The sequence below is a fragment of the Melopsittacus undulatus genome, chromosome 8 (assembly GCF_012275295.1).
Source record: "Melopsittacus undulatus isolate bMelUnd1 chromosome 8, bMelUnd1.mat.Z, whole genome shotgun sequence".
Classification (NCBI taxonomy): Eukaryota; Metazoa; Chordata; class Aves; order Psittaciformes; family Psittaculidae; genus Melopsittacus; species Melopsittacus undulatus.
This window is the reverse complement of record NC_047534.1, coordinates 50,891,282-50,963,370: the sequence shown is the minus strand read 5'-3', so window position 1 is coordinate 50,963,370 and position 72,089 is coordinate 50,891,282. Positions and strand designations below refer to the sequence as shown.

At 39.7% G+C, this 72,089-nt stretch overlaps 2 protein-coding genes across 2 annotated transcripts; both read right to left on the bottom strand.

Annotated features, from left to right (window-relative positions):
* Positions 1-37,519: 37,519 nt before the first annotated feature.
* BMS1 (BMS1 ribosome biogenesis factor) lies at positions 37,520-58,850 on the bottom strand. The gene is made up of 23 exons (XM_034065553.1): positions 58,791-58,850; positions 58,111-58,353; positions 57,540-57,730; positions 56,423-56,502; positions 54,903-55,091; positions 54,271-54,413; positions 52,939-53,060; positions 52,328-52,524; positions 51,501-51,637; positions 50,147-50,943; positions 49,456-49,557; positions 48,142-48,299; positions 47,534-47,615; positions 46,537-46,613; positions 45,356-45,538; positions 43,674-43,862; positions 42,901-43,081; positions 42,311-42,369; positions 41,538-41,660; positions 40,530-40,677; positions 39,394-39,569; positions 38,745-38,906; positions 37,520-38,053 (listed from the first exon to the last, which is right to left on the bottom strand). The coding sequence occupies exons 2-23, from the start codon at positions 58,284-58,286 to the stop codon at positions 37,817-37,819; spliced, it is 3,909 nt and encodes a 1,302-aa protein (XP_033921444.1). The 5' UTR covers positions 58,287-58,353; positions 58,791-58,850; the 3' UTR covers positions 37,520-37,816.
* A 2,246-nt stretch (positions 58,851-61,096) lies between these two features.
* LOC115947087 (retinal homeobox protein Rx-like) lies at positions 61,097-63,932 on the bottom strand. The gene is made up of 3 exons (XM_031052254.2): positions 63,359-63,932; positions 63,072-63,256; positions 61,097-63,002 (listed from the first exon to the last, which is right to left on the bottom strand). Exons 1-3 carry the CDS (start codon positions 63,429-63,431, stop codon positions 62,049-62,051), a joined length of 1,212 nt encoding a protein of 403 aa, XP_030908114.2. The 5' UTR covers positions 63,432-63,932; the 3' UTR covers positions 61,097-62,048.
* Between the last annotated feature and the right edge of the window lie 8,157 nt (positions 63,933-72,089).

Here is a 72,089-nt window from a genome sequence, read left to right as displayed (position 1 = left end):
AAGCAAGATAGATAAGCATCGTAGTAGTCCAGGAGTATCAAAGTGGAATAGATAATTAAAGGGAAGGAAAATTATCATTTCAATCACTAGTCCAGTAAGTCTAAAAGTAGAGCAATTAGTTAATTAACATTACTTTTTTAACAAAGCATTATTAATAATGCAGAAAGATGGTTAAAGTCTATTTCATAAATTTTACTGGTATATTTATCTTTATGTGTACAAATGTCAAGTATTTGTATAAAATATCCCAAAACCTTAGAAATCATTGCTTTTGGTAATTGTATCAAATACCTCATGAAACACAACATGCTCAAAAAAGAGGGCAGGGAGGACATGACAGGAGGAAAACAAGCAAATCATGCCAGGCATCTTCAAGAACGTGGATACCTGCTTGCAACTCTTCAGCAATCAATTTTGCTTATATAGCAGCCATGCTGTGGGGATTCTGGCATGCTGATGGGGCACATCCCCTGCCCTTCAGCCCTTCCTTTCACTTGTCAGTAAAATTATTTTGATTAAAATACCATTATTTCACACACAGACCAAGTCTAACTTAGGCAACGATCTAATGGAGCACCACCTTTAGAACCAGAAAAATTACAGCACAAAGACAGCAATAACAGTACAAATATAAACACTAGGTATCATTTGCACATCTCTTTTCTGTCCTTTGAAGTCAAGATAACCAGGCAGATCTGACATAACCCTTCTGGGTGGGGGTTTCCCCTCAAATAGCCTCCACAGTGCATTTTCTACAGCAGTGGATGACCTCAATCTCAGAACAGTTACCACATTTTCTGTAACAGCTGTAGCAGCTAACAGCCAGCAGGCAGCTGCTGGGAGAAAGTAAGCCTGTCTGAAGCTGCTTCTAGCTCTCTAGTGGTAGATGTGAAACACTGTGATGCCTATTTGTATATTTCTGGTTATTATTCTTTATTGGACTAGTTATAGTTATGTCCCCAGAAAAACAGGGCTCATCCTCACCCAGGTAAAAGCAATAACCATTTAAAGGAATCCCTGGGCATTAATCTTGACATTAATCAGTGTTTCATACTGCACCAGTACTCTTCCTTTAAGATAAGCAGAGCAACATTTGTGAACATGAATGCACTCACACAGGAATTGTGACTTTCCAAAGGAGATAATTCATATTGAAAGATGAAGTGGAGTGGCAATAAAGAAAATAAGTATTAAAAAATAGTGGTTCCTTTGAAACATATTTGTTTTAAATACTTATATGTGTGGGGGGAGGAGTGAGATGGGGGCATGACTTTATCATGATTCTCCCTGGCCTGGTTCCAGATCTGCTGTTATTAGGTGCAGCCAGTCACAACACCTCTTCGAAACAACACGAAAACAAAAGATTCTACAATTTCCTCAGCTTGGCTTTGTTACAAAGCACATCTATTCCAGGTCAGGCATAGGCCACTGTGTTCCCAAGTACTGTGTGTCCTCTGCTTTAAAATGTGGTACTTTCTTAGGCTTCTAATCAAAAAAGGGTCTTTGGCAGCCAGGAATCCCTGAAGATTGTTAAAAAAGGTACTTCTCTACACTAGGGAAGAAGGTTCCACAATTTATCCATCTTTAGCACCATATGGTCAATTTCTCCAATGCATTCTAATTAAGACTACATCCTAATTAGATCTGTATCTTTAGCAGTGACTATTGTGCAGTGGGTCTGTTCACCAAGACAGCTCTTCATAGTTTATTTCCAGAGGAAGCTCAAAGTGCTAATGTCAAGTGATATGTATTCCATCATCAGAAGATTTTCACCATTTTTTCTATTCAATATCCTGAAGAGAAGCCAGATGCAAATCAGGGTAAGATGATACTTGGCTTTCTGAGGGCTTAACACATTGCAGGGTGTGATTAGAAGTAATGCAGTAGAAAACAAATTGTGTCTAGATGTTTCTTCTAAAGGCATTGTCCTGTTTACATGAAGATTTGAGTTTTCACAGAAAAGTCTAAAATGAAGTCCAGACCTGCCCTAAGGAAGCATACCCTTCCTGCTGGCTCATTGCTCCAAGGTTTGAACACATCCAGTAGGCTGCTGGTTGGAAAGAGATGGAAATCAGGTGCAAAGAGACAAAGCAAGGAAGAACAGATACACAGGAGAATTAAACCACGACAAGTGTACTTTTTACTTCTGTCTAGCTGTGTCTATAATGCTAGTGTGACTGGAGTTAACAAATCCAAGCAGAAAGACTATCTGCATAGCTGCTGAAGAAATCAAATTCAGACAATATGTGCTGGGAAACATCTTTGGCTATTCATACCAGGTTTTCTAGGATGAATGCAATGCTCCTGCAACAACCCAGCAGTCATAACCTAGTTCTGGAGTGCCACCAATACACAACAGAGCACATCAGCAAAGCTGCAGTGCAGACTTGCTCCTCAGTTTTCCATGAGCGGCTTCCAGTACTGTAGTAAGCCCACAGTTGTCTCACTATACACTGTTTTATCAACAGCAGCACAAGGAAATCATCGGTAAGGGAAATCAAATTACTAGGTGTGGTCAGAGATAAGAGAACTAGGTTAGTGTTACTTTTACAAGCATCCTGAACTGCAACCCAGAAGACTTTGTGAGTGACATTAGTTTGCCAAGGAAAACACTTCCTGTGACTGTGCCTGGTTTTCTTTCAAGAGAGATATAGAAAATAAGTAAAAACACACGTGTATTTTTTGGCAGAACACTGTATAGAAGTACAGCATTTGTAGCCCTACTAAACCTATTAGCATTATTAATTACTAGTATTATTACTGTTACATTTCCTTGGCAAACATACTTATTTAAAACTATGTTATAAATTATAACATGTAGTACAATACCCCACAGAACTCACAAGTTTATTTCCTGGGGTTTTTCATTTTGCGTGAGTCTTACAAACAACTTTGAAATGTTCATATTTTTGGGGTGGGAGGGAGGAAGAAGAGTATGAGTTTTGGTTGGGTTTCAGTTGGGTCTTTTTGGTTGGAGTTTCGGGGGTTTTATGGTTTGGGTTTGTGGGGTTTTGTGCGTGTGTGTGTGTGTCCCAGTTTGCAATGTTTCTTTTGTTTCCCACCCCCTGGATCTTTGCCTAGAGCTCTGAAGTGTTATAAAGAATATTTACATGCCTTTAAATGAACTACACATTACACACTGCAATATTTAATATCTCATGATATTGAGAAGATACACTGTTCTTTGAAGGCAGCAGTACATCTTACATGTTATTACTAGAAAAGGTCATGAAAAGATCAATATATGCCTTGTGCTTACATATCGTACTATAGGAAATTGTCCTTTAGAAGCAATATAGGAACACTCCCTTTGAAGGAAGCAAAATCATAAGGAATAAAAATGGTAATTAATAGATGGCAGATAGAATGCCTTGAACTTTCAAGGTCTGATCCTGTGTAGCTTAAGAGGAGATAACATCCATAATAGACTCTTAACACCAAGCACAGATATAAGCAGAGCTAACTAGAACAAGGGGTTGGAGGAAAAGGAGGCACTGCATGTTTACTTTTTGAGAAGTGGATGAGAATATAATCAGTACATTAATCAAAAATGCTTCCTCATGATGCCCCACCCATACACTTTTTGTAATAATGGTGTAATTCCCTGCTCTTTTTAAGCACTGACTGCATCTCAGCCAGAAAATATTTAATTCAATAACTAATTCAGAGGAACCAGGTTAGAAATATAAGTTAAAGTTGTGGTGCAAGTCATTAATCGGCCCGAACTCCTTTTTTATATGTGGTTACTACTGCTGTTCTATCACTTCATTTTTTGGTTTGGGGTAGGTGGACATATCAGACAGTCAATCTTTCCCTACTGTATCAAAGGTCTTGCAAAGACTTGCTATTACAGATTACAGTTTAAATCTGCTCCATCCCATCCTTTAAGCATGAACATTTTGGCTGAAGAGCTTTATCACAACTTCCTCCTTGCATGGCTGTGGCTACCAGCAAATCTGCATATTAAATCATTCATGTCCAAGGTCAAGGGCGATATTTGAATTGAAAGTTGGAGTTACTGGAATGTAGGAACCTAAACCAAAATTATGATCTTCAAAAACCATGTCCACTTACTGCCTAAATTCCTTTGGTATGTTAGTTTTCAACATTTCAAATTCCCCATCTGCCTAAAGCTTGGATTTTGCACATCCAAATCAGGCAGGTGAGGAAGGGCGAGAAATTCAGAACTTGGCATCTGTATCTTGTTACACACATAAAGCAAAGTACTTCAGCATTTTAGCTGAGAGGGTGGTCTAGCAGGCATTCCCACAGTACACTGAGCAATTTTAACTCCATAATGAAAGTGAGGTTTAACTATCAACTTCAGACCCAGTGACATGCCTCATTCATTCTTTTCTTATATTCTAGTGACGAAAGCACTCCTCCAGGAAACTAAAAACCACCCTCTTGTTCTGAATACTTTATATTTAGAACTGATTTTGCAAGAATCATACCACAAGAACAAATTTCCTCCTACTGCACATTACATTCCCCCATTCCTTTTCCATTTACTCTATTTGAATCCCAAGAGTCCCATTTGAATCCCTAGGAAACAGACATAACTTCAGCTGGAGAGATGGGTAATAACTTCCCACAAACCAGCCTCCAGTCAGACAACACACAGCTCCAGTGAGGATGGGGGCTAAGCTGTCACTGAACAGAAGGAACTAGGATAACAGTGGTAACCCACATACTGTGGACCATCTTGAGTCACTCCTGTTTCTCAAAAGAAAACTATTAAATAATTTAGTGCTTTGTTAAAAAAAATAATTAATAATAATAATCAGAGCAATGTCAGCAAAAGAATTCCCAGTTATAAAATCCAAACAGATTGGTCAGCTTCTGGGATGGAAATCAGGGGTTGTGTACACTTGTGCAGCTTATCTGGCTTACTAACTCCCTTCATAGAGTAGCTCAGTAGGCATCCATCTCCATCTGTTGGATACTGTGCGTCTTGCTGAGAAACCAAGTTCTCTAAGTTTACACAGAAAGAAATACAGATAAGTTTTCAAAGTAGGGAAAGCACAGCCAAAATGATGTGCAATTGAATTCCCATCTCTTATTTGGTCTTGGTAATTTGTGTATCTCCACTCACAAAGGCACTGGGGCTGTGACCTGTACATCCACACCCAAGACAGAGACAACGTTTCAAAACTGATATTTGAACTCATATACTGGCTTTTAGGCATTTCCTCAGAGTACTATTGTTCTGCTCCTTCTTCAGCAGACTCTTGTACATTTTGTCCCAGTTAAATGTATCCAGCTGGATTGTCCAGGCAAGAGTCACATAACAGTTTGGGAACAAGTTAGTCATACCCAGCTGTGACAGTCCTACTTCAGCTCGGGATTCAGACACTTGTCCAAACAGACAGCATTAGAACAACTGCTTGCACCTGGAAGGATTTTCAGCATCTGGTTGCAGATCTGCAGTACTGCAGAAGAGCAGTAGAAAAGCCCAAAGTCAGGCTCATAAAGGTGGTAAATGCCCCTGATCGCTGCTCTGTACCTTACAGGAATAAAGAGGACTTCTATCCTCTAATTGTTTCCAAACGAAGGTCACTCCCCATGCACTGTCTATAATAGATTGTTCTGCTTTTATTTTTCACGGCTCACAACACTTAACTAGCTGACTAATAGGGCATTTTCCACAGGGTATCGTTCATATCCTATTACTACCAAGTGACCAATTGCCAGAATGTGGCCACTTTTAAGTTGTAACCCAGAAACTACTTTGTTTTTCCATTTGGAGCTCAGCTATATTGCAACATAGACAAACGATGAGATAAAACATGTCTGCAAATAAGCAGCAGTCTGCCTTTAGTATTTGCACCTATTATTTCACGTCCCATAACAAGTGATTTGTATTACTGAAATAATTTTGGCCCAATACATTCTGTACCATGACTAAAAAAAATAATAAATAAATCTTCTATTTATTTTTTTTCAGAACTCTTGGAAAGCATTATATAACTTTTGTCCGTTCTCTTGGAACCCATGATCCTGAACCATTTTGTTATAGGCTTGAAGTTTTATTAAGTTTAAACCTAGAGACACTTGAACCAAGACTGTTTTTAAGATCACTTACATCTGCCTGTAGTGAGAATGGCAACAGAGTCAATTGTCATTTTCTGTTGTTCTTTTACTCTGGAAAGAGCTCAAATGTCTCAAAATATGGGTTAAATATTAACCTTTTTCTAATAATTAATTACACACATCAAATCATATATTAATGTCTATGGCATTAATAAAAAGACCTATTGTAACTCCTGCCTTCACCCAATGGCTACCTAAACCAAGCACCCAGCAAAAAGACTGATGGAAAAATCTAAAGCGAGCAACCACTCCTCGTGAAGGATCAGTCCATTCACTTCAGTGATACAGAGGAAGCTGGGGAATTTAAATTGAGCAAAATATTGATTTTTAACTTCCATTATTCCTTAATCTTGGTAACAACACAATGCACCTTAAATGCAGATTTTTCTTAGGCACTGGACATGCACAAACAACAGCCTTTTTTGTGTTTCTCACAGCAGCACATCAGGCACTGAAAACAATAGAGAAATCAATAACAACTGCTGTACACAGGCAATCCCCACACGTGTGCCTGGGCTGAAAGTTCCATCTGATCCAAGTGTCAGGCTGAGACTTTCAGCTACATAGAGATATGCAACTCCTCACCACTTTGAAAAGTAATCTTCCTACTAGAGAGTAACAATAGAGAAGCCAAACAACTATGCCCAAGTCTTGGTTTACTTAAACTAACCTAGGTAGCCTCTGCTTTATTATGTATAGATCTGGGTAGATAAAACTAGGCTATTTACTACTAAGCCTCATTAAACACATTTTATTAAGGTTCCCTTGTCTTTCCTGGATCACAGACAGTAATCCAGAAAACACACAGTCTGGACTTCATATGCAATTTCAGGCTGCTAGTAGAGAAGATTCAGCAGCTTCCACAGAGGTGAACGTTCCCTGAATCTGCATTAGGCCTCTCCAGTCACTCAGCAATTTTTCCATTTGCTTCCTTTACGTAACCACTCCTGAAATAACATATGGATTTACTATAGGAATTCAGTTGCTCACACTGTGCCTGAAAGCGAGCACAACCATTGACCTTGAATTATCTCAACAATTCTATCCAGTTCTCCAAGAGATGAAAATAAATATTCCATCAAGAACTCACTCAGGCACACATCTTTGCCAAGAGTTACGTTGCACGCCAACTTTACTTATGGTTTACATTGAAGATTTGTGCCTAAAATTAGTTCATATTTATTATCACACTTTATACAGGTGCCTTAATCTATGTGAAAGTGACTTCTAGTGTGTAAATGAATTTGTCTTGTTCTCAGAGTAAGTTTAGACTGTTAAACAAGCACATCTGGTCAAGATTTAACATAGAGCAGAGGACAAAGCAGAGCAGACTGATTATTTCCCCAGTAGTTGTGGGCAAATTACATACAAGAGAGCACAGCATGAGGACAGTGAGAAATAAAAACACGAATATCATCTCTTTAAATATATATAATTATATTTCTTGCTCATCTAAGTTAACAAAAAAAAAATCAATAAATGCTAAGAAAAATGAGCAAATTGTGACATATCTCCATTCCTTGATAAACATGTCTCCAGACATGCTGACTTGTATTACATCCAATTTGAAGTATGTGGAGATCAAAATATCCCCTGTGAAAATATCATCTGAATAACTTCAGTTAAGGTACACAGAAGATATAGAATATTATGGAGCTAGTTTGGTGCTTGGAGAAGGTGAGGTGGCTTTTTGATTTTGTTTTTTCCAAAGTAATTTCCAATTCTGTATGTACCTGGGGAGGGGGAAAAAATGAAATTGGAGGAAAAAAGATAAATTCATGTTGAATGTTCCCAGTATTCCATATGGATTAGTGAGCAAGGCTGAGAATTAGCTCAAGTGCAGCGTGAATGAGGCACTTGGAGGTAAAGTGTAACAAACATTAGCCAATGTTTTAGCAATAATTTTACTAATGTCCAGGAAAACACGGCTTTTGAAATGTTCCATTGATATTCCTTGTAAACATGGATCTAACCAAAGGCTTACCCATGAACATTCTTTTCTCACACACACATGCTATTTACCCCTCTTGTTGTCTGCTCATTCATTTTTCCCTCCAGAATATTCCCCTTCATTTCTATTCATGTACATGCTTTCCCAGACATTCTCACTTTCTCCATTTGTTCTGAGACATGAAAAGTAGCCTTCATATTGCCCAGGGATTATTATCTTCCAGCTAATAAGTTCTGACTGGTATAAAAGATTTCAATGGAAACCATTCTGTAGAGTAGGAGAGAGTATGAAGATTAGTTCAAGGTTAAAAGTACCTAAAGTTGGCCCACCAAAGAGATACAGGATAACAAAAATCCAGATTTTTCAACTTCTAAGGATTCTTCATCCTCCCGTTGTCTTCCATTACACATTTTACAACCAAAACTTGTCAAGTTTAACATGCTCACCCCATCCCCAGCACGAGACAACTTTACTCAAGAATCCAATTTGTCTGCCATTCATCAATGCCCTCCACATGAACCTCATGGCATCACAGAGAAATTTCTATCCCCTGCATTCACAGTGCTGGAGTCTCTTGAGCCAACAAACTGTCAAATTAGTGCCAACTCATGACAGCTTTATGATATGTAATCTTGTTCACCAGCAAATGGTCTGAGACCCCCTGCTTGCTACTGCTGTCAAACGAAAAACGCTTTTTTGTGTGTCTCTGATAAATTTGTATTTTGAAAGCAGATCCCAGCTGGAAAGGAGTAGGTCTGCCTCACAGAAATCTTGCATAAGCACACTTAACTGCTTTCTCCATGTGTTAAAGAAGCTTTTAGGTTTTTGCTTGAAAATAATAAGTTAAGGAATAGTAAATTGGCTTAGATTGATTCAAAATGGACACTGTCCTGCTGATTCAAAACACTTATTCACCTAACAAGTAGCAGATCCTTACTCCTTCAACATTCAATCACAACTGACTCAGTACTAAAAATATCTTGCCTGCTCTATATGGGCTGTAAAGCATATGTGTCAAAAGACGAGGGGCAGATAAACCCAGTTTATTCAGACATGTTCAGAAAGAGGCAAGTTGAATGCACAAAGAAACACTTCTGAAGATTTCAAGACTGTAAACACTGGACAACAGAACAATGTGGAGAAGTCAAGAAAGTAACACACACACACACCCTTACATAAAGAGCTCTTTGAGGCAGGAAATTAGTCTTTCCTTTACATATCTTTATAATAACTTTGTTCTAGACATTGCAATATAAAACAACAAGAGCATACTAGCTGAATTGTTATATGTATCCTGAAATAATCCGCTTTTACATGCCCCTTTGTATAAGTGATCTGATAGTAGCTGTCTGCATTTATTTTTTAATTGGTGGCAGATTAACCACAAGTAGCCAAAGGGAAAAATTAGTGTGTGAGAAATGCTTAAAAGCAAGAATGCTATTTTCAATTTCCTTCATTTATAATTCAACAGATACAAAGGGTGCAACTCTGCAAAGTTCCCACACAGATACGCTAGTGAAGTCAGTGGGAACACAAAGATTTACAGGAACAATCCCTGTAAACAGGGTAAAAAAATCCCCCAAACAACCAAAAGGGAGGATGGGGAAGGGAGGGAGTGGCTGGGAAAACTGGGACATTAGGAAACAGCAGTGGTGACTTTCACTGTAAAAGATTAGTTATACAGTCTCCCCTTCAAAATGGGCAAGTGTAACACAATTGTCTAGAAAACAGCCTCTAATTCTTTTCTACTGCTTGTTCCTCTGCTCTACAGAACACCAGAAAACATCCAGGCTTTTGCATAAGATCTATTCATGAGTGCAATACACCTATCTAGACTTGAGCCAATAGGATTTAACTAATAGAGCACTCACACATACCTCCATATAAAGCAGATCAAGTAATATCCCCAAACAACTCACCTAAGCAGCAACCTGGACAATTAACAGACAAACCTTCCTCACCATCCCATTAACATAGCAATGACAGAACTCAGAGACTAAAAAGCCATGTGAGACAACGTATTAAACGTGCTGGGTCCCTGGCTGCATGGCCACCTCATGCTGAATTTGTGGTTGGGTAGATCAGATATACTGCTCCAGGACTGTGAGGTGATCCAGATCTTAGGACCAAAGAGCTGCTGGAAGGGAGAGCATCCTCAAACAGCATCAACAGCATTGCTACAGATGAGCAAATGCTGTTTCTGGGCATAGATGGCTTATCATGAAGACAAAAGTCTATTCCCAATCAAAACCCCTAAAACTCACGCACAGTTCTGGGGGGAGGTTTAGCACACATGTACACCAAATAAGGGAAGAGGGAGCTGTTTACTTGGAATCAATTCTCAAAACCCCGTTTATGAACTGGGTGAGGCACAGGAAAAGCCTAACTCTGGACCTCCAGCACCAGGTAACCTGAGCAGCACACCCTGCTACAAGACAGCCAGTGACTATGAAAATCCGTAAGAAATCCATTCCTGCCACTCAGTCCTTCACCCTCCATAGCCTAGAGAGGAAAGCCCAGTCCCTCGGGAGCTGCCCTCCTCCGAAATGCACTTCGGAAACCCGAGGAGTCAAGCGCTTTTCCCACCACAGCCACCCTCCCAAGCGGTTCTGCTTGCAGAGGAGGATGGTGGCCCCTGCTGGCGCATGGCGCACCAGAAAGCCCAGCAGCAGCAGCTCGGCTGGTACTGCATGAGATTACCCCAAAGCTATTCCATTTCCTGTCAGAAATCACTACAGACTCTCATGGATGAGGATTCTGTGCCTTCCAGAGGGAAAAAAAAAGAGAAAAATCATTGTACATATTCCAGTATTATTTTATAATTTTTATAATTGAAGCTCAGAAGCCTTCAGGGGGAAGAGGGGAAAACACTTTCTAAATGGTGGTATTAAAGCCAAAAAATTAATGGAAGAGAAGAATCTGCAGCTCGTGCCATTTCAGCATCAGGTTATTTGGAAATGCTGTGTATCCCCATACTCTGGCCACCTAGTGCTATGCTACATAGACTGAAATAGGTTATCAGCAGAAAATTTGACAGCACAGGTAAGCATGTTTCCATGCAGCATCTAGCCTCACAAACTAACAGATTCAAATGTACAAAGCTCAAAGTTCTTCCATCATTTATCTGTCTGGAAATGAAAATATAAATGGTGAAAGAGTTTTGCAAAATAATAGGTCCACTGGAGTTCCAAATAATAGAATAATTGTCAGATACTAGTTGGAATTACGCACTGGATAGATAGAACCTCAGAAGCTGATAACAATCCTTTAAATTTAGTTTTTTTAGGCTAGCATTTTCTGTATTCAGATAAGAATTTTCAGACTGTGAATGCAGTTATTATTTATGGCTTAAACTTATTTGCATGACTTCGCAGTAAAATCTCAAATTCAATTAGGTTCATATAGCCAGGGACTTCAATGTAACTAAGAATTTACCATGTTACAAGTATCAGAAGCAATACACCTAACCCAGGCAATCTAGCCAGTAGCTCTGTATATACAACTGCCTGCCTACATGCAGCTATGATGTGCTGCTTGGTCTCCCCTGTTACACATCAGCAGTCCATCTTTCCCACTTACCTGCCATCTAATCAGAAACAGAGAGGTTACTTTTCCACTTGCAACATAACAAGTTAAAAGTGCTGCTCACTTCATAGATGGACAGCCGGAAACTTGAGTAAGATGCATGCTCTACAAATGCATTTCAGTAATGCAAGGCATAAGTCAAGCAGGAAGGTGCTTTTTCATTAGTTGTCTTTTTAGCAAAGACATCTTGTGCTGTAAGCCAGATAAATCCCTGCTTCTTCTTCCTCTGTATTAGTGCACAGAAAGGTAGCTTTCCTCCTTAGTGCCAGTTTACAGTCTAAACAGAGCTGAGGAAGAAAGGAAGGGAGGCACAAAAGCTTCTTAACACAATAAGAAATGGAAGCCAGTCTATAGTGTTCCTGCTGAGATGTAGCCTTTCTTCCTTACTGCATGTCCAAAACAGATACAAAAGCTAGAGGTGCTGCAATATATTCAGTACATAGAGTTTATATTTATAAATAATACACATACTCAAGTATACTTATAAAAAAATGCTTAATCATTGTGGTCTATGGTCCTTCCATGAAATCTGCTATAAAGTTGCATAAAGCACCATCTGCATACAGGCTGTAACAACTAACATCTCTGCAGTGAATAGCTGAGCTTGAACCTTTCTGTGCATGATCTGTGCTGATAAACTTGTGTTTGTAGCAGAGGGAAAACTACACAGACCTCAGTATAAAATGTACTCAACCTTTAGTGTTATAAACAGCAACATTCACAGCTGTCACTGTCAACTGTCAAGTAAGTCCTAACAAAAAAGAGGAATGGATTGTTATTGCAGATTTTGAAGAAAAGTATTCCAAATCTTTCAAATCCCAGTCAGCTACAGAAAAGCAGTAGTAACCAAAAAAATACATTTTAGGGGGAGAGGAAAGTGGTAAGAGAGAGAAAGAGAGGCAGCACACACAGGAGATTATGGTGCATTTATTCTTTGGTGCCACCTGAGAAAGACTCCTGAGAACAATCTGTAGTTATCACAATTGCCAGACTCAATTAAACTTCAGAGTATATGCCTTTGGTCCTGAGAGTAGGTAGATTGCTTTCATGGAAAATCAGTTCTGCAGGGAAATCAGATCAATAAAGCCCTCAGATGTACCACAGTTTCTGATAATTTTCCATTGCTTACTACTCAGTAGATGAGCATTAGCCAGCCTGCCTTGCCTTGATCAAGCTTGTAGTTCAACTCCCCCTAAGAGAGGTGATCAGCTATGCCGCACCAGGCATGCTTTCCTCTAGGGGATCAGAAAGAGCCAGCATTCCAGGCATCGTTTCTCCACTTTTAACTGAATTTGCGCTCAGACTTCAGATAAAACAAGAAATTATAACGTTACTTCTAAATAAAGAAAACCATGACTCTTAACAGTCTTTTTCACGAAAAAGCATTAACATTAATTCTCACCACCATGCTAATGCTTCACATTTGTTTTCAAAAAGCACTGTTCAGTATTAATAACAGATGCTCCATCCAACTAATTCTTCACATATCCTGTCATTTGTCCTGGCTCTAAAGCTTGCTGTTCTTAATGGATTCTTCTTCCAAACAATGCACATCAGGCATATCCTTCTACTGCAATGATACAGCATCTAGCATATCTTCTCTCCTCACCCACATTTTCTGATGCAGCACTCCCAACCTATATACCATACAATATTATAAACCATGCACACACAAAATCTTACTTGAGCAACAATAAATTGTACCTGTAGGTGAGCAATGAGTTAAAATAAGCACAGATTTGTTGTTAAGACATTATAACAGGACACACAAGACCTGCACTTAGTTCCAGACTCAGCCAAGATTCATAATCCTTCAGCTACAGCTTTCTTATCTATAAAATGAGAATAATTACATTGTCTGTATAGTCATTTTTTGAGCAATTTCAAAGTTTAGAGTATTCTGTATTTCCTGATATTCAGTATTTTACAACTCCAAATTCAGATTGATAGGGGTCTCTAAATACTTCATGGAAGAATAAGAAGAAAACCAAAAAAGAACCCCTATAAGCACCCTGTTTCTTTTTTTAATTCATATGTATTTATAGAAAAGCTAATAGCTTGCATTTTTTCATTGACAGAAATTAAATAGGATACCAACTCTGACACAACAAGACAGGAGGAATCAAAGAGTGACTGACAGTTCCTTTCACAAGACGAGCCATGGTTGGAGGCAGGATCATCTCACTTGTTCCTTTTCACTAACAATACTGTGCTACACTGCTATAGAAATTTGTCTCTCTGCAACTAATTATATAGGTATTGTTTGATATATATCTGTATCTAAGTAGATATAGAGGTATACAAAAAAATATCACACATAAGCAAAACACAGCAGCAGTACATAACTTGGCAGCCTACATGAAGATAACCTTTTAAAAGAATATTCTTTTGTAAAATAAAAATGCCATTCTGCTTTATGAGACAAATGTTAAGGGAAAAATAATGAAGCAGTTACTATGGAAGTAATAGAGTTAATGTAGAAAACATATATATAAAATGTTCTGATACATATACCCATATTCTCACACACAGAGTATATATATATATATATATATATACACATACATATAGAAAAACAGATGTTCGGAAGTCCAGAGCAGGACTTTCCAGGACTCCCCATTCACTAGGTGCTACCATTACTAAATCTGATCACTGACATCTTAAAATAAATTAGTAAAAGGGATATACAAGAAAAGGAAATCTGTCCATCATCAGAAATTATAGTCAGTGCAACACTATTAACAAGTGTCCTACATGCATATCCCTCCCCTTATTGATTCCTTTGACTAACATTGTTCCAGGAAGGCAGCATACAATCTTCATTGTTACATTGCAATCATCAGTAAACTGACAGTTTTATATATATTTATACATGCGTGTGCTCATCAGAAATTAGCACCACTCTTGTATGATTCCAGTTCAGCATATGCACAAAGCACATACTTTATTTAAATCCTACACTTGAAGTTAACCAGGGGTTTGTGTCCTTCATCTAGGCAGTTTAAGTGACTATTGGGGGGAGAGTTTTGCTTGATCCTGATTTGGCCTGGACTTCTGCAGGTTCTGTGCAGAGCCCATCACACTCTGTGAACTCTGCTACCCCCTTAAAAATTGGGTACGAGACATGAAGTTATAATTAAAAAAAACCCAAACAAAAACAAACCATACACACAGACTTGCCACTAGCAAGGGCACACAGCAGGAAAGGGGGAAGAGACAAAAGACATGTGTATCACTGGCAATTTGTATACCATTTTCTATGCATTTCAGTGTCCAAATTAAAAACACCTAGATAAGACAGGCTTTAAGCTTTTGATCTTTGCCTTTAGCTGGTCCTTTACATCACTAACCGCTGATATTTTACATCATATAATAGGGAACACCTTAAGAAAGAGAAGCAGCAGCAAGTGCACAAGTACACATTGCTCTAACAATCCAATTTCTAGGTTACCCAGAGTCCCTTAGTTCTGAGAAAGTTCCCCATTCTGCTGCTCTCTGAGGTAGATGAGACAAAGTTTAAGGGACACAGCACACTAATGAAGAGAGACATCTGTGACTGCCAAGTTCCCTGTTCCTGTGAGCATTGGCATTGCTCCTGGAACAGAGGGGAAGAACAGTCTGTTAAAGTACTATTGTCTCCATAGCTCAAACATCTGCAGGAATGGGGGGGGGGGGGGGGGATTTACTCTTCTTTCCCCTTTCCTTTCTCCCACTTCTTGTCCACTTTCAGCTACAAGCACTTGTGACATTTTGTATATGTCCTACTGCAATATTGACTTAAACCTGACAGCAGAAAGCCCCAGTTATTACTTTAGTTTTAGCTCATAACACTAAGTTTCTGCAGCAGCTTTTCAAAGCATTGTACTGATAACGCATAGAAAATAAAACATTTAAATATCTTAAAAACCAAAACCCTCCACAAGCAAAAAAAAAAAAACCAAAAAGCAAAAACAAACAAAAAAAAATCCAAAACAAAACACCACAAACACCACAACAAAACTATTTGACCCCAAGGAACAAAGAAAGCATCTACATAAGGCTGGCCTTTTTTCACTGCTGAAATTAAAGCTTTGGAAAAGGCTACAGAATACAAAGCCTAAGCCATGTTTCCAAAGTGATTTAAAATGAACCAGAGTCAGGCTGAATATGTGAATATATTCAACACCAATTTCCATTTTAGGTTTTGTTCTGTGTAATTAAAAACACTAACAGAGTCTTTTCTGGAGTTGCATAGCTAGGATGTTACATCAGGAAGAGGTCTGAAACCACTATTCATTGGTTTCATTGAGAAACATACAGGATTCATCTTCTGCGACTAACAATGCACACTGAAACAACTCCTTAGTAGCCCCAACCCTCCCCCAAGATGACTTTTGAACCATTGCAAGCATAGAAGTAAATTAATATCATGAAACTCAAATAGTTCTGAAGTGAGATGCACGCATAAACTAGCTTGTTACCAAATGGCATGTTAGCTCACATTCTGAGCATCCTAGTTGTAGTGAAGTATGTCTGCTCTCTTCTGAATGTACATCTCCATTTCTTAGTCATTAGCATTAAAACTAGGCATGTGAAAAGGTTAGTCTTCATATGGGTCTAATTTACATAGACTAAAAATGGATATGTACCCAAAAAGTACACTCAACCACACACTATAGGCTCAATTAAGAAATCACAGTATGAAATTCTGTATCACCGACTGTTGCAACAGATCAGACTACAATGGTCTCTGCTGACTTCAAAATCTATTAAATGGAAAAAAATACAACACCAACACCACCAGCACCCCAACCCCCCCAACCACACCCGACTCATTTACCCATTCTGTAGTTCCATTTAAGAGTTCAGTTGGTTTAGGAGAGGAGCAAGCATCTCCCTTGTTATGACAAATCACGTTCTCTTCTCCGAGAACTTTTAAAACACATTATCTGCAGCATTCAGACATGAAAAATGTCTAGCACACTGTATTAGGCATGCCTTCCAAGCTTAGATATAAGAGTTCAGTTCCCCTCTCATTTCTCAGGTCAGAAAGAGCTAACAGTACTTCAAAAGGTAGCACAGTCTCAGCTGGGTAAGTTCTTTTACTGGGGGAGAATTACAGTCCCAAAGGAAGCTCCTTTCTTCTATTAAAAGGAGAATTCTTGGCTGCTGAGAGAGGCAGAGCTGTAGGAAAAGATTTTTAATGAACTCAAGTAGAAATTGAGTGAATTAACAGCTGTGTCACTGGACCAGGAATCAGGACAGATGTGCTCCATTTCTGGTTTCATAACCTCAGGCAGATCAGTTTTACTTAATAATTATTGCATTAGAAATAATTGATGGCCAAATGATCTCGTAATTCAGTACTCACATAGTGGTGTTACCCATTTTATGTTGCTTTCATAAAATGGGTAAACAGACAAACAAGACAGAAGATGTCTCAGCCCTTCTGAAAGAGAGTAGAAAGAAGACAACACCCAGGACCTGGTTCACTGAGTGCAACATGTGTGCATAGCAAGGAGCACAAAGCAAACAAGCAGGCAGCAAGTGAAAAAGAAATCCAAGAAGCAGGATTGCCCTGTCACAATGACGAAGCAAGGAACAGCATCCAGATCATCTTATTTCCAGGCATTTCCCCTTTCACTGGGCTCCAAAGACTTCTTCACCATGAGGCATTCTCAGTGGCCTCATGGCTGATGCCCGAGGTTGCTTGCTTTGTTAAATTCTTTGCAAAGAGCAAAGACAAGTAGCAAATACCATCATATTCTACTCAGTCTTTTCAAAAGACCTGAGATGCTTCTTTGCAATCCCGTTAAGATTAAAGCAACACAAAACATCCAATGGTCAGAACTGCAGAAGAAACTTAAAGTGTCTTTAAAAAAAACAAAAATTTTGAATTTTAAAAGAACCTAGAAGTCATCAAGCATTTTAACACAAGTCCAATAAGTAAAGTCACAGAATTGTCTAGGACTTTGCTAGACACAGCATCAAGCATAAAGAAACTACTGAAGTACAGCAAATGGTACATGCAACAGGTCATATCTTGCCTTCCAAAAGCAACATGGATTGCTTCAAGTTTGGAAGGGGAGAGGTTAATTAATCCTCTAAAATACTCTCCTACTGTCAGATTATCAATCACTTTGTTATACATTATAAAAGAGATTAAATCCCTAAAGCCTAATAAAATGCAGAAAAATATTCTGCATCCTCTTCCCATCTGGTTTTGCAGTCTTTCCCCAGCCAGGTATTAACCCAGACAACTTGTCTCTTTGCATTAGCCTCAAGCTGCCTGTAAGCTCTCAGTGCACCTTAGGTGAGAGATTTCTGTTCTCATCCTGTACATTAACCAGTAAAGTTTATAGTTCTAATGTCAATATTTTCTCTAGGTCAGGTCAATATTTGATACCTTAGCTTTCATCATAAATTAATACTGCAGCAAGAAAAAAACGTCCGAGTTTTATCAGTTTTGAAACATAAACTCAAAAAAGAAAATCTCTGGAGTCTTTTGAAAATGGGAGGAAAACATCCCACCTGTGAACTTTAGATGATGACTAAAAGTTTCAGTATCTACCTATAATTACAATTCAAAAAATCATCATATCCAATATTTTTCAGAAAGCTGTCCCCAAGCATTAGGTTTTATAAGCTTCATTTGCTACAAATGGAGGGGTGCAAGGGTTGGGAGTGGAAATCAGGAGAAACCAATGACCAGGTTCTTCCTGTGCTGCATCATGGAACCAGAATCAGAGTAAGAACTGTAGGATGTTTGCAATAATCTGTCATGGAGAATTCAACTGACTAGAAGTCTTTCTTTCCAAGGAGTTTTCAAGTTGGCAGGCTAGATACCTCTGCTATCTTCTTCCTCCTTTGACATATATTTCTGGGGTTAAGAACTCAATAATCAGAAAGTCTGTTACAGCATAAATTCTTCATCAGAATTACCTGATGCCAGCATCCCATGTTGTGCCTGACATCTAGCTGAATTAACATGTGCTTACCACATCTGTGGTGTCCAGTTCACTATAGTGAGAATAAAAAGACAAAACAAAAACCCCACACAGTATTTTTCAGCTATAACATTGCTATGGACAAAAAGGTGAAATGTCCTGTTGTGGGATAACAGAGGTATATAGCACATTCTCAGTGGACAGGAGTATCCTGAAACAGTAATGACCTGTGATGACACAGCAAGCACAACTCAAAGCAGGGTGTCTCAGCACTGTGACAGCACACACACCCAGTACAGATTAGCTCTGTGCACCCTAAGATCAAAGGCAAAAAATTGTGGTCTGAAGCCCTTTTCTCTAGGAACGTATCAGCTTCAGCACCATTAAAGCACTTGTTTAAATCCAGCAGTATGTGAAGAATACCTTTGTAAAGGGCTTTTCAGCTCCAGCCCGGTAAAATCAGATTGCTCAACTAAATTACAAGCTTTTCTTTTTTACCATTCAGGAACAGTAACGTCTATCATGTATTCAAAATCAGAATTTGTAGTAATCTCATATTCAGTTGACAGTATAAATCACATCTTTCTTCCATCCCTTTTATAACATTCACCACCAACATACAGCTATGCTCCATGCAAAGCTACTGAAAAACAGTGAGAACAAAGAATACATTTAGAAGATAAACTTGCTACTTGATTGCAGAAATAAAAATACAGTGGAGTTTCTAGAGACTGAAATATTTTAATTATTTTCTGTGGGAATGAGTTTCTAGTGTTTTATACTTTTTCTGCCCTTCCTGCCTATGGTTGCATGAACTTGGTTGAAAGAAATCAGTCTCTGCTTTTCTGACAAACTAGAAAGGTTATTTTATTGATCTCCTGTCTCAATAAGGAAAGAAACAAATTAAGGGCCATGTGTACTTTCTACTATCTTCAGTGTAAGCACCAGCATGGTTCTGACACCGTAAGTTCTCCAGTCCTATTTTACTTCAGTAGCATTTGCAAGAATTAGGTCAATCTCTGCCACTTCACCAGTAGTGATAAATATGAATCATGCCCCATAATCAGTAAAAAACATAGCACTCTAGTACAGAGATGGAAGCTAGTAAGAGCAAATGTCACAAGGTGGAAGCCAGGCACAGCTAGGAGAGCCCCACGCTGAGGGCCTGTGTAAGTCTTGCTCAGCTGCTCTTCCTGCCTCTGGCCATCCTTCACACCTACCACATGTTCTTCTGTACCACAAGTTTCCTTCCCAGAGCACAGAATGAAAAGATTACTTCAGTCAGCCACCTTTGCACTTCAATCCAGCTGACCACTTCAGCAGGTAGATGCTCTGGTTTCACACTTCACAAGTATGCAAAACCAAGAGCAGCAACAAGATCAATGTATAAAGTTATACATCACAGAACAAAAACACTTGGTTCATATACCTGCTTAAGAAAACCCAGTATTAGCTCAAATATAAATTACTAGTATATATACCCTCTGCAAAGGGCATTTCTAGATCTATTTCTCAGTGCCCAGCAGGTCACAGGACACTTTTGTCTCACACAAAGAGCTCCACACATGCTGTGGACTGCAGAGCAGAAGGTAAGCTCTTGGAACTGCCTCACATGCAGCAGAGTTCGAGGAGTCTCCAGGCATCCTGGGCTGCCAGTAGCTGCTGCTGCTGGATGGGCAGCAATTGCTACATACACCACAAGCACCAGAGAGGGGAATATCATGTACCAGCAGCATCTGGGGGAAAAAGCAGCCTGTTTAAGTGTGTATGAACCCAATTTCCTTCCTGATGTCCTCTCCTTTCCTCCCTTCAATAAGGCACCTCTTTACTTTGTTAAAGAGCAGCTTGTTCAACACAAGAGGAATTAGTTTAAATTTTTCTGGGTATGAGCTTAAACCAGCATTTGTTATTGACTTCTAAATTCAGCCTGGGTCCTTGTTGACAGCAACAAGGATCCATGTCCCAACAGTAGATTAGAGGGTGAGCGCAGCAACAAATAAAACACTACTCCAGTAACCAGCCAGCCTACTGCTCTCACTTGCAGGGTATCAGGCGTTCGGGACTTCAGCTACCAGTTCAAGACAAAGTCAAAAACCTGAAATACATCAACATAATTTCCCATTTTCTTAACACAGAAGGGAGAAAGTGACTTAACTTGCCTTCTCATAGCACTCCTCTGCCCTCAGATCACAGTTTGAGAAAGCAGCCTGGGATTACAGTAGGACTGCAGCAATTAATCACTGCTCTGAAAAACAGACCCTTTGCCTCTTGTGGCCCTTTTCCTGTGCTTCCAATAGAAGACTTCCTAACAGGACACAAGACCTAACATCTTCAGTTGTTTTTGTTAATGAAATACTGCTAAGGGTAAACACCTTTAACAGAAATTATGTGTTATCACCAGCATGACTATCAGAGACAATGCCTAATAATGTGTTCTGTAAAAAGGGATGAATTTTAGCTGCATGACATTTATTTGTAATGAATACTTGTAATGGAAACAATTTAGGATGATGGAGACTATTTAAAAGAGTTCACATAAAAATCTAGCAAAATAACAAACTGTAATAAACCAGCTGCAGTCCTGCATTCAAGCCATTTTAAGGAATGTGCAAAACTGGTCAAGCCTTTCAGCCTGTTAAGCAGAAAACAGCATTCACAGGCAAGCCCAGCAGGCACCTTCCCAGAGCTTTGTTCACAAGCTAGAGAGCAGAATAGGAGTTCACCAAAGGCTGGGACAGATGGAAGCAAACTGCTTCAATGTCCAAATTAGAAAGCTGCAATAGAGGCAGTGAAGGATGTTGAGGTTAAAACCATGTTTTCAACAGAGATATGTTAAAAGGATTTTTTAGCAAACCTGTATTGCCCAAGTGAATACAAAGTTATTCCTTCTAACAGGGATAGCATGACTAGGCTTAGCAATGTCAACCCACTCAGCCAAAACCCATCACTGAAGTCAGAGCTATTTGGCAAACACATCTCTCTTCCACTCCACTGAGCAGGCAGCTCACTCTATAGAGTCCCTGACCTGATTTCATGTGTGGCTTTATTCTCATGCTTCTTAACCCACTCTGGAGCTCTTTGGTTACAGACCCTGGTCACAGTGAGACATATATAAGGTCATACGTGGAAAGAAGGCGTGCTTCTTGCCAGTCGGGATGTGCAGCTTTGTAAGTACTACACCTTCTCTCACTGAATAGGGCTGAACTTCAACAAAATGCCAGATGGGTATACTGGTCTAAAACTGGAAATGCAGCCATTGCAATTAACCTTAAACTTCTCTTGAAGGAGAGGTTTGGGCTGATGGTGTGAGTCTCCAGGTCAGCCATCACTCTGCAGACACCATTTCCCCAGCAGCAACAGATGAGCGTACGCTGGCCTGTTTCCGCCTCAGATTTATTACTCTCTAGGATGAATAAATCATAGAACCATAGAATCATAGAATAGTTAATATATAAAAAAAAAAAGAAAAGAATCAATGTAAACTTCTTACAAATGCAGTTTATGAACTTTAGAAGTCAGTCAAAGTATCAGGGTTTTTTTCTTGGTTAAGTTTTATTTCCTTTTTTCATGCCAAATATGCTAGTGACTTGACTAACAGGAAATCAGAGAAGACAGTAAAAAGTTAGTTGAAAGAATACCTCCTTCTTCCTGACGTAAAAGCTATAGTAAAACAAAGTATTTCCTAAATATTACAACAACAACAAAAAAAAAAACAACAAAAAACAAACACCAAACCCAAAAAAACCCAAGAGATTTACATGTGCCTGCTATTTACTGCTTACAATATTTAGATACACCAGCCATCCTGTGCTGGTGCTCAGAAATCACTACATATTTGGTTTGGGGAAGAGGACCTTAACCAGAAAAAAGAGGAAAGGAGAAGGACATGGAGATCTGAGGTCTGCCTGCCTGCTCTCCCATCTCCAAGTCTGTCAAGACACCTCACTTTTCCCATCTCTGAGCACAGTTACTGCCCCTGTAACCATATTTCTAGATCTTCCTTCTAACAGACACCCATTTGCCATCCATTAATATAGGATAAATGCAACAACTTCTGCACCAGAAATTGCTTCAGAGCCACATCATATTTGTAAAACAAACACTCAGGAACAACGACAACAACAAAAAAATACAGACATACTCATTCTTGACTGTTACAGTTCATCTTACACTGTATTATTCCGATCCAACAGGCTTACAAAGTGAGGGGCAGAGAAGGGGGGAAGGTGCTGTTCCTTTTGTACAATTCATTTTATGCACTGCATAGCATTTTCTGCAGCTGCAACACCATATTCTGCAGTAAGAAATACAGTACAAGTATTCTTAACCTCCAAGGAAACTTAGGTTAAAGAGTCCTCTACCAAGCCCTGTGTGTTCTCAGAAGTCTGCTATACTTCATAACTTTCCCTCCTCTCCACGTCTCAGTTGCACTGATTATTCAGGCCATAATATCATAACCTCACTCCATTGCTAATACTGTCACACAGTCAAATCCTAGAGATCTTCTCTGGTTTTATTTAAAATGTTTTCTCTTTCTGCTTGCAGTAACATTGTTTAGCAAGCCTGAACTCTTAATCACCCAATATAACCAGAGAGCAACCTCCAAGGCCTATGTTTAGTTAACTAAACTTGCACATTTGCATGTACCCAGGTATTCTTCAGACAAAACCAACCACTATACAGTTCCTCCTCCAAACTTTTCAGCACATATCATTCCAATCATTTCACTTTGGGGGAAAAAAAAAGTTATGGAGTAGAAGAGTGTGGATGGTTCCAAATTTTACACATTATTAACCAAAATGTTTTGCAGCACAAAAAATGAATGTAGAGAAAGAAAAATCTGAGACACAAAAAGGAAATTACACGTGAACTTTTCGCTCACGGCCACTGAAGAATACAACACAGTTATCTAACACAGAGAGGGTTAAGAGGACAAAAGAATGAATTGGGTGGACATGAAAAATTGAAGGAAAGACAAATTCGGAACTGATGTCAGGCCACACATTTTAATTGCGGAACTGCATGCCAGACATGAACACAGAGCTGGGGTCATTCAGAGAACGATCAAAGGGCACTTGGGGGACATTGGGCACTGGGGTGCAGCAACTTTCTGCAGAAAACCATACTACTCTTTACTACTTACTTGTACTACTGCTGCGTTACTTCAAATAGGTAGCATGAAATGTGAAGCTCTTTTAGGGAGTGAGGGGTAAAAACCAATAAACAAACAAAAGCAGAACAAAGAAAGAAAACCTCAATGATATGAGTGTTATCAATCATAAGCAAGAAAAACTACAGGCATTCAAAACAAACTGACCCTTCGGAGCTAAGGTCACCTTGTCAATATCAATCTTCTCATTTTGACGCACATTAAGAGCTACTGGAGTGTCTCCTTTCATCCTATGACTGTGAATTGACCTTACTGACACTACTGAATACAATATGGTCATTTAAGGATGTAGTAATTATTGGTAACTACACTAACTAAGTTAGTAGCACACAGAGCACCATTGCTCTGTCTTGTATTGCCACCTGGCCTTTATTTTAAGGGATTTACTATAATTTCATATGCCTCAAACTATATTCACATCAGTCCCTTATTTTCCACTGAACTTCCATGAGAATTTACAGTAACAAGAAGCACTTTTTGGCTGGGAAAAGAAAAAAGAAAAAAAAGAAGCAGCTGTTGCTTTATAAGTTTTAGTTAATCCTATAAAAACTCACACTACACAAATACCTTTAAACTGCCAACCTTATCATGGCACCACAGCATAGTCTCTAAACATTATATCAAGACAATGATGGAAAAATTGCTGCACTAATACAATTTGCCTTATTCTTTAATATAAGGAGAAGAGCTTATTGGAGAGAAAGCATTATTGGCAGTATAGTATACATGCCATTGTGCCATGATGCAATGTGCTTGCTAAATTTCAGTCCTTTAGCAGAAACACTGAGATCATCTTCATTCATGATAGCACCAGTTTAATGACCTTAATGTAGTTAAAACAGCACGTGTAGGGCCCAGTTTTTAGTGGAAATAAATCAATTCTATTCAACAACAACTTAAGATATGATCCAAGCACAAAACTATGACTTGAGTAAGACAGGCTTAAATGTGATTAAAAACCAACAAAACACTGTGACTGTGTGTTGCTTTGTATGGACTTTTTTAGTATGAATGGCAGTTGTCAAAAGGGAATACTTTATGCGCACTACTACCTTAAGCATGGTATTAAAATGCTCTTTGTCATCTCACATTTATTCCTGTTGACAAAACCACTTGCAAATGAGTCAAACGAGACTTCTGTCAAAACTCAACAGAGGAACAGCCACAGCTAGGTCAAGAATGAGACCTCCTGTGTGTGTGTCACAGCCTGTCACTACAGAGGTGACAACACACCCCAGTGCTTCTGATATGCACCATCAGAAGCAACAGCCGCTGCCCTGCAGTGCCCTTTCTCAAGGACTGGACACTGCTTCCAAAGTGAATCAAGAAGTAAACCAGCCTGTCTCCAAAACTTAAGACCAGGGAGGGCACATGCCCAAAATACATGCTCCCTTTTGTCTGATTTCCAAGCAGTTGCAGCCTTGTAAGCCCAATATGTGGCCTTGCCGAGAGGACATTGGTGAACCTGGGTACACATACTGATTGCTGCACTGCTGCCAAAGCCGCAGCATTTCCTCATGCAACAGTTTCCTTCAGTCTCAAAAGGACTTCACTGATTTCCTGAAGAAGATATATAATGTGATCACCACAGAGATGACTTTTTGTTAAAAGGAAGAGAAGTAATCAATAGTAGCTTAGGCTGGAAAGGGACCCTGGAATTGATTTGGAGATGACATGCTGGGCTGAGGCCCAAAGCAGAAATCATGGCCAGAGTTTAATGCTTTTAGAGTTCATTTAAAGATGACCCCAAATTAAATTTCCAATTGTAGGGCCCTAATTCACTCCAGATTATTTAGAAACACTGTTAAGATGGAAAAAAAATAAAAATCACAACACAAATATCCTTGAGGCTTCTGAGTTCAACTTAATACATTTTTAATCAGACCCTTTATAGCCTTCAATGTTTGTTCACTTCTGTTGCTATAGGTTGTCACATTCTGCTAACCCAGAGGATCAATAAGGAGGCAAGCATCTCCGACAGCTTGCAAACACTACTGTTTGCTTCACACTGTTTCTATTCAGCACTACTTCTGCCACAGATACACCCACATTTTTAAAGCTAGCTATTTTCCAAAAAATAGATACAAAATGCTGTAGCAGGAGAAGGCAAAATACTGCACCTATTTAAACTAAACACTCAAAAATATCTCACCTTGTTTTGCCATATCGCAAGCCAGACTTGAGAAGTCACCCTGCTTTAGAGACTGCCATACATTCATCCCTCCAGACTGCAGCAGTCCCATCACATCAGATTAATCTGCAGTGCAGTCTTACCTGCAGACTGTGCCAGCAGCATTTGCTTCATCACTATGTAAGAAGTGAGAATAAACCACAGGCTGATGACCCATCAAAAGGTCACTGAACCTGTCCCCACTGCAAAATGCCACTATATACACCCGGGAAAAGATACAGAGCACCAGAAATGCAGTGGTGATACACAAACCTGTCATCTGCTACTCAAGAGTATTTCAGCAGCTCTAGCACCCTGAACAGTACCTTTGCACAGTTCTCAATGCCAAAGTCCTAGTGCTTACCTAAAGCATCACACTACAAAGATGAGTGTGATGGAGTGAGCAGGAAAGGATAAATAAAAGTGAAAAATACTTCTCCTGTGAGTCATACTCACTTTTGACTGTGGCTCCTACTGTGTCTTGACAAACAATTAATGCGAGATTTTCACACTACCACTCATTTGGCAGAACATATTTAAGCCAATACAAAACATAGATTGGATTTCAAATTAGCAAGATCACCAATGAATTATATGACGAGAGCAATAGCAAGTCTGTGCTGGCACCAGGCTTCAGCATGCCACCTGGTACTCCAGATTGCACTGATCCCAGCCTGTGCTGATCCCCACCACCTGGTGCATTGCAAAAGTGCCTCTTCTGCAATACTGCAAGGCTTTCTGAGCAGCCCTCTTGGAAGGAGAGCCCTTCTGTTCCCAAGGTCACCCACACTCCCAAGAAACAGCCTTCTAGAAAGGCTGCATGGCTGGATCAGACCTTTATTTCATTCTCAGCACTGTAAGAGCTGTACCCCATTCTAGCTTGCTGAATGACCACTGCTCCTGACAACTAACTCATGCTCATGCCCATCCTGCTTGTTGAGAGCAGCTACTCCTCTTGGAGACAATCCACATCAAACACCCCCACATCAAAACAGCATACGTGCTCCTGCCCAAATCAGCTTCTCCTCGCTGCTTCAGTGTTACCATAACTTCACTGCATACAGTATTAAGCATCAACTGTCCACAAGAGAAGCAAAAGTGGCTGCTGTGCTCACACAGCTCAACAGATAAATAAACCCTACGAACCATCTCCTTTTCTTGCCAGTTCACACAACAGCTTGTCCCTGTTCCCTGGTCACAGCTGGAGCCAGGCTGGCAACTAAAGCATGCCCAGACTCGCCCAGCACACACCTTAGGAAGCCCTGCTCTTTGCCAAGTTGAGGGTGACACTGAATTAAATTAGTATTTCACTTTACAACTGATATCAAACTGAATTAGTATTTCACTGAATACAGAGACTTAGATAGGGCTACAAGGATTCTTAAACTAGAATTTTACTGTGTATAGAAGACAGAGATAAGGAATGCATGCAACAAGAGAATGGGGTATCTTCTCTCAAATCAGTGTAGGCCTTCTTCCTGTTGATAAGGCCAGAGAAATAGGTAAACAGCTACTGAAGAGAACAGCTCGAGGGACTTCTCAGGGTCATAAATGAGCCCAAACAAGAACATGTAGTTAATCGGAAAGACTAAGCACATTCTAATGTCCTTAACTAAGGGATTCCCATAGAAGGATGGAATGAGTAGGGGTATTTCTCTGCAAATGACCACCACAAGCTCCAGAGACAACTCCTCAGAATTAACAGTGCCTGCACTAGGGCCTTATCTGCCCAAAGCATCATGTGCATGAGTAACGAGAATTGGGGTGGACATTTAGTGGAATTACGGTGAATATGCATATAATGAAAACACATGAGCTGTAAACTGCCTCTTCTTGAACAAAGGGGAACCATGCAAGGGTGCAGCCCAGCTTCCCCACAGAAACCTCACTTTTAGCAGGAACAAATCACCACTACTGTGGCACACAGGCAGCTCTGCATTGCTGTTTGTCTCCTTAAAAACTGACAGCTAAAAGCTTCAGGGAGGAGGGCTGAAGAAAAGTGGACAGAAGCTGCAAGCCTTGGCCAGAGCACCCCCAGGAGTGCTCACAGGGCACAGCACACTGTACCTGGTGCTCCAGGGACCCACAGCCAGCTGGACCCCACACTACAACACAATGTTCAGCAAGCAGCACCATCAACAAAATCAACCCAACCCCTCCATCCCCTGGCAGTGCACATAGCAAGTACCACAACTGATACAAAATTCATAACAACAGAAAACACTTTTCTTACATTAGCCAGCAGCTCATAAGAAGACTTCCAGCAGCACTAGGGAATCAGGACAACAAAGAATCCTCCTCTGCCTGGATTCAACAACATCTTCCAAGCACAGCAGCTTTCATGGCCATGCACAACTTCCAACCACCCAACACTGAAGAGCTTTGATGCTGAAAAGGTGCAGCAGATCAGTTATCACTTGCCTTAATCAGAAACACCTGTCTCTCATCTGTTCGACCACAGAACCCTAGGAGATTTCCTGGGGTCTAACTAGCAAAAAAGCAGGAAGGGGAGCCAAAGGACTATCAGAGACACACAGAGCTTACCTGCATGAGGTGTGGTCTGATGTACCAGCTGAGCTCCTGGTGAAAAACAAGCACATGATGGCTCAAAGTGACTAATCACTAGACTGGTGGAAGGGCTGGTTGTATACTGGAAAACAAAAGAGATACATGAACTGGAAAAACCCTGGCTAAATGAAGCTAAATCAGTGTGCTTTAAAAAACACAGACACCACCACCACACATTTTAACTGTTAGGATAAAGATATATGGAATTACTGCTTTGTGTCTCACAGCTACAATGCCTTAAATCCAGTGCCAGGAACACTAAGGCACATTGTCATGCCATTGCTCTGTTTTCCACCTTGGCAAAAGGAGCTAATTTATGATCTCCCTGCTATCAGAACAGCTTAGAAGCTTCTTACACTAAGATGAGTCAAAACTATCAAGACTCTTAAATTGGAGGTAGAGTAAAAACACAATATACATTAACTCTTACGTTAGTTATAGCTGCAAGTAAAATAGGAGGCTCAGCAGACTTTTTGCTTTAGTCAGTGTGGTAAATTATCCATTCCAAAAGGCCATGAAAATAGTAAGTGAATATTAAGGGACATTAGCAGAGGTGCAGGAATACCCTGCTATAAACAGTGCTAGTTTATGCTTTAAAGTTTACAGCAAATGAGACATACCTTCATAAAGCTAATAAATGCTTCTCTCACTAGAAATTAAACCTTGAACCCTAAAATACTGGCATATCTGCCAGTTCACAATAACTAACCTTAAATGTGATTAACCAATACTTCTTCTGTAGTGATTAGGAAAAAACACTGAGTCAAATCATACAACAGAAGCTTCAAAGGCAAAAGTCTACTTATCCTTGCCTCTGCTAATATATGCTCATTTGCTTCAATGAGAACAGTAACATTCAAGAGCAACCAGATCTAATTCACCTGCTCCAATTTGCCAGAGATTCTGCTTTGGAGCCACAGCTGAAGCTCCAGTCACACAGGCTGCCCTCAGTGGGACACACTATGCATTTGTGGGCAGTGTGTGCTCTAGCCCATAGGGTGGATATGTTGTGTTCAGGAGCCCCACTCATGCCAGTGAGATGAAGGAGCACTGGGGGCTCTCAGACAACTTGTTATGTTTTGAATGGAGTAAGATGATATTGTGAAAGTTAAAGAGAAATCACTTCTGAGCTGGGGGAGCAAGAGGCTGGGCTGGGTTCTCCTTTACACAGCTAGGCATAGTTAAACGAAGTTTTTTCATTTCACTAATGAGCACTTTTACTCATCCTAAACAACAGGATGAGTTATGTCCAATGTATATTCCAGTTCACTACTTGAGAAGATTAAAATGGCATCTTTTACTTTTACAGAAGTGAAAGATTGGATCACTATCTTTCCCACTTGCAAAGCCTCTGGGATTAATGGGCATTGCTCCATCTGGGAGACAAAAATCTGCCCTTCCAGCTGAGACCATAACCCATGAGCATTGATCAAATGTCCACCTCCCTTCTACATAATAGAATTTCCCGGTGAGCTAATTGTTTTTCTTCTTTCATCTCCATAAATGAGGTCAATGACAAGGGCAAAGAAGAGAGAATTAGCTCTAAGTGTTCTTGGCTTCAAAGCAAGAGAAGACGGAGCTTCCAGATTTCGGAGAGTGCCTCACGGGGTTTAGAGAGCACTGTGGGACCTTCCAAATATCTGAATTTAGAATTAAGAACTACTTCAGCTTAGGAGAAGTCTTGCCTGCACTGCCCAAGGATTTATGCTTTCTGCCTCTGCAGTTACAGTTTGGCAATGCCACTGGTGTGTCAGTGATGGTCCCTCCAACAGTGACCGGCTTCTGTCCACAGCTCCTACAGCACTTTGTGAATACGCATGAAGCTTCACAACAGATGTGGAGGAAGGCAAGTACCACAGTGTGTATCAGTGCCTTGTCCTCGTTACCGTCTGCCTTCAGTGACAGAGCTGAACAGCATCTCCTGCCCTGCAGCTCTGCGTTATGAGACTGTGAGCCAGGCAATGTGGAGTTGTAACAATGCGGATTTGTGTATGCGGATGTACACCAACATCAGATGTACAGAAAGGAAAACTGAACCACCAGCAAAGATGCAAATGATAGAATTAAAGCTTGACTCTCAGCAGAAAAGTGGACCCTTTGGCTTCCTGTCCCAAAGCAGCAATGATTCTCTAAGGTTTGGCCTTTAGGTCGCCTCACTTCACTCTACCCCCCAGGGGCACATATCCTAAATCAAGGCTTTCCCTTATGCAGTATGGCAGTTTTCTGCAGCATAAAAACCCTATAGGACCCACTAGTGTCTCTGCAAAATAGTATTTTATAGCAGAGTTATCACAGGCAGAACTAATAACAATGTTCAGGAATGATGGCCTGAGACAGGCACCTGCAGACTTCTAGAGGTGGGGAAGCAATTCATTTACTGCTGAACTCTTCACAGAGTTATTTCCCTTATTTTGGGAACAGCTTGAGTCGTAAATAAATCACACTGTTGGTATAAACAGGAAGAGCAGAACTTCAGTTCTCCAACAGAAACATTAAAATGAAATCCCAAGCACCTCAATTTCATATACAGCACAATGAGCATATCCCCTATATTTTTATCTCTGAGTCCTAGCCCTATGAGATTTAGTGGCCTGAATGCTGGTTGCCTGGGGTGAAGCCTATGGCACACTCAGGACTATTACAGCACCTGCTTTACAGCCCTCAGGTTATAACTGGCCCATAACCACACAAGTACAAGACAAAGTGCTGGAGTCAGAGCAGAGCTGAGGCTCTGGGAGGTATCAGATCATTTATGGCCTTACCAGAACCTGCTCATGCCAGCCACCACCTCTTCAGGTCAGGCAGGAGAAGGGCTTTCATCTGTGTGGACAGCCAAATAGCTGAACAATGGAAAACACTTCTATTCTCTCCCAGTTAGAGCATGGCAGAACTCAGTGCTGGAAGTCTCAGCAGTTTGCTGTTCCTCCCTAAACGCTAATGCTGAAGCTGTACAAATCAGTTTTCCACTCTGGAAAGATGTTCTTTAAGCCAAGCTCTGATTTTTGTGGAGTTCGCAGAAACCACCTCTCAAGAGACATAAAAGGCCTAGCAGATGTTACTGCTCTCAAAACACATGTGGTACCCTGTCCATTGGGACCAGCCCCCATTAACCAAGAGCTACAAAATACAAGTAATGTCAATAGTAGCACTATGTCCAACATTTGTAAATGGATTCTGCAAAGCAAAATTGTTATGGGAATCTTCCTGACACATCTACATATGTTTTCAGCGTGTTACTGCCAGAATGGACACCTTATACAATATAAAACTACCCAAAAACATATGAAAACATATGCAGCTCAACTCTGGGAGTAATTTTTGAGAGTCTGTTCCTTCCTGGATGCGTGCAAAGGTTATTATGTGTCTAGAATAGATATAGTCTAGACAGATGGAGCGTCATGGGGAGAGGACGACTGAACTCACGATCTGTTTGTTTCCTGAAGAGCCTTTTGTAATGAGCTTTGTAAAAAGCCTTTTTGTAAATCCAAGTGAATTAAATTGCTTTATGTGGTGCTGGGATAAACAACGTATTGACAATTAGATTTTTTTTAAATTACTTAAACAATGAATGTTGGAAACAGATGAACAAGCAAGAAAATTCGGTTAAAAACATTAAAAATACGCACATTCCAGTAGACTGGAAATTAATTCTCTTCCAAAAAAGTGTTTTTAATTTAAATCATAAAAGCAATCCCATCAAAGTCAGGGGTTTAATATTTTCAGGAATAAAGATCTCAATCTTTCTCTTCGAGCTATGTCCAGTGTCAGATCACAGAATCATTTATCAAGATCCCAGATAATCCCTGCGTTGATTGCTGTCTGTAATGAACAATGTGCCCTAGGAGCTATTGCATGATCCGAAGACCTTTGAGTCTTTAACAGTCTGCAGCCTCGTAAGATTTGCAGCTTCTCTTGATAATTTTCGAAAGAGCATATGACACTACAAGCATATGTGGAAAACTTGCACGTAAAGGAGAATTCCTGTAGCATAGCTGAGCTTTTGTCTGGCATCATATATATATATGATATATATATATAAATAAAAAGAAGGGGAAAAAACCCAAACAAAAAATTAAACATCAAAGCAAGGAACTTAGGACCTTTCAGCCAAACCAGAAAAAGACAAGGCCTGAGATAATCTTAGCAGGCTTGATGAGACTGAAATGGTTTTTAGATATAGCTAATGTTATTTTAACCTATTTTTGTATTATTTAACCATGTTGTGGCACAAAAGCCGCATTTTTCCTCATGCACTGAAATGCCAGGTTGGTGCAAATCCTACAGGGACAATATGTGCATGTTTCAGTTCAGTGCCAACTATGGTATGTCCACTTTACCAACCTGCTTCATCTCTCACACAGTGGTTTTACACCTCCAACAAGGTAGAGTAACAGGTTCACCATCACTCTTTCATCTCTTCCTGACAACAAGGCAGGGGGACTTCAGTCTCAAGGTCCTATCAACTGCTCTTCTCACGGGAAAACAAGAAAAACATTCAATCAGACAATTCAAAGTAAAAAACTACAGAAAAGAGGCAATTTGTCTTTGAGTTATCTTCTGAATTAGCCAGTATTTATCTTGGTTTGCTTACATTCAGGCTATAACCTTCTCCTACACGAAAAAAATCTTGAGAACTCCTTGATAGATATTATCCACAGATAATTTAAAATGAGGCTTAAATGGCAACCTGTTTATACCACAAAAGGTGAAAATAATAAATGTAAATAATTCAACCAGCTTTTAATATTTAATTTCTACGGATCATGAGTTTGTTTCATAGTTCCTATGAAACCTGCCCTTAATGATAAGTAAAAAAAGAAATCATGACAACGTTCTTCAAACATCTGTGTTTTGATGGTGATTGCATTGGGCATGAGAGGCTGCAGCCATGGTTTAATGAGATAGCAAAAGTAAAATCTGGTTCATGAATTCGCCCTCTCTTCTGCTTCCCTATGAGTTCTTGCCAAAGCAGATGACACACTGAGTTGTGCCACACGGCAAACTGGAGCAGAGAACTGACCCGAGTCAAAAGTACCTCCCCTGTTTTTTCCCTTAGACACCTCTGATAAATGTCCATGTCCTTAGGCTGTAGTCTGAAACCCTGATTTTGTATTTGGGGAACCTGGCATTTCTCAACAGAAATTCAAAGCCAAACAGCCTGTGGCTCCAGACCACATCTTCACAGATGACCCATCTCAGGTTCACTGCTAGGTTTTCTTGGGCCAAGTAAGTTTTCAGTGCAAGTTTTCCAGCACAGGAATTTAAGAACCTCCAAATAGGAAAATTAAAGAGGGATGGAGTGAGTGGGATAAAAATGTAAAGACAAAACAAATCCAACTATACCCAGCAATATCCTGGGGAAAAAGAATGAAGGAAAAATCTGTGGATAGCTCCTTATCTGATTTTGTACAATCAGTATAGAACTGTTTTATCATCCCCTACAATATAAGCAACACAATATTTTTTGGTACTGTATAGAAAATATCTTTTTTGTCTTAAAAAGAATTAATTTTAATCTATTTATTTCCTCTGTTTCCTCCATTCAGGCAACTGCTTAATACACTGATCTTCCATGCATTTCCATTTTCTTCACCAATACATTTCTTATAATTGGAATAAGCTGCTCTATTAAGCTTCTTAATAGATTCTGCTCTCAAAACCCAATAACTTCAGGACAATACATTAAAATAGACAACAAATTAAGCTTGGTGTTTGCGAATGTGAGGCTCCATCAACAGTGACCTTTAAATCTATGGCAATGATGCTGTTTAAAATTGATTGCAGAGAAACCAATGTCTAATGTGTCTAATTGCATTAGTTTTTGTCAAGGAAGGCTACAACACCCCAAGATTCTTTGCAAACAGTTTGTGGGTGGCCAGGAACAAATTACAATCCTGATGTGAAGCAGCAATGGACATGTGCAGATGTCAATAATTCACTCAGAGCTGTGGGATTATAGCGGATGTGAAAAAAACAGGAGCTCTGTATTTAGCTGCATTGCCTAGCATGGACACAAGCTAATTGGAACAGTAAAGTCAAGACTGGCCTTACCTTTGTATATGCAAGCGACACTGAGCATTACACAGCACAGAAGTATTTTGACAGTCTAACATAGTTATTTTAATTATATCAATTGAATCCAATAACTATGCCACAATATCACATTAACTTAGCTTGAAATACAATGTGAATTGAGGTTTTATTTGTAAACCATTACAAAGATGTAATTCCATTTTAAAATAGGGAATTATATTAAATAATTATCTCAAAGCTAGTTAGTCCTGTTATGATTCCATATGAGGGAACAGCCAGCTACCTTCACATGCATTTCATACCACCTCTTAAGCCAATCAGAGAGGAGGTTTCCTGATGACATAAGGTGTGAAGTCTCAAACATACAATGCACAACTGGAGTCAGGGAATGGAGACACCCCAAAAGACACCTTGCACACAACTAGAGGGGTATTTACCACCAAATATCTCACCCCCCAACCCAGCCTCTAGGACAAGGCAGGAGACCGCACCTGCTCTAGTACACGTATCACCAATTTCAGCCTGAAATCATATTGAAGCAACACTAAGAATTAGGAGGACTGAAGTCTAATCCTTGTAAAATGAATCTAGGTAATTAAAATAGAATGTATTCCTCATATAGCTTTATGCTTCCCAGGAAAAGCTTTGTTTAAAAAGCCAGCTCCCAGCTGCTTTTACCTGGCATTAGCCTTTGCTAATCATTTGCACGGATAGCTTTGTGGGTAACAGATCCCCATCAGCAACACAGCTGCCCTCTTGACCACATCCCATCACCCCCTCTTGTCTGATCTATTGTAAGTTCTAGTTCAAAGCCACAGATGGCCTGTTTCTTTGCAATTTCAGTTTCTATCCTAAGTTACATTTCTGCAGCCTTGCAGACTCAACCACTGCTGTCGAAAGCCCCTTGCTCACAGGCAATTAGCATCCTCTTCTAAGTGAAATACTTCAGGGTACAGTTCACTTTGCATTACCCCTACTGGAAGACCTGTATGGTGCCTTCTACCAGCAGATTACTTCTTTTTTTCCCTTTAACACTGAAAACATTTTACAGCAGACTTTGCCTTTGTTACAGATTTTCATGTTTGCCTACTGCTTAATCACGAGCAAGACTGCTAATTATGTGTACCTCCTGCAGCGCTGACTAGGTTTATCCAAGATAAGAACAGTTCAGCCCCTTGTTCTACCACCTGCCAGTGCAAGAAGGTTGCCGGCAATTCCCTTTGGTAGCTCAGGATTTTTTTGCAGCTGAGGAGGAGTCAATATTGGTTTTGTTTTCCGAGCAGGCAGGTTTACATGATGGCTGCAGTGAATGACACAGCCTGCAGGCTTTGGCCTCCTCTCTGCCCAAGGGCCAGATGAGAGAGGAACGAAGCTGCATGCCTGGCCCAGTGGTTTAAGTAATTTTGGGGGTTACAGCCCCTTCTTATCCCATAGGGCAAACCTAAACCATTTGATGTTAAAACCAGGCCAAAAGCACTATTAGAGATAACTTTTGTGACTAAAACCAAAGGTTTATTTAGTTTTTCTGGACAAGAGAAATACCTTCGTTACCAGGGGTCTGGTAGCTCTCCTTACATGCGCTATTAACATCAAACCCAGCTATACAAAAGCTGTAGCACACATTTTCAGGTGAATACATCAACAAATTCAACCTATGTGTATTGCAGGGCACCCCTCATGCAGGAGCAAAGGAATTGCAGTGGCCTTTCCTACAGCACTGTAAATCTACAACTACTTATCACACAACGCATGGAAGATGCAAACAACAGCACGAGATGGAAGTTTGCTCACAACACCATAAAATGATTAATAGGGAACACTTGCCTGATGGTTTAGATTAGACCTAGCCTAGCACAATATGACAGAAGAAACAACCCTGTGGAACAATGGTCATGATGGACAACCCTGCACCACTCAGTGGGGGAAAAAAAAAGCCAACACCCTCTGAAAGCAGAGGTTGTCTATTCAGCAGAGAATCTTGAATCATTAAAGCACAAATCATGTTTTTATATTCACATGACCTCAGCCCAGTCTCATGGTGGGAAGGGGGGGGGAAGTTACTGACAAATTAATTTGAGCTGGGCTTCAGCCTAATATCATACAGCAAAGATGGATGCATTAGAATTTCAGTATCAGTACACAGAACATGATGAGATTAATTAAGAAAACCCTGAAATGCTAAATGTTCACAAAATCTACAAACCTATTCAATTAGAGAGCTTTTGTGCGAAGAAGGCTTATCCCACACGGGATCTCTCATCTGAGACAGCAAACATGACTACAGTGTAAAGATAATAATGAATTTTGGCTTGATGATAAAGAATAAACTCATTCAGGAAGGAGACTAAGAAATTATTGATGTTATCTGACCCTGCTGTTTGATGAAGTATTAAAAATACATATATTACAGTAACTATTTGATGCCATATATGGCATAAAGAGATTGCTCTACTCTTTGAAAAGAATGATTATTCAAAGCATCCTATAATGCAGAGGAAGACTTCAACACTGTTAATTTCACAGGATAGAAACCGTCTACTACTTCACCTTAAGAAAGTCTGAGCTGGTTGGATAAAGGAACATATCCCCAAAGGAAGCAAGTTACCCCATCTGTGCCTACCTCACAGAAAATCACCAGGCATTGAGGTATCTACTGACAGCACCAGCATGCCAAAACTGGTCAAGTAATAGAAGAGCTGGATGGAACACTGTTTTGAAGATCTGTTTAACATCTAGCAAGAAGTGGAAAAAACCTGGATGCTTTCATGCAGGACCAGATGATCTAAACACTGCAAGTTCCTTTGGTGGCATCTACTAGTACATCAAAGCTAGAGAATCCAAAACTCATGCCCAGTAACAGCTGATCTTCACACTTTTTAATGGAAGATTTGCCAGAGGCAAAATTTAGGCTATGGCTCAAAGTACTGCCAACATAGAAACACATTCAAAGACATCCCGAGGACTTCTCTTTCTCCCGCAGAAGTCCACTAGTACCAACACAAAAAACTTACAAACAAACAATATCCTGTAATTGACATTAAAATACTTTTATTGGCTAGATAGAATGTGCAGTATGGATACAAATATACTGAAATACAAAGTCCTCCAGAATATCAGGTAGAAAATACACAATCCATACTTCTACATCTTATTTATATACACTGCTAAATGTATTCAAAAGTATGAATAACATCATATTTGCATTTTTTTTTTACTTCCCTTGAGATCACATCTAGTCTAGTCCAAGGCCTTTTTGTTTCTTCAACAGAAAATTGCACAGCTACCCTAGTTCCTCATTTAGTCTGAAACCTGATGATATTTTATGTACTCTTCTCTTCCTTACTAGATCCTTTCAAGCTTGACTTCTGCCTCTTTTTCTCCCTTTGTCCCAGGATGCGATAAATCTTTTTCTTGGCCTCCTTTTGCCTCTTGAATTTCTGTTCATCCTCCTTCTGCTTAACCTTGAGATATTCTTTAAGATGTTCCCGATGTTTCACTTTGGCTTTCTTTATCTTGTAATTATTCACTGTACTCAAAGCACTGAGTAGAGCTGATATCTAAAACAGAAAATGGAGAATCAATATACAGTCTAGTTTTGGCCAGCAAGAAACAGTTTGGTCTCTTCAGAGAGATATATAATGAATCAGAGATTCAAGGCAAGTTCCAAATTATTTCTGCATCTGTTACCCAATTTCTAAAATGGTCTGTTAATCTTCTTAGGAAGTTAAGCAAAGGTTTGATTTTTGCAAACACGGATTTTGGTGAGGTAGTATTTAAAAGGCTAACTGCTACTACAGAACACTTTAACTGCAGTTTGGATCTTGTTGCCTTTGCAAACACTAATTAATGATTTTGAAGCAGACTATTCACTTCAAGTCCTGTCTGTGTCAATAATGCCTAGCAATGCCAAGTCAAACAGAGGACCACAGCTGCCAATTTAAATCATCCATAATGTGAGAGCAATACATCCAACCGAAATACCTTGCAAGAGCTGTGAAAAGAACAAAAATCATATTTAAGCTTAAGGTGACCTAATTTTTTAAGAAATAGACACCATCCAGTCAGTGACAGTTCCATATACATTCTGTGACAAAACAGGAATAAAACAAATTGCAGGTGATCATTTTTCACTAGAAGGATATACGCCTTCATCACTAACAGTAGAGTCAAGTGCTAAAATAAGTTAGAAATGTCTAAGCAATACATTTACACTTCCTGAGTCCTTGTTTCAGAGCAAGTGATAATTACCTTCTTTTCATGAGGCTCCCTGATAACAGCTGGTCTCCACTGGTCTTTTGGAGTCTTGCCTTTCTTCTCAAGATTCTTAGGCTTGTTCTTAAAAGGCAGAGCCTTCTGCAGTGCTTTAGGAATGTGGAGCTTATTGAAATGCCTTTTCTCCCTCACAATAGGCTAAAAGAATTGATATAACACATATGTAAAATCATTAAAAGCTTTTATTTTCCATCTTAAGGGGAAGAAACACAAAATACCACAATCCAACACACCGACACCCTCCCCTGCCTGCTCTCTCCTCCTCCCCCACTTCCCAAAAAAACCCAAGCCCAAAAAAGTTCGCAGACGTCCTTGCATCTAATTATGAATGGTACATTCACCCCAATTTTACCATGACAGAAGCCTCAGTAAGCCATTGCATAAGACTTCTAGCCTGCAGATTACTTTATAAACTTCCACTGACCCACAACAATTTACTTTCCACTGCTTTATTCCCATCTCATGCAAGGAAAGACTGCCTTGTAGATAAAAATATGAAGTCAGCCATGCATATGTATGAGCATGTATTTACACCGCTCTCAGTTTGCAGAGTTTGAGGCAGAGTACAACCTGACTGTGAAAACTGGTTTAAAAGAAAGAAAAGAAGAAGTCATATGAAATATACCTTATAGAGAGAATCTTTGTTTTGTTTCAGTTTGATGCCTCGCTCATGCCTCAGCTGGCCTGTTGTCTTCATTCCACTCCAACTATCTTTCTCACCTGCTGGCTTCAGCAAGGATGTTACGGGGTTGTAAAATGTTGGGATAGAAACAGGATACCAAGTCCTCACAAAGACAATATCTGAAAGAAAATGAAATGTTACTTGGCTCTATAACACCACAACTCATTACATTGACACTCTAAGCAAAGACTGCCTGAATAGAATAGGTAACTAGACCTAGGCAACCCAGACCACATGCTAGTATTGTTTGGTATATATACCAAATCTTTCCAGCATTAGGCAAAAGGCAAGGTAACCACTGCCTTTGGTTACTCAGATCCTGCAAAACCCCATGAAGTCGTAAACAGTCCATATTCCTGAAGAGCAGCTAGTTGAATACACCCTAATCATTATTCATATTAAAGAACTAGCAACAGAGTTCATATATTTCAAAGCCAGGCTGGACAGAGCCTTGGGTGACATGGTTTAGTGTGAAGTGTCCCTGCCCATGGCAAGGGGGTTGGAACTAGATGATCTTAAGGTCCTTTCCACCTCTATTATTACTGAAAAAGACATTTTGCTCTTCCTCAACCTCTTTCTATAAAAGAACCAACTGGCATTTATTTTGCACTATACATACTTTAAACAGGTTTAAGAAAACAGAGGTCATTAAGCCCAAACAAGCATAAACTCATGTTCTCAACATCACAATGACACTCAGCAAACAGAAAATCACTCACCCCTACCCCTTGCATAATTTCTCCAAAAGGTTAATAAAAAAAGTTAACTAGAATGACAATGCAACTCTGGAGAAAAGAATATCATGCTGTGTAAAACACTTGAAAAGAGTTAGAGAAACAGGTCTCCAAGGCAAAGCTTTTCAGCTGCATACTATATTACTTCTAATTGAAAAAAATAGTACATAAAATGTACTTTCTCTCTCTTTTTTTTTTAAATTTAATTCTCTGTCTCACCAGGCATTTCATGCTCTTTGAATTCAGATCTCAATTATCAGATTCCAGAGATTCTGAGACATGTCTTTTCAATCTGTGAAGCAGGATGAAAGTTGTGTGATAACTTACATGGAAAGTGCAACTTACCACTCATCAGCAATTTGTCTTCAAATGTTGCTCTGAAAGCACCTACTGGAGTTCGGAGGGCCTTTTTGATCTGTCCGCGGATACCACTCACAGTACGAATTGCTGCACCTTCAAATTTAGCCACTTCCAACTGAGAGTTAAACATTCCCTGAAAGTGTGAATTAGCCACCATCATTCAAGATGCTAACTCTCTCTGTGACCTATGTAGGCCTCAAAAACTTATGTAATTCCCAGAAGCCTATCTTATAAAGAAATAGGAAGAACATAACATTGTGTTTATACTAAGAGTCCTGATCATACCAAACCTACTGAGCCACCTTCAGGGTAAGCTACTAGAAGTAATCTAGCAAGGCTTCTTAGCATTAAACACATACATTTACAATTCTAACACAAAACATATTTAAGAGAATCTGTCCAGTTCTCTTTTAAAGTGATCGGGTAGAACACAATACACCTTAAAAAGCAAGTAAGCTGCTTTTAAGTTGCTACCTATGAGACTAATACAATATGGTTCTCCCAGGTTTGTGCTTCTCTCATATCACAGGGAAGTCAGGAAAAAAAATCTGTATATGCTATGTGTGAATACTTAAGCACTTTACTGCTGGGATCAGTGCTTAGTTTATTACTGCCCCAAACATGGAAAACTCAAACCTCTCCCTGAGCTTGAAAGGTGGTCTAAGGACACTTGGAAGGTCAGTGAAAATTCACTCCTGCAGTACTTCCTGTCCCAAACATTTTTTGTAATTGTAATTATACGAGTCCTAAGCACTGCTAGAAGTTATCTTTGATCCCACAGCTGAAATTCAGCAGGATCAACCTGAATCAGACTTTAGAAACCGCACTGAAAAGAGCTTAAAATAAAGCCAAGCAACTACTGAGAGCCAGAATAGTATACCACAACTAAAGGGAGCTTCTGCCTCAGGAAAGAGAGATGGATAGAGTCCCAGGTTGCATTCTTTCCTAACATTGGTACATGTGGTTTCACAGTATACATACTTACATACTTACCTTAATAAAACAAGTGTTCTTAAAAATTTTGAATGGAAAACCAGTTAGCTTTAATTTCTTTACAATAGTTATGGATTTATCCAAATCAAGCACAACTCCTGTTGCAGCAATCCGAAAATCAGGCTGAAACACAGAGATGAAAGACACTGCTGGAAGTGTGTTTACCAGTGAAGATACCATTTCACTGATACAATTTCACCACTTTTTGGAGTTTGAGTTCAGAATTTATAACCTCTGCAGGAGTACAGCAGCATGACAAATGCAAACTGACTTCGTACCAACTAGCTGAGGTGCTGCTGACATAACATTTCTAACTATTCACTAATGAGATTTTCAGGACTGCCATTCTAATGACCTTGGAAGCAGTCTAAGAGTCCTTGTTATCTATCTTGCTGTGTTCTCTTTACGAAACACAATCTTACTCAGACAGAAAGTCTCGAAGGAGAAGTGCTTTGTGCACTGCTGTAAGTCAGTATTATGCTAGAGACATTTTCCACAGCATCTCATCCTGTGAAAAGGTTTTAAAGTTATCTTAATACTTAATAACTGAAAATCACATAGGTATAATTCCTTCCACAGAAAATACTGAAAGTTGTTAAAAAGCCATCCACCCAGTTTCCTATCTCATCGTAACACACCTTTCAAAATCTTGAGTCTACCTACTTTTTCAGTTCCTACATCACTGCTTTCCCACACATACACCTTCTTCCCAAATCTGCATGTCCAAAGACATGTGGAAAGTAGTAAACAACCTTTTGTGATAACAAACCTACCGTTGTGCCACTGACAGACTGAACTGCCAAAAATCCTGTCCCCTGAGGAGTGATGGGCCCTACAAGAACATTAAAGAATTTATGAAAAGCTTTACCACACAACATCTAGCTTCCGTTTGAAGTCAGAAAGCATAGAAATATATGTCAAATATTTTCAATTAATAAAACCAAATAAAAGTTTAAAGCATTCAACCCATACTCGCATGTATAGCTGTACGAAAGTTAAAGGAATAGTCAGCAAGAAGTTACTCATGTTCAAAAGCATTTTCAGGCTGGGCCCATAACATATATGTCTCTTTGCACACAGCAAACAAATCATATTCTTCTTTGATGTGATACAACACAGCTGAATGTTCAGAAACTGATTAAAAACCAAATAATTCACAAGCCATCCAAATAATTCACCGATTATAGGCAATTGCCTATTTTCCCATACTATTTGGTGTTATCTGGTATTTCACAAGGAATACAAATTGTTAAAGACTTCCCATTCTAAATGCTATTGCCTATACTTCCTGATACATCCTGTAAAGCTGGAGAATTTTATAATGATTAAGTGATGCAGGATAGTAACTCCAGAATGCCCTTACCCCAGAAAGTTGCTCCACAATGCATATGTTGTGGTGTGTACTTCAGAAGTCTATGACGCCCATTGTGATCTTCAATGTAGAACATGGGGATAGTCTGAAATCGCCTCCACCCTAATGAGAAGATTAAAGGATCACGTGTCTTAAGTATCTTCTTATACCACCGGTGCTTCTTCAGGCGCAACTAATTAGAAGAAAAGATGAACAATGCTATTACAGGATAACAACATTAATTCTGAAAATCAAGCCTTAATTTCAGGAATAACTGAAAGCACCATCTACACTAGAAGTTTTTACTCAGTAACCTTTGTATCTTAGATTAACACTAGGTTGACTGCAAAGATAAAGCCAATCAGTATTTCACCCACTTTGAAGTCATGCTAGTATGCATAATAGTATTATTTTAATACTATATATATATATATATATGCTAGTAACTTTTCTATAACCCCTTCTCCATAGACCACGAACCTCAGAGCACAATTTATGTTTGCAATTTAGCAACTGCAATATCAGACCTTAGTCCTAAGACATCTCTGTAGATGAGCATTAAACAACAGTAACTACTTTTTCCAGTTATCCAGTCAGGCCTGTAAAAATCCAGCATCTGCTACTGTAGTTAAAAGTGTCAAAAGCAAATCCCGTATTAGAGAGACAAAGACAAAGGTTTCTCTCTGTGCTTACTGTATCTTTAATAAATAGAAAATATGTAACTCCAGACACTCTGAAGCATACCTGTGCCAATATAAAGCGCACTCACAGCTCTGGTTACATACCTGTACATATCCAACATTTCCTTCAATGTTGCCTAGACCACCCAGGATAATAGGATAATGAGGGTCAAAATTCAGGACAAATTCACACGGGACATTCTCAATTTCTATTCGAACATACATCCCAGGCCGGAAGCCCTCATATTGCACTCTGGTCTCATCATCTTGATCTTCAAATTCTTCCCGATTAAGCTATGTGACAAAAAGACAGCCACCATGTGTTTTACAAAATTCAAGTACTAACAACTTGTTCATGAGGTGCAAGTTCTATTTAAAACATGCTACCATTTATATAAATCTTTTGGGAAAGATCTATAGGTTCTGTGACTTTTTATTCACAGCAAGATCTCTGCCACCATGAATTCCTTCCAATTTGAAATCCCAAATGGGCCTGTTAGTCTAGTTGAAAGACAGCACCCAAAAGAAGAAAATGACGGAGTGACTTTGATATACCTTTCCTAATAGTAACTTTGGATTCTAAAGATACAACTGTCAAAAGTACGTTTTTATTTAGGAGCCCAAGTACCTTTTAAAGTTATCCTGATCTTTAAGGTGTCACTTTATCAGGAGGCTGGGCTCCTATGTTACTCAGCAGCTTAAAAATATGTCTGTGCAACCTTATACTGTGTATCATCAAAAGTGTCTTTTAAAGCTCTTCTGTACCATTTGAATGTAGATATTATGTAAATATTTAACAAGATATACTTGTGAATAACAGAAGCCTCACCCTCCTGTTCTAGCTCCCAATGTTCAGCTACCTTTAGAATGCCACGTTTAAGCATCTCATGGTATTGATTGAGATATGGCAAAAATCTTCTGGTCCAAGGAAATTATTCTAGAAGCCTTTACACACCCCCAATTTGAGAGCCTTGCCCTTTCCATCCTTCAGTAAGAGTACTGCTGATACCTATTTCTGGAACAGACCTCAAGTGAAACAGCTGCAAATTGTATTTCTTTACTGGAATGCCAGTCTTTATGCTTGAAGTGCTCTTAGTAAGTACATCATACCAGAGCTCATACGATCACTTACGACAGAGGCTAATGCAAGAAGGTAATAATTAATTTAATGACTATTTACTACAACATGTCAGAAGACAGTGAAGTTAATAGCAATATAAGGCAATGTTCTCCCAAGTCAGCCAAAGAAGCTACTTTCTGGATACAGTTACCCTGAAGACTTCTACCACATGTAGAGAGCAATGGTCATCAATTATTTATTCTTTAAAATAACTTGCCAGTTTGATGAAAAGGCTTACAGAACTTACTTATCCGTTAATAACATTTTCACTTTCCTATACATAAAAAGGTGCCTGCCTTCCCCCCCACACCTCCTGGAAGGGAATTTTTTCCTTTCATGCTTTGGCTTTTTTTGAGACCTGTCATAGTAGTTCCACCACTATGTGACAAATGGAAAGCTTAAAAACTTTTAGGTAGATGAAGCTTAGATGACACATCCTGATTTATTCAGTGATTTACAGTAGGGTTAACTGAAGTCAATTTAAATTAATCTTTGGTTTCTTTTCTTTCCAGTTATGGAAGCAAAAAGTTCAACCATAAAAAAATTGCAAGCATGTGTTTTTTTTGTGTGTATTTTCTGAACTATCTCCAGGAAAAAACCTTCAGGCAAACTCCGAGTATTTTTTAAGACATATAGCCAGATACATTGCTAAGTTAACAGCTTGTACCTGTGCTTGTTTATGCATTTCTTCTTTAAGATCATCAAAGTATGTGGCATCCCCTTCATCATACTCTGCATCAAACATTTCTTTCAGTTTCCGTTTCTTGTCCATCCGCTCCTTTTTCTTTTCCTCCTCCTCTGGTTCTGGTTTGGACATTTTTTCCTCCTCCTCCTCTTCTTCACTTCCAGTCTAATCAACAGTAAGTTATCAAACATGTAAAACTGGTAACTGAAAAACAACCCATTCTGCTTAACAGTTTAATATATATTAAGTAATATTTTGTCAAAATGCAAATTTTTAGACACTTTAAAAATATCTCCATTTTAGACAAATTAGTAAGTTATTCATACAGGAAGATGTTTCAGTCATTTTAGAAGTTATGTTTTATAATATAATCACACTTTTCACTGAGAAACTACTTAACATTTATTTTAATGTCAGAGAACATTCCCTGGAACTGATTTATCTGTTACTATACATCTTAAATAAACATAAGGATAAATAAAGTAATGGTTGATGGAACAGAGTAATACTGTGCTGGAAGGCAGCACTCTAGAGGGCAAGAGTAGGAAGTCTGTTCACAGACCATTTGAAAACTCCCAGAATTATGCCATTACCCTCAATTTTATAATGAAATGCAAAGCCATCAAGTTGCTCAGTCTGAAAAAAACCCTTGATTTTTCAATCTGTATCATCACAGACAACTACACCGCTATTCTTAGATGATATCCAAGCCACAGCATAAAACTGCTTCCACCAGCCTCTTTTATGCAGATATGAGGAACAACCAGGAAAGTGTTTAAAGAGAGCTCTACAATCTTCCACATCAGACAAAATCACACAGTACAATTATGATCGCATTTGAGCTTGAAACACCTCTTGATTAAGCCTGACACCTACTGTTAAACAAGTGAGGTAACTTCCTCACTTATTTATGTTATTATTATGTTAATTATGTAACTGACATAATTAACTTTAAATAACAATTCAGTTTGAGAATGAAACATGCCATTCTAGATATGTGTAGGCATCAAAGTCCATAATGCAGGTATCTTTTCTTCCTTGTTCCCACTGAATTCTTTCCTATCAATTCATGAAAACTACGTTTATTACATAGGAAGCCTATCATTTGATCAGAAATTTACATACATGTATGTTGCTAAAGAACATAAAAATACGGGTCAGACCTCATTTCCTTCAGCAGCATTCTTCCCTTTGTACACAACACCCGTTTCAAGATCTTCAAAATCTCCATACAGTTCCTCTGCAACCATAAGCATCCGAGATATCTGACAGTTAAACATTCTGTTGTGTTGTTCCATACAATTTATCATACTTTCAGTACTGTACATTTCTCAGTACTGCTTTGTGGAGTAGTTTCAGCACAAATATTTTTTCTTTCCATCAACAGTTTTATATGGCTGTTCTGCCCTCTCTAGTTTCAGCTGAAAATTCTCAGCTGAACTTCAGTGGCTCCTCCTCTTCCCTTTTAATACTTTTATGGTTTCAAAAATGGAAATAAAGTTTAGATCATTCTAAGGACCACACATAAGTTGGCACTCTAATGACACAAGATACCAGCAGAGCGACGGAACTCTTTAATAAAAAAAATTAAAAAACAAATATAGCAGATATTTAAGTTAAAACCAAATGCTTATAGAAGCCTGTCAAACCACAATCATTTTGCATGCAAGATACAGCCATACTATTAAAATTTCATAAATATTTTCTAATTAAAAAGAAAAAAAAAACTCCTGAAACATCTGAAGATGGTTTTCACTTTTCAGCCAAATGTGAATGACCACTTTATCTTCCCATTAAAAAAGAATTTCTGCTTATTTCTACTGAAACTATCCAAAAGAATAAATCATTCATAGAAGTCAAACAGCTAAATTCAGATACATAACACAAAGTGTGGACCAAGGACTAGATTTCCTAATTTAAATTATAAACTATCTTTAGGGACTATATTTTCAGAATGTGCTGATTTACCTACTGTTTGTACAGTGATTTACAGCAATGTTTAAATGCACTGGTATCTGCATAATAATTTATGTGACAGTTTGAAAATATTACAAGTAGATCGATAATGCAAAACATTCTACATATGTAACCATGAAATCATACTTTTCTTAAAAATCCTTTATGCATTAATAATTTTCATTATCATTATCTTACACATACCATCCTCCTCCAACAGCTTTGCTGCATCTTTATCATCTTCCCATTTTCCTGTAACAAAGCAGTCTCGAATACTGCTCATAACCTGCAAGATAATAGTGTCATTGCCTTGTACAGTTACAGCTTGTCATCAACAAACATTCTGCAATGCGTTCCCCACTCCTCCATAGTGATACCAGCTCAATCTGCTATTCTCATACATAGCTCCATATCAAGACATCATGACTAAAAGTACACAGTGCCTCAGCAAAAGCAAGAATGTGAAACCAACTCAGTTCTTGCCCAGAGGTCTTTACATTAACAAGGTCTCTACCTTCTTACATTATGTTTTCACTTAGGATTGCTATTTGTCAAAAAGTAAAAAGCAGGGGAAACTGTGATCCACCAAATAGTCAAGATAGCCAAGCATTAAACTGACGAACTTTTCATTTCTGTAAGAACAGGTCTTGGAACCTGTTAGCTAGTAACTACTTTTAACAACAGCAAGTAGCAGAAGATATGACAATCTGGCTGTACCTCCCATAGATCTGTTTCAATGACAAGTCAGTAGTACTTTATGAGACAGCAGGATACAACGAGTATAGGACGTGCTGAAGCAATTATCCAATTACCTCTTCTAAATCCCAATCTTGTGGCTTTTCTATCGGAAATTTGGAGCAGTCAAGAGCATTAGCCTTCTGTCTGGATTCTTTGTCTGGACGGCTGACGTGAAACAAACCTCCAAGCTCATCACCTGCATCCTCACCCTCAGGGTCTTCATCCTCAACAGCTACATGAAACATATGTGTGATTATTTCCCCCACAGCACATGGATTACATTCATTAATAACTTCTCTTCCACCTTATGTGCAGTATTATGAAAGTCATTTAAGAAAAAAAAAAAAGATTCATATTTAAAACTAGTTTTAGTTTGCAAGACTGAAGAAAAAACTACACTGATCCAGTGTTAAAGAGTTAAATTAACAACCTCACAATAACGAAATAAGGTGAGCAGCAACCAGGGACATCCTATACACTGTGATCATAGTGAACTTCAGTTGTACAGTTCTTCACAGAAACACGTAATTCATTTCACAAATTCTACAGCCCAGATTTCTCAGAACAACCTGAAATCTGCTTCTATTTGCATAACTGAAATCATTAGAAAAAAAAATATTGCCTGGTAAGTAAACACAGGATGTTCATTCAATATTGTCACCAGAAACAATACCAAAATGATCTGTATATAGAAACAACATGAAGTTAAGTCTGTAGATCAAAAACACCAGAAGACTTGCGAATCTGTCAGCAAATCTTCTTATTCCTGCACTGTGGTCGGTTTACAAAAGCCAAATTCCAATTGTTTGCTACAGAGGTTCTGCATGATGAGGTCTGTACACGCAGACAACTACGGGAAAACTTGTCAATTAAACAAGACAAACCACAGAAATAGTAATTTTCTCTTCCTTTTAAGCCAGCTAGCTCTTTGTCTTCTTGACAAGCACACTTACTGCAGACATGATAATACTAAGTCATATCTAAGAGAATATTCCACTCTCAGTCACTGACAGGAATTCCTGAGAATAACCAACAAGTGACAGCCCTTTATAAAACACATCAATTACCACAATGGGTTTGTGTAGTATCTACCAGATAATTATATAAATGACTGAACATTAAATGTCTGGGGGGAAATAGTTGTACCAGAAAATATGAATAACAACAGAGCAGTCTGGAAAATGACCTCAAAATGGTTTTTGTTGGAAAACTAAAAGCTGTCTTTATTACAATTATTAGTGAAAATGACTATCAGCAATGAAAAAAAAAACTGAAAGTCTTCTCAAGCCTCCCACCAAGACAGAACTTGGATTCAGACTTGCAAACTTGGTCACAGCTAAAAAGCTACCCTATATTAAGACAGTACAAGTTTCCAAACATATTTATACCTGTTCCATATACGAGTTTACGAAGATTGGGGGTTGAACGTTGCTGTCTTAGAAAGGCCTGCGCTGCCTTCTGTGCGAGGTCCTCTTTCCACTTAAGTGCACCTGAAAAGGTAAAAAACTTGCATTCTACCTCAAAGAAAGAACAAGAATTAGGAGCTACACAAATGATTTAAATAAGGACATTATAATAAAAGGCTTAAGAAGTGTAGACAGAACCTACAAGTTGGTTTCTTTACATACTCTATATAAACACAGAAACATAAACTGGGGCTAACAAATTATATCACTAATTTTTTTTCTGATGAGCCCTAATTTCAGAATAAAAATTTGAGATTATTAGGAACAGCAAGAGATTATGATTTTTGTGACGATACATGTCTTCCTCACAGTTGTGCAGAATTAGCTGAGGTAGGAAGGGACTTCTTAAGGTCATCCTGTAAAGCTCCATTGCTTTACAAGTATGGACACTTAGAAGAGGTTGCTCACTACCATGTTCAGACAGCTTTTGCGTTTTTCCAAGGATGGACACTCCACAACCCCTCTGGGCAACCTGTTCCAGCGCTTAGTGAATAGGTAATACATTTTAGGAATGCTCCCATAAGGATGTTTTATTCCTTCTAAATGTGAAAAGATTAAAAGATAAATGTATGAATCCAATTAAAAATTGACAGTTTTAACAATTATAATCTACCTGCTGTGTCAGCAGAAAAATCTATTTTTTCTTCATACTCATCTTCCTCTCTCAGTAGATTCTCCACATCATCATCCTCAGCTTTAACTTCAGACTGTCGACCAGCTTTTTTTGCCCGAGTGTGCTGAAATCCTTTCTTACTTGACTCCTCAGCTTCCAGTTCATCATGTGATCCTTCTTCATCATCACCCTCATCAAGGGAAGAATTTTCAGCCTCAGATTCTGATGCCTCTTCTGCTGTACAGTTGCCCGAATCTGTAGTCAGCACTGCTTTTCTTTTCAGACTGTGATCTAAGACTTGTGATCTCATTTCTTTATCTTCACTCTTTATCTCATGCTGCCTAGACTCAGACATTCTTTCATCTGCAGCCTCAAATTCAGGATCTGAGCTTTCATTTTTGTGAGTCTTTTGCTCTTCCTCCTCCTCCTCATCTTCCTCCACCTCACTCTCTTCAAGGTCAGTGTTTTCTTCTCCTTCAGAACTCATCTCAAGATCATCGTCACTGTCTGCAAATGCTAGCAGTTCATTTACAGTTTCTTCTTTAGCCACCTCTGTTTTCATACGTTTGGCTCTCCCAACAGCCATCTCTTCCCCTAATAGTTCTCTGTCACTTTCTTCCTCAGCATCATCTTCATCATCACCATCACTTCCATCCTCAGACATTGCTTCTTCTTCTTGGTTGTCTTCCTCATCACTTTCTGCATCATCGTTTTCTTTCTCTTCTTCAAATAGTGCCTTCCGACGTATTCTTCCAGTCTTTAAATCAATCTGTCTCTCTTCTTTTGGCATCACAAACCTGTTTTTCCAAAGATCACAATCAAGGTAAAATGGTAAAATACAAGGATATTTTATTGAAACAATGAAGCTTCATGTTAATATGGTGGGGTTTTGGGGGGGTTTTTTGGTTTTGTTTTTGGGTTGGTTTTTTTAACAAGGTGAGGTTACAGAGAACATTAAAAAGGCAATGGAGTTCTTTAAGTATGGAATGCCTCTTAATTGAGGAAGTCACCCTATGTTACAGCCATAAATAATTCCAAGAAATTTCTTCATTTTCCATGGAATCAAAATAGGTTATACAATGAATTTTACTGAAGATTATGACTGATGTTCTCCAAAACTCTGAAAAAAACCCAAATACGTTACCTAGGGGTATAACAGCAAGGAATTCCTGGAAGGCAGGACTATACTGCTTACAAATTTTTTCTAATATCAATTAGTCCTATCTCAAAATACATGTGGCATATGAGTAGTCTCAGAACAGGAAGAATTAAATAATAAGCCATTCTAACTGTGCTCTAGAGAGAATTTTTCCTGCATTAGAGCCTGAAATTAAGACATTCACTCATAACTTACTCTTGTCCTAGATCTTCTGAACCTATGGGTCTAGAGTCCATGAAGAGAGAGACCTTGCTTGATGCCATCTTAACATCAATGGCTGAATGCGTGGAGATGAGGCTCTGAACTAGTTCATGATTTGGTCTCAGTTCTTCCTGGAAAGTCAAGATATTTTAGTTTTCAATTAAAATGAACAAATGTCTAACGGACAGCTAACACAGTCATAAATCTGCCTAAAACAGTATAAACATGCACATGCAAGGAAAAAAACAAAACCCCAAAGCATTTTATACAAACATTTTCTCAGAACAGCAAGGTCTTCCCTTCCATCTTCACATGTCAAGAATGCGTGTAATGTTAACCCAAGAAAAATTAAAGAGGGCCTCCTTCACAGTATGCAACCACTACAATAAATGTATATAACATTTAGTACAGTACAGGGAAAACAGCTGAATTCAATCTGTTTGTATACAATCCATTTTCCACCTCTCCCTCTGACCAGTTAAATCCTCTGTTTTCCCACAATGACCCTGCCCTGCAAAACAGAAGAGTGACAGTACCCCAGTACCAGTGATTTTTCTAAATCTTAAGTCAGCAATTGGAAAGTTAGTAAGTACCTAAGGTAGTTTCAGTAAGTGAGCCTTCAAATGCGTTGCACGATATTTTATGTAGAGATAATAAAAATATCTCTCCTCTGAAACTGCTAGAGGAGAAAAAGAAATCACACACTATGGATATGTAAGGATTGATTATTCTAAAGAATTTATTTCTAAACACTTGTTTTGACTCCAAGGATAAAGCTACATTTTGCAAGAGAATTAAAATCACCAACAGTATTCCATTACCTCTTCTTTTTCATGAGCGTGGCTTCCACCAAGGTCAATATAAACAGCATCTTTATCATATACAATGCCCCCAACTCCTGATAAGGGGGCATAGACTAGTTTCTCTTTCTCATTTAAAGAACGCTTCTTCTGCTGCTCAGGTAGAGCACAGGGGTCTGGTAGGAAACTCACATCACTCACAGTAAAGTCTCCTACACCTGGGGTGAGAGACAAGGGAAACAATAAGGTTCTGATATTAAGCCTTTAAAACATTCACTTAAAATACGAAACTTATTCAATGAATATGAGAAATTTACATAAGCCAAATTTACTTTTCACTATTACAGCTAGTATGTTTTGTACTTCAGACACCTTTTAAAGCAAAAACACCTCTGAAAAACTTCAGATGCTGCCAATATTGTGTCTAAACACTGCTACAAAGCTGAATAAAATTAAAACTATTTACAATTATTCTTACAGAAAATGTGTATTATGAAAAATAATTTCCAAAAGCATTAACATGTATAAGGAAGATGAAAAATCTATTTCACAATTCCAACAATAAAAATAGCAACAGCTACATTATTCATAGGTCAGTACAAAAAAACAGTTATAAGAATATGAAAAATTACCTGGCATATGAATTTGACTTTTGTTTTTCAGGTGGGCACCTCTCACATATCCATAAAGTGATATCTTCCTGTCACATTTGGGATTGATTCTAACATCTTCTGGGTTTGTCAACTCTTCCATTCTACCCAACATTAAAAAAGTTAGAACATCCATCAGTTAATTGCAGCATAACTGTTGTCACTACATGCTCTGCCTCTTAATAATTGGAATAGAATGATTAGAGAAAAAAAAACCTAGACAAAAAGATCTTTCATAAACATTTTAAAATCTGTATAATCATGCTCAACAATGTATTTCCAGAAGAACTATTGACATTTCACTAAACACGTACTGCTTTCTTAGCACATTTTAATTACTGTTTATACACTTGCTACACAAAGCCCTCCTCAAATCAATTTTGCCATTAGAGAGAAAACGTCTGAAAACTGCATCCTGTGCAACCACATATTACCCTCTTTTTCCTGATAATGGCAGTGAGCAACAGAAAAAAAACCACAGGAAAGGGGAGAGGGAAAGACTGGCCGTTCTCAAGCAGATGAAGGGTAAATTCCTTCCAGAGCTCCTTCCTACACTGCACAAGGGAGGCAACACAAACACAACAAAGGAAGAAGATGGGCACATTCTGACTGCAGATCAGCTTAGAACTTCCTCAACAACCAAAATATTTGTAACAGTTACAGCAATTTAAAATAATGTTACTGAAAGACTACAGATGTTTTTCTTTTCCATCATTATCCCTCCCTTTGCTTTGTGTATTTCACAGGACTTCGCATGATGCTTCTTTTTTTCCTGAAGAATTAAAAGTTTCACAAGAGACCTGTGGGAGTTCAGTCATAAACCTAAGTATTCTAGCAATAAAATATGGCAAGTGATCTAAGCACTCAGCTGGGCAGACCCACCATCAAGATTACTTTCATGTTCCAAAGAGACTGTGAATCAAATGCTATACATGGAGATGGAACAGAAGGAATGTTAAGGAACTCTGAAGACTAATTTCACCAGTTGTTAAATTGGAGTACTGTTTCTTATCCACAAAAATTCAATTTAATCATCAATAAACAGGATAATTTTCATTTTTACTTATTTTTTCCATGTTTCTAAAGTATTTGCAATATGCCAAAGTCCTGATACAATGACAATGAAAACTGAATGGCTAGTTATGGGCACAAACCTGAAAAGTATGCTTTTATTTCCCCAAAATCACCTGGAGAAAACTAAATACCCATTCACACATAGAGCTGACTGGCTCTAATATTATAGGAGTTTGGGTCTTTTTAAACAGCAAGGTGCTATCTACACTGAGACTGAAGAACAGAGAGAAAAGTACACACCTGTCTGCAAGAACATACGGGTGAGATGTTTGCCAAGTAAGAGGTCTGAATTTCATAACTGAGATAAAACGCCCCAAATTGTGAATTTCCTGCTTTTGGTATTCTCCGTGAACCATCCCAGACAGATAAAACAGCTTAGCACCCTAAACACATTAAAAAGACACATATTAAGCATAAATTTAATACTAAACTAAAAAAAAAAAGGTAATGACATTCAAATTTGTAAATGATAATCAGAAATTGAAGGTTAAAACTGGTTCCAAAAGATCAAACTAACAACTTCAGCATGAAAACTCATCCCCAACTCTTAGAGGAAAACAACTCACATCCATAAAACCTCATACAAGTATTAATTTGTGTCTCAGACCTACAAGCAGATCCTCCCTGCACACCACCTATTTAACAGACTTTTCTACCAGTATCACACCTTTAGAAGCTAGTCACATTGGGATAGAGAATTATGCAAGTATTTTAGCAAATAGCAGAAATATTGCATAACTTGGTCTATCAGCACTGTCCACTTATAGTATCATTTAAAAGACGTAGAGAATAATAACACCTAAGTATATTCCCATATTTAATTTAGCTTCCATAATGCAAATATACGGGAAAATGAATGTTGAATGTCATACCGGATACACTTCAGTCCAGAATCTGTGCTTTAACTTCTTTTTCGTCTTCTTTAATTGTTTGTTGTTCTTGAAGGTATCCAGGTGGGTAAGAACTCCCATTATTTTGGGAAAACCATGTACTTGACAAATGTTCAGAAATTCAAATGTTTCCATCTCAAATCCAAAGCTGGCATCAATAAGCATTAGAACCTGAAAATACAACATCAGCATCTCACTATAACAATACCATAGTACACACGAGCCAATTTGAAAGACCGCACCTTTAAAGTCATAAACTTCCTGGGAAGCAAAACCTTGTAAAAAATTTTGTTATTTTCATATAACCCAAAAATCAACCTTGTCTTTTTAACTGAATCTTATGGATCTTGGATGTTTTAGAAGTTAGTGGGGCTTAGGAAATCTAATCTCCTTTATACAGATTTGATTTGCTTGTGGTTTCCAAGAAAACTATAAAAGAATAAGGCTGCTCTATGAATGCAATAACATACAGTATCATCATAAGGTCTGAACTGGTGTTTACTCAGTGAATTTAAAATATACAAAAATCAAATATTTCCCAACATTGGCAAGAATGTCTGACCAAATGAGTAAAATTTTATTATCTGTCTTGGATACACTAATGCCTCTCAGGCCAGGACTTCTGGTAAAATGAGACAAACTTAATCCACACATCATGATTACTGTTATGCCTCACTAAAAAGCACTGACATAGGAAAACAGAAACCAACAACAACATGAAAATCGAAGCAAAGTTGTATTAGAGCCTCAGCAATTAAGAACTTAAAACACATGAGAACTAATGACAGACATCTACAATCAGCTATGTAATCTCAGCTTCCTAACAATAACACCAAACTCTCAGCGTCATCATGTGCATGCAGAATCTCAAGCATCAGTCACATCTACCAACAGAAAATATTTCTATTTTTTAATACTTCTCCCTTACCCAAGCAGAAAACATGCAAGTAGAACAATATGCAGATTAGTGCAATCATATATTTGGACATTTATACTTAATATCTAGATTAAGATCCCAAGCTGTAATCAGCTATTAATAATATACCCCACATCCACAAGTAATGTGAAATTCCAAACAGAAAAATGGATATGCACTGATTCCCCAAGAGCAGTTGACATAATCCACTGAACCAAAAGTTACAAGTCGATTACAGTAGTGATCACACTCCACTGAAATCAACTTTATTACTACACAGCAGTCCTCAAAAGACTGACAGAGTGTACCAACTAGTAAATTAATACCTATTTCTACTGTCTACATTAGTTAAAAACTTCTTGACTGAAATCCATTTTCAGATTTTACATGGTTTGGCCATATCCTTTAAAGAAAAGTAACTTTATCACCTTGGCTTGTTGTCAGATCTCTCATTAAAAGTTCAGTTACATTTCCCCTCTTCCATGTCCTCCCGATGGGTAAAGAAACCAGACATCAGTACACTCCAGCCCAAAGTAGTATTTTCAATATAGATTACAGCAGAAATCACATGCCACTGTTAACTCACCAAATCAGCAACTTTTGCCAGGTCAATCATTGTGTTAATGTCACATCCACATTCAATAATAGTTAGCCTGCGTTTTTTACCTAAAAACAGAATTAAAAACAGAAGACTGAAACAGAAGGATCAAACTAACCATCAGGTCATGTTCCTGTAGTCAGCCACTGTCAGCTCAGCTTGATTAACCTGAGATAGCTAACTGAACTTTAGACACAAAACACCTAAAAATTACAACTTTAAACATATAGTTGTGACATGACAACAGCTATGATTTTGTTTTTCTTCAGGCAATCAATTGCAAAATTCAACCTTTCAGTCCCAGTAGACCAACTAGGAAAAACTATTGAACACATCATTCTTTCTTTCCATTTTTCCTTTCCTTTATTTGCCAGCTATTCCCTGGGAAAAGGAAATTTACTAGTTAAAGTAAGTCACTGAAGAACCTATCTGCACCAGTTGTCCAAGCAAGATCTCCCTTACAAACGGCTTCCTTGAACTGCTGCGAGCTGTGCTCACCCTAGAACCTCAATGTTCCCCCCAAGTAATATTGAGGAAAAAGCAAGAAAGGAAAAGACTAAGACAACTGGTAACTGAGCATGAAAACTTAACAAAAAGGAACTGATGAGGGAGTGAGGTGAAGAAATGTTACCAGAAATGGCCAGGCAAATTAGTTCTTGGCTTGAGGAAAAAAGGGACACAAAGACAGGATTACAGAACAGGAATCTGAAAGAACATGAAACATGTGTAGAGGTTAAGATGAACCCAGAGAATAACAGTTCAAAAGTGAAAAGATAACCCAGTGGAAAATGAAAACTTGGGAGAGTTTTGGGAATGGAAGAAACTGGGGAAAAAGCCAGAAAAAAAAGAAAAAACCAAACTCAAAACCAAAAAATGACACTGAATTGGGATACCAACAGGGTGGAAAATGAGTTCAGAGGCAGAAATTCCTAAAGGCCTAAATCTAGTTATTCTTTTACCGTTAACAGGTATGCCTAAAAACACATCCAAAGGATTTATTTAAAGTTACTTAAATTTACAACAATGTGAACACATCCTAACTCTCAAAGAAGGTAAATAAGGAGTGCAAAGTACACGTTTCAATTTCTCCTATCCTTGTTCTCACCTGAAACAATTGTAACAGGACCCCGGATTTCAACTAGCTTTTGCCTTGTGAAGTTCTTAATGAGACATTTTATTAAGGTGCTTTTCCCAACCTTGGGAGGGCCAACTACAACCACCACCACTGGAGGTGGCTCCAAAGGAGTACGGTCAACCACAGGAATGTGATGTTTTTTAGTCTTCAAATCCTGAGTTCTGAAAGGAAAAAAAATTGTAATAGGTAAATAAATGAACTTAAAAAAGGTAACATTTGTTATTTGAAAGTCTTCAGTATTTGCAAAAGCTTGGACACAAGGTTCAACAAGAGCCCAAATACTAGTATGTATGTAGAACTCCAAGTCTAAGGAGCTACCTTTTTTTTTCCATTAACTAACACAGCTGTACTACATAACAAAAAGCACCATATTTCTGACATGTGCATTAACTACAACATGACCTGGTGAATGATGAGAGTTACATGAGTGCACCAGTGAAAAATACACTATGTATATTTCTACACAGTAACAAAGAACCCCAGGCAACACCTATCCATCCAGCCAACCTTGCATGCCCTATACCCGATTCCCATTTCTTACCTGTGGAAAGTTCTGGCCATCCGCACAGCAGATTGGACTGTAAAGGCTTTGGGGTTCCTCTTCCGTGCATTCTCCTCATCTCCTATTCCAAGATCATTGAGGTAACGTTTCCTTTTCTTCTCTGCCTTGGGCCCACTGTGTTTTGCACGATGCTTCTTCTTCTCTTTTTCTTCCATCTTACTCTTCCACAAACAGTTTACAACCAGTACGATGCTGACTGTTTCTGTGTGATACTGCACACTCCTGACACAGGAAGAAAATTCAGTTAGCACACACCGCAAACGGATGTAGCACACCTGTGAGAGAACAGCAGCACTATGCAACCATTACTGAACCATCTCGGTAAAGACACCGCTAATCTGTGTCCTGCTTGCACGCAGAGGAAAACACCTAAGTCCACCCTGAGCGAAGCAGTACTCCTGCCAGGCCCCAGACCCTGCTCGCTGGGCACCGCGTTCTCGCCACAGTGGCTTGGCTCGGCCCGGGCCGGCTCTCCGCGCTCCGCAGGGCTCTGGACAGGCCGGCAGCCTGGTCCCGAACGTGCGGGCCGCAGCAGAGGACGGGACACTACTTTACCCCGGGAAAAGCGAGACCCCCCCCCCCCCCAGGCCACCATAGCAGGGAACTGCCGGTCCTGAGGAGCAGGAGAGCTGCTCCCACCGGCAGCCGCCGCCACTCACCGGGCAGCCCGGTCCGCGTGGGCCCACACCGGCCGCGCTCCTCTAGAGATCCCTCGGAAACAGCGGCTGCACCCGGAGTTCCGGGAGGCGCGGCTGCGACGGAACCTTATTGCCGGTACACACGGCTGCAGCCCCACGGGTGCGCGGAGCAGTGAGCCGCTCGGCGAGGCTGAGGGAGCCGGTACCGGCCGGTGGTTGCTCAGGTGTGTGCATAACCAGCTCCCCACAAATGCTGTGAAGGGTCACGATAGCAGCCCGATGGCTGAGGCTCGGGGTATGCCGTTTGCTACCGCAGCCTTCTAGGTTGTTCCCCTAATAACTGGCTGCTGCGGCCTCAGAAACCAATGTGAGAAAGATCTGTTTGAAAGAAAAATCCTTACAAAGGACTACGGGAGGACAAGCAAAAGTCGGAGAGTAAAAACCAGTGAAGGGCAGTGCTATGAACTGGGATGAAACTTAGATGGGGCTTTTTCCAGCTATTAAGGCCACCACCACAGAAGGACATGTCTAGGCATGCAGAAGGCAGGGTACTCTAGGTGCGAAGTGAATAGTTTATGCCTGTGCCTACGCCTTAGGGCAAGTCTTCACAAAACTAGTTGCAGGTAGAAGCCCTGCTTAATTAAGAGGATAGCCCTCTTTTGTGGTGTAATTTGCCTTACACCAAGAAATGGGGGGGGAGCAGAGCTGCTAAAGAGATGTCGAGGTCATGGACTGCTGTCTCTGGTGCTTGTCAGATCATGCCTCTCAGGCTTCCAGCAAGGACTCACAGCTGCAGTGGCTGTGAATGTCACTGGTCCTGCTGCTGGAGGAGATGGCTGAGAAGAAAGGAATGCACTTTGCAGGCTTCCACGAATGAAGAGCTCAAGGTGCCTAGCAGGAGAGTAGGACCAGGCTGACTGTAAACCACATGGGTAAAATTGGGTCCTCACTTTGACAAGTTATGTGGAAGAAAATGCAGCTTTCAAAATTCAGCGTGCAAAATCCTCATATCTTCTATAAATGGGCATTTTACAGGCAGTATAAGAGTAGTCCAATACCGAACACACTTGGTTCCTGCCCCACCTTTTTCTCAGCATCATCTACTTGTATAACAAGCAGAGATTTGTCTTCCAGCATTTTCCACCTCATAGTAAGGAGTCAAAGTTAATAGAAGCATTGCGACATAGTGTTGCATTTGACTGCTCTGCACAGGTTTGTGTTTATTGTGCTATATGCTAGGTAGGTCTGTTAAAAACAACATGTGACAAACTCACAACTTACAGAAAAGCTCTACCATGATCAGTAGGTAGCTCTGTGGTGAGAGAATTGTTTATTTTTTCTTGGACTTGCTCAAGAAGGATTTAGAGCATATTCCACTTCAGTGCTGGAAACACAGGTTTAATATTAAGGGATGTGTATGCCCTAGGCCAGATGAAGGGTTTGTAATGCCCAGTATAACCAGAGCAGCGGGGATGACAGCTCAACAGCCGTTACCTAACACAGTTGCCTTGTGGGGTTGTGAGCTTCAGCAGAATAGAATGCCTTAGAGAATGATGGCTGCATGCATTGTAGAGAAGAGGCTCACTCAAGAGAATCTGCAACCCACCAACTCTTTACCTCAGCCCCATGAGATAAGAGCATGCTGGTTACCATGCACTTACATCACCAGGGAGGATACAATTGGTGGCCCCTGATGCCAGGGAGGAACCAAAACCCCACATCCTTGTTTGGTTTACTGGGGCATACCATTTTTTCAGATGTCTTTTTTCCTCTTCCTCTTCAACTCACTCTTTCTTTATGAAGCAAGGCTGATTTGACACACTTCTGAACACCAGTTTCTTGTCTTTTTCACAGGTAAAACTATTCTTGTTCTGTGTGTAAGAACAAGTCTCACTTCTCATTAGGAAGTCAATATGAAGAAAAGTGTAAATAAATTATTAAGTCTTAAAAGTTCACTAAAGAATCATATATGCAAGATAAATACAATCTTTAACTTGGACTTAGCTCTAATATACAACTTTTTTGTGTTTGAAGCACCTTGCAGCTATTGTCTGAAGCTATGATTCTTCCACAAGACATATGTTCCAAATTCTTCAGATCAAGGTAGAAAAGTTAAATGACTTCTTCACAGCCACAGCTAAAAATTACAAAAGTCAGGAGTAACTTTCTGGAGCTCTTTGTACATACAGCTTAACATACAGCTTATTGACAAGAGATATCTTTCTTAATAAAATAATGGTCTGTGTTTAAGTTGTACTTTTATTATGTTTTATTTTGTTCTATAAACAAAGTAATTAAGTTAATAACATGTATATTAAAATCTTCACATACTTAAAATATTCCAGAGCCACATTTTAAACAAAAACGATTTGCATAGAGAATTTTCAGCATCCTAGGCCTGATAATGCTTGAATATACAACCATGGCAGTGCTCCAGGAAGAAAACACTTCCATGAATACAGAGGTCTTCCAGATGGCCATGGATCTTGAGAAATATAAAAATAGGCTCCATGTGTGAATGCAAAGCTGGAACACATTTTTATTTTTCCTTTGCATGCAGTTCTATAAATTCATTATCACCCAGGTAAAAAACCCTTCATTTGGCAAATAGAAAATTACAATTTCAAAACAAAAGACAATAAAAAAATATACAGAAGGAAATCACAAAAATAATGCCTTTTAAAAGGCTACACATGTCATCATTTTTAAGTGAAAACACTATACATCAAGTATCTAGGAAAAGACCAGTAGTGTTCTGTATCAGCACACCTAAAACACAGACACACCTAGTGTGCTACCACCAAGGCTGCTTTTCCCATGCTAGTACCCCTCTCATGTTAACGCTTTCTCCACTAAAAGCTATAAATACATCTGTTTTCTACAGATTTAAGTTAAAAGTGAATTCTGACCAGAACAGAAAGAGAACTCTGCAGTAAGGCCACAAAAACAATGCCATAACCCCAAGCCTCAGGGCAGAATTAATCCAGCATCCTTTGAAAAATAGTAAATGTGAGGCTGCCAATAACCAGATGCATACAGGAATACTGCAAACAGCTTTGCAACAGCTCCCAAAGGATGAGGCAGCACACATTCAGCAGGCTACTCTCCTGTAGCCCTTCCTAATTTTGCTTATCATTGCTCTCCTTCCAGCCAGTGCACAAAATCCAGAACAAGCACTCTATACTCAGACCTGCAAAATCTCTAGCTGCTTTGGAGAACACTGCCAATCCAACAAAAACACATTAGTTTATCATCAGTCAAGCAGACCTGCTGTGAGGTTCATGTGTGACCCAGATGACAGGTTGAGTTCTGCCCACCAAAAGCAAAAATGTAACTTTTTGCCCCAGCTTGCCCCCAGTTTTGCTGATTCTCAAACAGTGAGTCTAACCCAGTTCCCAAAATTTCATTTCTCATGCCTAGCCAGTGAGGGTCATAGTCACTTACTGTCTCCAGCAGCTGCTGCCCATACAATGAGGCTGGAGCAGAAAGTGTCCCTTGACAGCCCTCTTCATGTTTTGGAAGTACCAAAGGAGGACTAGTGTTATTAGCTGGAACCAGAGGTGGACTGTGCCCCACCTGCTCGACCTCCAGCTTAGATTCCCCTTCAACATAATTGAAAGTGGAGCCCTTACCAAATGGAGAAACGTTTGACTTTATATACAAACAGTTCTCATCACCCAGGCCCTGGTTAGCATTTAAGTAGTTTAAGACAGGCCTCCTATACACATTCTCTTTAGCTGCCAGGTACTGATGATCTTCTATATGATACTGGAAAACATCTGCATCTGAGTAGTAGGTTTCAGGGAAAGATTTCTTCAGGTATGGATATTCCTGTGCCTGCTGCACAGGAAATGAGACCTGGGGGGTACTCCCCACGCTTCCCGCACCGAGTGGGACCCCTTTTCCCATGCAGTCCAAACCGAAGTGAGCTGGGGACTGACCCGCTGCTCCAAACGTGTTATCCAAGCTCCTGAAATGAGTATCAAGCCTTGAGTAAAGCTGCCCCGAGCAGGGCACAGGCTGACCAGCGAAACTCTGGCTTCCTCCCGGTAGGCCAGGCTGTGGATGGACGAGGCTCCCATCTGGCCCAAACCCCTCCGTCGTCCGGCTCCTCTCCTGGCAGCCGCCGCCGCAGCGGGTCGGTTTCTGCTTGCCACTGGCCGGCTTGGGGCAGGCAGCGGCTTCGCTCTTCTTGTGGTTCAGCTGCCGAGCTCTCCTGTTCTGGAACCACACCTGCGAGGGCAGCAGAGGCTGAGCGCCCGCTCCGCCTGCCGGGGGAAGCCGCCCTCCCACCCTCCTCACCTGGATCCTGGACTCGGGGATGTCGGTGAGGCCGGAGAGCTGCTCCCGCAGCGCGATGCCGGGGTACGGCTCCTTCTCGAAGGCACGAACCAGCAGCTCCAGTTGGACCTTGCTGAACGTGGTCCGCTTCCGCCGGCCGCCCTCCCGACCGGCGCTGGGGGCGGTGGGACGCGCCCGGGCCTCGCCTGTGGGGAAAGGGGACGGCAGTCAGCGATGGAGCCCCCTTCTCCTGCCCCACCGCCGCCCTCACCTCCCCTCCCCGGCAGCACAAATGCCGAGAGTCTTACCGGTGGCTTCGGAGCTTCGGGGCAGGCTGGCGAGCTCCATGTGGGCCGAGGTCTGCTGGCTGTGGGGTGGCATAGGCTGCTCCGTGCCTTATGAGCCCTCCGCCCTGGCCGTGAGTGACCCCCCCGCCAAGGGGGCCGGAGCCGCCGGGCCTGCGAGGGTGACTCACAGCCGTCTCCCACACCTCCATTGTCATCCCATCACCAAAATACACATAATGAGGGCTCGGCCCATGGAAGGAGCCAAAGCGTCTCCCAGTGAAGCCCCCACTGCCGCCACAAACCCATCCACCTTTCTTTAATTCACATGGAAAGTGGACAGTTTAATGAAATTATCTTTCACCTCTGCTGGAGCCCTCAGAGAAGTTTCCCCTTCTCTGCACCAGAGGCCTGGGGCTCTGCTGGAAACGTGGGGCTCCTCCAGATGTGGAGAGGCCTCCACACTGACCTTCTGAATGGAAACCATCCCAGCACTTACTGTACTTGGTTACAAGTCATTCTCTACCCCACTCTGTTTCTATCCATGGCAAATTCTCTTAAATTGAATCATCTTCACTGCAGTAGTGAAAACGCTGGTGGCTCCACTAAATGTTGCATCAAACCCCACTATTCATAGTGAAGGTCAAATCTTCCCCCAGCACAATCTGCAGTGCTGAAGAGCTCACCACAAGCTTTTCCTCTGCTAGGGCTGCTCCTGCTTCTTTTTCCCTCCAGACAGCTCTATTCATTCAAGACATGTACAGAACAAGCAAGGTCTGTACTTTCAGTCCAAGGTGAAATCATGACCAAAAGAGAGGCCACAAATATTATTTAAGAGCCAAGAGTGACATAAGTACTTACAGGGAGTGACAGTTGCAATGCGGAAAAGGATTAGATATTAGAACAGGATTAGAACAGAAGTAAATCAATTAGTCAATGTAATAATTTGTCAAATGAGACCATTAATAGCTATCACTGAAGGTGTTCAAGAACAACAGCATCATTACTTCATGTGTTTGTCATCTCAACATGTTCCCATTCATTTTTCAGATCTGGGACCTGCTCCAGCTTGCTCTGAAACCAAAGGGTAAGGGGACAAAGTCTGAAAGCTGTCACATACCATTTGCATTCCACAGGGACCAGTACATCCAGCATCCATGCAGACAGTTTTGAATTAAACTGAGCAAGGGTTTTAATATTACACACACCACTGCAGTGGCTCACAACAAAAACAACTGTGCTTCCAGGCAGGGGCAACAGTCAGTGCCTGTGAGCCTAGTACTCCACAGACTGGATCCTTCAGCAGCTCTGCCCATATGGCAAGATAAATGACTTTAGAAACCACCTAACCTAGATACTGCTTTCAAGCAGAAGTTCATATGAAGGCAGAATGTTAGAGGAATGGCAGCAGCACATAGTCCAAAACATCTGTATACAACAGCTCAAAGCAATTTCTTAGTACTCCTCACTTTTATTCTACCACAGCATTCCCATAAGCTTGGGCTGTCATAGCACAGACACATCCCACAAGATTTCTTTTCTCCCCCAGAGCTTCAGGATAGTTTGGAGTTTTATCCTGTTTATGCAAACAATAAAATATGTGTTTAAGCAAGAATTGTCATGTGGAGAACAGGAAAAAGCAGCCAGGTAGCAAGTGGTTCAGCAATTCTAGATACAGTCAAGGTATGCTGCTAGTCCTTCAGTTTTAGTTCAATTTCCACATTCAGATACATCTGTGGGGAGGGGTGGATGAAGGCAGACATATAAAGCTTGATGGTACAAATCCAGCTTCATGCTGTAAGCATGCAGGGTGCAATCTTGCCTGCCTTTAAGCCCTGGCTTTGCATGTGATCCTGCACAAGGCACCTCAGTGCACACTTGGCTAGCAAATGAGCTGACTCAGAGCTACTCCTTCCAAAACAAACTGATAATTCTTTTTTTGCCAGGCTATTTTTTGGCGAGCTCAGTTCAACCACCAGCATGGGGTTGGATGCACAGGAGCAGAGGGTAAAAGAGAACTGGGGAGCTCTCATTTAGACTGGCACAAGAAAATACAGAATTGCATATGACCTTTCCATATCTCTGCAATTCCAGTATAATTGTGGGGTGCATAATAAACTGGATCAAGGGTACCTAGGATGTTTGTAGGGTACAAAGAGCTTACTCATTCAGTCTGGCCACAGAGATGGTTAGAACAAATGCTGTCATTTTTCTTTCTGGATTTCCAATTCTCATGGCAGAAAACATAATCTCAGAGGAATAACTACAACACAAAGCTGATCCTGCAGGCAGCCTGCAATATTGATCTCAAAATGACCGGGAAGTCACACCTTCCAGCACACACATATACACCTTATAGCCACATCCAGTGCAGAACAGATAAGGAGGAGTCAGCAGTGACTTGCACAGACTTGTGCTGCTTGCTAATAGTGACTGTCCATCACTACTAGCTAGGTCAAATAGACCAGGCTTTTGTTAACATCCTCTGGCTATGGAGAGAGCAGTTCACACTTCCCGGAGTTATTGTTTCAGGCTCTCTGCCAGGCAGCCTCTTTACACCCTTCATTTTCAGAGATTTTTTTTGCAATGCTAATTGGTAGAGACTTAGATTGCAAGTTTTGTTTTTAAGTGAGATTCCAGGAAAGAAGATGGTAATCTCAACCTCACCCTTTCTCCAAGACTCCTAGACTTGTCCTGATGTAAGAGCTAACTTGCCTTACAGCTGCACTCTGACCATATACTAATTCAGGCAACAACACTGACTAGCTACATCTGGCTGTGTTCCCCTCACACCATCTTGTTGTTGCATGTCAGTCATAATCAAAACAATGGAATATGAGCTTTCCCATCTCTTCTCTAAACTGTGTTGGGAAAACAGTATGCCCCATGCCCCTCGTATTTTTTTATTAGTTTCACAATTAGGGGAATGAATGGGGAGAATGTGGGGAAAGAAGCAGGAATACCCAAAGTAGCGTGCTTAGAAAAAAGTGTCTCATCTATTCATAGGTTATCTTTAGGCTCTCACCAAAACCCATGGAATTTTGCTATAGATTTCAGCAGAGTCCAAATGTGGAAACCCACTGTGTCCTCTGCCTATGTTCCTTTATGCCAGCTGTGATATAAGTGCATCTACAGAAGAATCCAGGTCACATGTAGAATATGCTGAAAACATAAAGGACATTTACAATAGACAACACAGTTATTGCATCTATACTAATCAAGATCAGGGCATCAGGAGCTCTGCTCCTCTCTTCCTCTAGAGCAGCCCTAGTGTTAGGAGTGTGGCGCCATAATCATAGAATCAAAGAATAGTTAGGATTGGAAAGGACCTCAAGATCATCTAGTTCCAACCCCCCTGCCATGGGCAGGGACACCATGCTAGCATGAATGGGATGCCGAATTACCCTGTGAGGCACTGGCTCTGTCACCAGGCGCCTGGCCAGGGAGTCTTAGGACAAGCAGACCCTCTTTAGAAATCCCCACATCAAACATTTTCTAGGGCAGTACAATGCTGTTGATGTTTAAGCAGAACTTTCATCCTGCAAGAGCCAAGATCAATTTCACTAGTTGGTCTTCAGGCATTAACACCTCATAAAAAGGAGGCTCATGCCCTGCTTATCTGGAGTGCATCTTTAATTATCTTTTGGTACACTGTTTGCAGCTCATTACGTACCAGCCAACACTGCTTTAATTATGGGCTTGACAGTAAAAGGTAGCTCTTACATCACTGAAATAAAAATGCTGCAAAGCAACCCTGGAGAACTGCAAGCAAATTTCATGTTCAAATGGAAAACTGCAGAATTCAGCAAAACAACATGGATTCTCTTCCACAAAGATTTCTCCCTATGTGCAGTACTGTCATAGCCAGATGCACCCAAGAACTTCCGAAGAACTTGAACAGCCAAGTGATGGTTCTGCTCTCACCTGATCTTCAAGGAAAGGAGCATTTACAGCAACCTGTCTTGTTTTGGAAATGAATCAGTGGCCAGACTCACAGCGTCCATGATGTGCTATCAGGGCAAGCAGGATGGGCACACATTTTACACCTTGAGCAAAAAGAGGGAGAGACTTACCATATTTGCTTTCTAAGAGTATTCGTTCCCCAAGCCCAGAACTGACTCTTGAAAGAGCTGCATCACCAAGCTTTCCCTCACAGAAAATCCCTTTATTACACCAAAGTATTGTGCTAGCCTTTTTTCCTACCTGAAATTAATGCTGTTTCTAGCAATCAAAGGTGGAGAAAAACAATAATGCTTAAAGTACCACACACTTTTGAGACATACCAGTCTTACTCTGATTCAGTTCCCATTAAAATCTATAGATTTCAAGGTGAAGAAGGCTTTACGCCAGTTTCCCCATAACTTGAATAATCTCACACTCATTTTTTTTTTTCTTATATTTAACCCCTAAACTAATTCACAGCACTGACTGTAATTATCTGAAATCTATGGTAGCTGTAAAAAAGGGTCATACTAAGACCAAATGTCTGTCTAGCCTGATATTTAACTCTTTGGCACTGGCCAAAAATGGATAACTATCCAGGGATGGTAGGTATCTGTCACCAGCTCAGTCAGAGACATACCTGTACTTTTACTTCCTAATGATGATGACTTCAGTTGTTTTCAGTGCAAAGACTTCCTGACATGGATGAGAGTTCTTAAGTACACAGAAAGCACAATATACTTCTATTTTGTGAATTTATTTAGTAGTTTTCTGAACCTGTGTAAAATTTGAGTTTCCAAAGGTCCCCTAAGTGGGTCTTAACCGTGTGTTATATTAAATAACACTTAGTTTTATGTGTTATTAACATGTTGCCTGCTAGATTCATTTGGTTCTCTGTGGAATGACCTTCACTGGTTCCTAAGGTTCACACTGCCCGCTTTTCCCATCAAACCTCATCACTTTCCTCCTTCAGTCACCTGTTTTCCGGACTGAAGAATACTGTCTTACTCATGGTAGCTGGTCCATGATTACTCGCCTATTGCAACTGCTCCATGCCTTTGGTAATTCACATTGCCCTTTCCCTTTTTCCATTCTTCTGTATAGGAAGACTGGAGGTATGCTTAGAATTTAAGATGTAGGGGAATCATGGTGGTTTAGGTACTATGAGAATAATGTTGTTTTGCTCCAGTGCTTTCCTAAGAGCTCCTAACATTTTTGTTTGCTTTTTTGATCATCATTGAGCTTGCATCCTCATACAGCTGTCTGTCAGACTCCAAGATCTCATTTCTGAGTTGTAATGGTCACCTATTGTCTGAACCTGAAAATGGTTCCTGACTTGGGCTGTCATCATGGTGCTTACTGGTGAGTTTTTGAGTCATGTGACAATCTTGAAAGGAACTGTCATCCCTTAATTTTAAATTAAATAAGACCCGACTTAAAACTTAAGCTAAAGTATTTGGAAACTTTGTGTCTTTTATTTATTAAGTGGTAACCTGGTGGTACCCATTTTTCTTCTGTGCAATAGAAAAAGTCTTGGGAGATGGATATAGGTTAGCACAGACTTGCTAGGAAGTTAGTGAGTGGTGCTCCCACTCTCACACAATACAACGTCTCCTGCTCTAGTGGAGAGAAATATCTCTTCTGTGGGACAGCCACACAGAACACTGATCTAGAGTTTGGACAGGCTGAGCCTGAGCCTGTAAAGAGGATGACCACTGGGAAGGGCAAACTAGCTGAGCAAAGCCTGCACCAGCACAGAAATGGGCTGAAATAGGATTTCCACTTCTAATAAGCCTAACACATAAATTATTGGTATTCTTGACCTCTTTGAGCACTGTGTAGAAAAGCTGCACAGGAACCCATGCAATAGCAAACCTGTGTTCACTACAGTCCTGCCTCAAGAAACATCAACAAATCATGTATAAAATACCCTCCTGGAATCCAGCCTGGGTCTCCAGATGATTACTGAGTGCAGTCCAGTCTGTCAAACCCTTGCTTGCTCCACCACCACTGAGATAAATGCATTTCCATTTAAATGTAGCAGTACTTTATGCCCAGTACAGTCCCATTCACAGTCTGCAAGACTATGGTAATCCTTTCCCTCATACTCCCTGCCGTCTCCTTCCCTGTCTCCTTGCCTTTGTAAGAAAGTCTCAGTCATCATCTTCACTTGTGGTGTTTGTGTAACTGGTAGATAGGGCCTATGACTGATAGCTCCAGCAACACTTGTGGACTCTTAGCACCTGAGAGGATCATACCTCTGAATGACAGATATTTCAGGTAAGGACTGCCTTTTTCTTGTGCAGGCAGAATATAAACACACCCATATGTTACTGTAGAAATACAAGAAATCGCAACATCATAGTCTGCCGGGCTTGATTACGATAACTAGTTGCCTAAAGATGAGTGAATTGGCCTTAAGGCTAGTCTGCTGGGACTGGAGACAAGTTGTCTGGAGTCTTCTCCCTGTTCAAAGAACTATCACTCTAACCTTCCTCCTCAGTCCTATTCCTTCTCATCCCCCAAATAACATCCCCACCCATGTGGTTGTAATGAAATGTGCTTCCCACCCATCTGCTAGTGACCCCATTTCTTTGTTAGATGTGTGCTGGCTTCTTTGTACTGCAGTTAGCTTTTCCATCACAATATTTGTATTCCAGACATGTAGAAAACTGTGTCAATTGACATGACTTGTTCATTAACTGAGAAACACAATAAAGATGCATTAGCTGGTCCCAATAGACCCTCAAGAACAGTGAACTAATTGGAAACCTTTTCTTTTTCTCAACACTGCACTCCAGTGTTTACTACCATGAATATGAAGAATTTGGCAAACTAAGGCAGTGTCTTTCAAAATAGGAAGCAGGAATAAAGCGTTAGGAATTTCTTCAGAGAGAAATAAGTGACATTAGATACCAAATAGTGTGTATTAAGATACATATGCACTGTCATCGAGTGGTTAAAGGACAGAACAAGGCATCAAAATGCTGATAGTTTGCTGGAGACTTGGTCCTTCAGCCTATTTTAACTACCCAGTCTATAATGCTGTAGGATGCTGGCATGCAGAATCATGGCTCCTTATCTGTAAGTAATACAGTTTCAAATAGCCTAAAGTACTCTGTTTTTTCAACATGACATATATGAATAAGGCTGTCTGGTCACATGTAATTTATCCTTGTAAGGTACAATCAGTATTACTAAATAGCTTCCCCAAATAACATGAAATATTTGTTGCCCACATACCTTCACAAAAATCGTGTCAAATACCTGTAGCATGTATTCAATTTAAAAAGTTCCACCAAATACTTGCAGCACAAATCCAGCTTTTATAAACTGACATTTCATATTGTTACTTGTTACTCTTTCATTTTGTAAAGTTATCTCACACAATAAAAGAAAGCCACCAGTGATGTTCACAAAATATTTTTAGTAGGGCTAAAGTTGTCTTTAGTAGGACTTAGTTGTCTAACCTTACTCTTTAGTAGTACTAAAGACTACTGACTTCCAGAAGACATCAGTAAAACCAAATATAGAACTGTAAATTCACAACTGTGATTAAAACTAAAGCTCTCTATGCAACCTGGACTTCAAACTGGTGAGCTTTGGCTGTCTGTTTAGAAGGGTTTATTAAAGCAATGTTGGCCAAAGCATCATGATAAAAATGTCTGTTTCACCTTTGTTCCTTTCTAATAAGAGAACCTCCCACACACACAGTGATAGATATGAGCACATAGAACTCTGACATAAATTTATGTCTAAAATGCACAAATTGAATTTGTAAGAAATTCATACCTTTATATGTTACAGGCATAACTAAGTTGTTAATCTTTGCAAGGTATGAAGTATTTGGCTGGGACCTTTATAGCTGATAATTTCCAAGACCTGAATTATGCTCCCAGTTGTGTTAAAAATGTGATAGAAGAGAATTAGTTTTATCAAACATTCAAGGAATCCATTTGTCTATGAGAATGATACAGCACAGATATGTACAAATGTTTAGTTACTTCCAAGTCACAAATCATATTCATTATGACAATGAGCAGAATTACTGTACCCCATTGATCTTCTTATGCCCATTTCATTACTCTTTAAACTTTTTTTAAGTTTGGGAATCTTCTGAAAGTCTTGACCATTAGCCTCAAAACTGTAAAGCTTGTCATACTGCAGCATGAAATATTTTTAAAGATGATACTTTTCCTTAGTCTTATAACTAAAAGATTAAGTGAAATAGTTTTTAACTCCCCATTAAAGATTACAAAAGAACAGTCACATGTTAACTAGTTACATTAGGAATCAGAGGCTTGCAGTAGTGCTATTACAGCCTTGTGTCATTTAACAATGATTGTAAAAAAAATGTTTCACTGATAATTCCATCTTCTTAGGTAACTTTCACTAAATACATCCCATCTCTTTTATATCAGCTTCAAATCCACTTTAAAACTGGCTACAGTTCATTTCCAAGTAACTTCCTAAAAGAAGCTAAATCCCTGAATCCTTCCTTATACCAAAAGTTGCTGTTTACACAAGTCACATCACTGACTCCAGTAGGATGACTCATGCCACAGAGGCTGGCCTCAATTAGACTAATCCTCCCGCCCTCCCCCTTTATTTTAAGAATTTAAAAAGTCACAGAAGAGCTAACATGTCTCTATCTAGTCTCTGGCATCTACCAAGAACACCAAACAAAAGAGGCAGACTACCTGGCAAATACCCTTTGTACTTCCCAATGAAAGTGAGATAGTCAATATCTCTAAGTTAGAGATAGCAAATATTTCTAAACTGGAGTGGGAACAAGTTTTCTCCACTACTAGGT

What these genes read in the sequence shown, in the direction of transcription:
- BMS1 (XM_034065553.1), bottom strand. Translation starts at nt 58,286, where the DNA reads ATGGAAGAAAAAGAGAAGAAGAAGCATCGTGCAAAACACAGTGGGCCC. An exon ending in CCGTATGTTCTTGCAGACAG is followed by an intron (nt 53,061 to 54,270) that starts GTGTGTACTTTT and finishes AATGTTGGGTAG; the next exon opens with AATGGAAGAGTTGACAAACC. An exon ending in TAAACTCGTATATGGAACAG is followed by an intron (nt 48,300 to 49,455) that starts GTATAAATATGT and finishes TGTTTCATGTAG; the next exon opens with CTGTTGAGGATGAAGACCCT.
- LOC115947087 (XM_031052254.2), bottom strand. Translation starts at nt 63,431, where the DNA reads ATGCCACCCCACAGCCAGCAGACCTCGGCCCACATGGAGCTCGCCAGC. An exon ending in CCGAAGCTCCGAAGCCACCG is followed by an intron (nt 63,257 to 63,358) that starts GTAAGACTCTCG and finishes CTTTCCCCACAG; the next exon opens with GCGAGGCCCGGGCGCGTCCC. An exon ending in TCCCCGAGTCCAGGATCCAG is followed by an intron (nt 63,003 to 63,071) that starts GTGAGGAGGGTG and finishes CTGCCCTCGCAG; the next exon opens with GTGTGGTTCCAGAACAGGAG.